Source organism: Moschus berezovskii, chromosome 22, assembly GCF_049115385.1.
Source record: "Moschus berezovskii isolate FMDL1 chromosome 22, NW_MosBer_1.0, whole genome shotgun sequence".
Classification (NCBI taxonomy): Eukaryota; Metazoa; Chordata; class Mammalia; order Artiodactyla; family Moschidae; genus Moschus; species Moschus berezovskii.
This window is the reverse complement of record NC_142481.1, coordinates 55,933,833-56,005,398: the sequence shown is the minus strand read 5'-3', so window position 1 is coordinate 56,005,398 and position 71,566 is coordinate 55,933,833. Positions and strand designations below refer to the sequence as shown.

Below are 71,566 nucleotides of genomic sequence, written 5' to 3'. Positions count from 1 at the left end.
GATTGCAGAGTTGGGAGGGTGAGCTGTCCCTGGCTGACACTGCCAGGATTCATTATGTTGGATTAGATTATATTCTACTGGTCTGCTGGAGGAAATGAGTCTGTGATTTCTGCAGTGGGTCAGGTTCAGAATGGTTGCTGCAGAGGACTTGAGCTATGGCCTTGAGTCCTCTATGAGGGGGCATGGTGGAGGGGCTTCAGAGTGCCCAGGGCTTCCTGCAACTGTATGTGGGGTTTTGTACATCTGTATGTCCATAAGGAAAGTGGAGTCCATTGCTTGTACCAGCTTCTCACCACGGAAAGTGAAGGACTTGTGTGCTGCCCCAGCCATGTGGGTTCTATGGCTCTGTCTCCAAACACGTGGGTCAGGTCAACACGCCCTACGTGGCTCAGCAAAGAAAGGCTGCAGCTGGAAAGGCAGGCCCCCTTTTCCCCACCCAACCCCCTAACAAGTCCCCAGATTCCTGTGTAAAAGATACTGAATCAGGCACTGGTTCAAATCTCAAGATGACCAGTCCTGATTCTTGCAAGACACTGGGCATTTCTTGAGGTTTCAGCTTTTCCCATAGGTAGAACTGGGATGGCTCTTCTTTCTTTGATTTTTGTGTGATTATGAAAGTACACAAGAGTACTTTCAAGAGTACTTCAAGAGTACAAAATGCTACAGAATCACCAAGTATTCATGTCAAAGGGAACCTGTGCCTTTTTTGCTGTGGCAAGACTGGCCTGTTCTCTGCTCCATCCATCCATCCATCCATCCCACACCTGTATTCTCACAATGAGCATAAAAGCTACCGTGTATGTGACAAAAGCTTTACATAAAACACTAATCCTCATAAAAATCATGAGAACTGAGGTTCAGAGAGCTCAGACCACTTGCTCAAAATCATACAGCTACACAGTGATGAAGCAGAGCCTGAATGAAAACCCAGTTCCGTCTGATGCCAGTGGCACTGTTCAACATCACGCCCACCAGAACATTCCTAAAGAAAGGCAGAGGCACAGGTCTACCAAATAAAGCACCTTGAAACTTTTCGTTTTACCTTAAAATGCATATACATGTTAGGGTGTACTCCACAGTATTTCCCTGCTTGCTTTAATAGCAAAGAGTTTCCCACCAATCTTTAGGTACAAGTGATGCTTTGGGTGTGTATGTTGGGGGGTACCCCAGTGTAACATGTTAGGCACTCAATCATGTCCGATTCTTTGCAACCCCATGGACAATAGCCCACCAGGCTCCTCTGTCCATGTAATTCTCCAGGCAAGAATACTAGAGTGGGTTGCCATTCCCTTCTCTAGGGGATCTTCCTGACCCAGGGATCAAACCTAGGTCTCCTGCGTTGCAGGCAGGTTCTTTTCTGTCTGAGCCACCATGTAATCACTATCACAAACACCATTTTCCGTATCAGAGGCTCATTATTTATGTTTGAATCTTATCTCCTGCACTGGACGAGAAGCTCCTGGAGGGTAATCCCTGAATCTGATTCCTCCTTTCTCCTTTCCAAGGCTTAACCCAGTCTCCAGAATGAAATAAGCAGACAGATAATGGGGTCAGCAAATACTGAATTCCTGCCTGACCGAGTCAGGTGCCATGGGAGATATAGACAAATATGAGGTGGTTCCTGCTCTCATGATATTTACAATTGAACCGGAGAGGCCAAGCTTCCAGAATATGCTTGAAAAGGATCTTCCCAAGCCTCTTGGGACAGCAATTTAAAAGCTTGGTACATTTCCACTGTAATAGAGCAGTAGGCGAGATGCTAGGTAATTAAGACCGCAAACAAGAAGTTTCGTTAAATAGGACAAATTTTGTGAAAAGCAACAACCTGTTCCTCTGGAAAGGCAGCACTGTGTCAATTGAAGAGCACGCCTTCAAGCCACAAAGTACAAATTACTGATGTTGAAACTGCTGTTTCCCAAGAGGGAAAGTTGAAAACAGCCACCTGTTCTAGGTGCTGTCTGTTTTGCCAGAAGGGTCTCAGTCCCTGATTGCTTGACCTTTGAGGGTCATGTTCAGAACTTTAGCAACACAGATAAATCCAGGTTCCTTTCTGACAAACTTGGGTAGATTGGGGCTTATTAGATTCAGTTCTATTCATCAGATGGTTACCAAGGTCACTGTGTAGGTGCTGGGGACATTGAGGGAAGGGCAGGATAATGAATGGCTCAAAACTTTGCAGTGAATCAGACAGTGAAAATCCTGGCTCCTTCACCAATCAGCTGAGGGATATGGCTTTGTAAACCATGGCATGGAGATCCTAATATTTACCTTGCAGTTCCTTGTAAAGATCTGTTGGGGAAATGTATGTAAAGCTCCCTGCACAGTGAATTGCACTAAGGACTCCACAAGTGGGTCCCAGGAGAAGTGGCAATTGTAGAAAAATGAAGGAAATGACTACTTCTGATTTCAAGAAACACCCAGTCTAGTGAAAAAAAGACATGTTAACAGATAAATGTCATTCATGTGTTGGGTATGACTGTCTTGTTTTGTTTGCTCTTTTTTTAAAAAGCGAAACTTTACGGAGTACTTAACTATGTGTCAGACACTGTGCTGGACAGTTGTACCTGGGTCATCTCATTTATTTGCACAAAACCCTATATAGCAGGAACCACAATTTTTCACAATGAGGTATCAGAGTTTTAGACTGTTTAAGTAACAGACTCGGGGTTACAGAGCTGGCAAGGGACAGAAGGAGTATTTGAATCCAGAAATCTGGCTCCAGGGACAGATTTCAAGGCTAAAAGGGACAGAAAAAAGCCAAGAGAGGCTTCACAGAGGAGGTGCTGGAGCAGCGAGCAGCTTTTCAGGCATCAAAGTAGTGGGAGAAGGAGTCCAGGCAAGAGGTAAGAGGTGGCAGCACTAACAGCTGGGTCTGCGCGGAGGGCCTGGAATAGAGGATGGTGAGGGCGAGGAAGGGGTGGGCCAGATGGTGGGATGCCTCGCAAGCCAGGCACAGGGACTCGGGGACCAGTGAAGGATGAGGAAGACAGCATCATGGCCTGCAGGGAATGGAATTTATGCCGATGTTCAAAGGGTAAATTACTCTGGGTGGTATGTCCAAATAATTAGGCCATATCATAATTTCCAGCTAAATTACTACTTTCTAAATATTGTTTCTGTGCAAGTCTAACCCTTTCTCCTACTAGCCTGGAAGTTCCTGAAATGTTGACTCTAATTGCTTTTGTTCTCCCACAAATAACTGGCATATGGTAGGTGCATAAAAATTCTGTTAAATGGAGGAGTGATTAAAAGCATGAATGAGTGAGTTTCTGAAGAAGTGAATTTTAAGCTGGATTTACAAAAAATGCATGGAGCTGATGTGGGTCATAAACCCAAATGTGAAACAGAAATAAAACTGCTACAAGAGAGCATAGGAGAATGTCATCATGGTTTAAAGATTTTAAAACAGAACATGAGAAGCACTAGCCATAAAAGAGAAAACTGATCAATTGAACTTCATTAAAATTGAGACTGTTCATCAGAGACAAAGTGAGTGTAAAGACAAGCCACAGGGTGGGAGAAGACATTTACATTCCCATATAGAAAATGAAAGAACTCCTGAAAATAGATGTGGAAATCCAAAACTAGCCCTTACAAAAGCTATATCCAAGTGAACCAAGAGCATATAAAAAGGTGCTCAACATCATTATTCATTAAGGAAATAGAAATTAAAACAAGATACCACTACACACCCACCGAAATGGGTGTAATTAAAAGACAGACACCACCAATTACCAAAGGATGTGGAGCAACTGGAACTCTCGTGCAAGACTGGTGGGAGTAAAATTTGGTACAGCCACTCTGGAAAACTGGCAGTTACTGCTGAAGTTTAACACGTGTCTTTCCTATGACCTGGCAACTGAACTAGGGCACATCCATAGGGAAAAATGTACATACGCCCACCCAAAGACTTGTTTGAGAATGTTCATAACAGCTTCATTGTAATAGCCCCAAACTGGAAACAACCGAAGTGTCCACCAGCAGGGAAAGATACATAAATGGTGGCACATGAACACAGTGGTATGGCTGGTTAACTATTGCTGCAAGCAACAAATGGAAGAATTTCAAAGACATTGTCCTGAGTGGAATAAGTCAAATGCAAAGGTTCGAGAACAGGAAAAACGAATCAATTGTGATAGAAGTCAAAACAGTGGTTTCCACTGGGAGGTTCTGATTAGAAGCAGGTCTGAAGGAACCTTCTGGGTTACTGGAAATGTTATCTTCATCCATCTGGTGAGTTCACAGAGGTATCCGTGTGAAACAATTCATCAGTCCATATGCTTTACGTTATACCTCAATGAAGACTTGTTCCAAAGATAATAAACATATTAAAGTGTTAACTAGGTCAAACATTGCTCATTAAAGAGATCTAACATAGTTTAGAAAATACAATAATGAATCTAAAGGAAAAAAAATAAAATTAAAGGCATGGAGCATGAAATACAAAGGAGTAGATGGAATGTTTAAAGAGTAAGAAGGGAAGGTGGCAGATAGAGTCAGAAGATAATTAAATTCATTATAGTCCAGCATTGACATCAGAGAGAAACAAGAAATGAAGCTGTCAACCCGGACCCGAGAGGATGAAGCTGCTGGGGCCTTGATTGTAGGGGTGATGAGGCTAGACCTTTGACTTGAAAATCAACTAGAAGATCGTAATTCCTGAGCTGGAAAAGATGCCATTATAAATCAGGATGATGATTGTAGTGATGACCGCAACAGGCAACATAACAACACTTAGTGTCTGTTGAGCTCCTACTATGTGCCAGACCCTTGTGTCAGAGCTTCTCAACTGCTCTGGGAAGTTACTGAGGTTATGCCACAGAAACTGAAGTAGTGGAGTAATGAATCCTGGAGCCTCCCGGAATAGAAGGAAGAGACCCACAGGGAGGTATAGAGGAAGTCCAGTGACTTAAAGAAATTCAGGTGACTTTACATTTAAATAAGTCTAAGGAGCAGGCAAATTACTTACATGATATAAATGTTGCAGAATAAATCAGCTCATACACCTTGCAGTGTATTGGCTAGAATTCTACAGGGAGGACAGAAATTGAGTATCTTTTACATGCTCTTAGGTATGGTAACAATATATAATACTCAAACTAAATTTATAGAGTACAAGGTGGAAAATGGCGTGGCTTGAAGGAGGACGTGAAGGTTCTCACAGTTTGAAAGAAGTAACTGAAGCAACGTCTGTCCATAGCTGTTATATCGTGACCTTCTGAGGTATGGAAGTTTCATGTCTTTTGAATCTTCATCTTCCTTGACAATTCATCTTCCTCCACGTTGGCGAGGTCAGGTTAGGCGGCAAGGGATAAAAAGATCCAGGAATATTTTCTCTCTTCCATCAGTTTCTTTCAGTAAGTCTATACTTCTTGTGTATCTGTTATTTCCTATGCATTGTTTTAGAGGCTAGGGAATAACAGTGATAAATAAAATAGGAAGTTCCTGCCAGGCCTCATGAAGCTTAAAGTCAGAGGAGACACATAATATACAAATAAACATATGTTAGGTAATGACTGAATGCAGCGATAAAAAATGAAGTAGTTGAGTGAGGCGTTCATTATACAGGAAGATAAGTGAAGTCCTCTCTGAGGAGCTGGCATTTGAGCTCTCATCTACGTAGAAGGAAAGAACAAGGTCTGAGAATATGAAGAAGGACATTTCCAGCCTGAGATGAGCCAGTAAAGGCCCTGGGGTGGGCATATGTGAGGCCTGTTCAGGGAATAGCGAAAGGGCTGGTTTCGTTAGTCAACATCTGGAGGGAGGACAGTGATGGGAAATGAGGTTGAAGAGGAAGTACAAGGTTGATCACACGGGGCTTTCTGCTTCGGATTTTTTCCCTCCAGTTTGATGGGAAGCCTTTGCAGGGTCTTGTTTTGGGAAGTGACTGGATCTGATTAACTTATGAAGAGAAAGAACTCAGAAGGAGGCAAGAGGAAAAGCAGGCAGCACAGCTAAGAGGTTGGTGCAGGAGTCCAGGGGGACTGACTAGTGGCTGGACAGGGTGGTACCGATGGGTCAGATGAGGCTGGACTCAGGACAGAGTCTGCAGGGTTTTGCTGCTGAATTGGATGAAGGGCATGAGAAAAAAGGTCAAGAATGTCAAGAAATCTCTGTCTGTGGTTAAGTGAATAATGTTGCCACTTTATTTGGGGAATGATTAGGGTTTTAAAAATATATTTTATCTACATTTTTTTTTTTGGCTGCACCAGGTCTTAAATTTTGGCTTGAATCTTTTTGAATTGCGTCATGTGGGATCCCGTTCCACGACCAGGGATCAAAACCTGCTTTGGGAGCACAGATTCTTTGCCACTGGACCACCAGGGAAGTCCGGAAATGATTAGGTTTAAAGAGTAGAATCAGGAGCTTATTTTCAACCGGAGATGCTAGCCTGCTGTTGCATAGACTAGTTGGAGTTCAGTGCGGGACTGTGGTAAACAACTGAAGTAACCCCTTGTGGATAGAAAGATCCCAGGTCTCCCCACTTATTAACATTTATTCACTCAGCCAATATTTACTGAGTACCTACTGTGTCTCAGACACTGCACCAGGTGCTAGCAACACAGCACGGATTTGGACGAAACAGTCACTGTCTTCATCACAGCTTAATTAGTTCACTGGTTCTGAGATACTTCTCTGAATGCTGTGTAAATATGTAGAATCAACTCTTAAGAGTTATAAATACTGAGATGTTCTCTGACTCAGCAATTTGGAAGAGCTCAGATTTTCGGAAAGGAGCCATATATAGATTTGGACCAAAGATAGATTTACCTAATAAAATATCTGAAGACTGCCTTAAAATGAATCAGAAGAGACTGTCTCAACCAAATTAATGTTTACAAAGAGTCAACTTGGTGTAATGGAAAAGCTCACAGGGCTGGAAGGCAGAAGCTCGGGGCTGGTCTGTTCTGCCCCAACTAGGTCACATGTATGACCTTGACTGAGTCCTTTACTCCTCGAGCTTCAGTTTTCACTTCAGTAAAATGAATCCACGCACGTCAGTGTTTTCTAAAGAGCTTCTAAACTGTTAATTCTTTGGCTTTGCATTATCTCTTTTACTGGACTCTTATTCCTCTTTCTAACATTTATTTTAAAAGAAAACCCCAAAGTGACTGTTTTCTTGGAGGGTTCATTTTTGGAAACAAAGTGTTTTCTTTTTGCAAATGAAAACTGTTTTTTCCTGATTGTAAAATGATACATGATCAGGAAAGCAGGAAGAGAGTAAAAAGTCTCTTGGATGATGGCATGGGAGGAAACTGTGTTTGTTTTCACCATCAGCACCTCTGCAACATGTACCATAAAGCAGGTGCTCAATAAATATTTGTTGAGTGAATGACTACTGTTAGTACCTTGTGAAAATATCCTTTTCAGTCTTCAGACCCAAGAAAGAATCCTTCCTCTGGGGCTCTTTAGCCTCTAAAGAGGGGTCACTGATAGTCACCAGAGACTGAAACTGCTGGGACATTTATTAAATCTCTTAAATTACATGTTTCACAACAGCTCGATGTCTAATATACATGGAATGTAGGAAAACAGTAACACTAAATACACCACTCTGATGGCCGTAAACAATGTCAAGGGTGGCTCAGTTTGAGTAGTATCAGTAGACTGAAAGACAGTTTCATGGTCTAACCAGGAGTGGCTCCGGCAGCAGCTGCCCAACAGATCCTCCCATACGTGGGCCCTCTTCCTTCCCTACAGCATCAGGATGAGGCTTAGTGGGGGCACCCGAGTTCAACTCAACAATTTTATTGAGGATCTAGCACCCTTTGGATTGTTAACTCCCTTCTCAAGATGCTTCCGATTGCCTCTGGAAATGAATGGAAGCCAGATCTTGTTTGGAGACACGTGCGGCATCTTTTTTTCTCAAATGGACTGTGTGGCTAATGTTGAAAAACTGGGACACTGCACATGTGGATCTGAATTTTCAGATCTTTTGAAAAATTACTGGATTTGGCACCACTGGCCCCTTATCTCCTGGAGCCATCAGCTGGCAGTGAAGGACGACCTCCCACCTGACCCGAGTGTGTGCTCTTCATCTCCCTGTGGGATCACCTGCCCCACCTGCCCCTACTGTTACAGCCTGACCCCCCATGCTCCTTCACCCAACTTGCCACCTCTGATTATGTGAGGCATTCAGGGGGCACCCACTAAGCACCAGGCACTGTGCAAGTCCCTTGAAATAGGTAAATACAACACAGCTCCTACCATGGAGGAGCTCACAAACCAATGTATAAACCGGTGAATTAAAGTGTTGCTAGCTAAGTGCAGAACAGAAAAAGCCATGAACATGGTGGAGCACAGGGACTCTGCCCCGAGAAGCTGGCTGGAGGTCCTCTGAAGGTCACTGAGCTGGATTTTGAAGGATGAATATGAGTGATTCAGGCAGGTGGTTGGTGGGGAATACTGAAGCAGTGGGGATGGAATGAGAACACTCATATGGTCTTCTGTCCATCTGCTGCCTGCTGCACAGGGGAACCTCTCAAGCCAGCAACTGCCTTTCCCGTGTCAGGTGGGAGGCTGCCCTGATTGACGTTGGTCTGTCTACAACCCTCTGCCCAGGCCCTCCTATACATTCCTTCTGTCAAAACATCACAGAAGTTTCACCTCTACTAGGAAGAACCTGCCTGACTAATCCCCATTCACCTCCAGTTACTTCAACTAAGGCAACACTCCCATTCTGGGAAAACTGGTTACCTGAGGGTGATTCTGTTATTTGAGCTCTTTGTTTTGGAACCGCTGACATTTGAAGACTAGATCAGCATTCCAAGTAATTCCAAGTAAGTGTTTATCGAGTACCTACATATTTGATACGAAAGCTTTCTGTCATATGTATTGTTTTTGACTCCGGCAACAACCCAGTTGAGAAAGAAGACAAACACAAATAAACTAAAAACAGATTGCAATTCAGAAAACATTTATTAAATGCCCGGTATTCACAATCTTTAAAATCCCTCCATCCATCCAACATCCACTGATCACTAACAGGGCTAGGCAATGGACTTGGCACCTGGAAATGGAGATGCACTAAATCTACAAGCTAGCAGGCGAGATGGACAAATAAACCCCTTACAGTAATTTTCCTGCCACAGCAATGTTCAAAGTACAGCAACAACTTCAAGGAAGAAGTGTTTCGACTGCTCCCAGGGATACTGGGCAGATATCATGGAAGATATAAGCTCTAGCCGTTTATCTTGTTGACTTTGTATTATGACATTTTACCACATACAAAGAAATAAAGAGACTAGCACAATGAATCTCCACATATTTCTGACCCAGCTTTAAAAGGAGTAACTCAGAGCCACTTTTGATTCATTTATACTCCTACCTACTTCCCTCCTTCCCTTCATATTGTTTTGTAGCCAATCCTAGATGTTTTAATCATTTTATCCATAATACTGATCTGGGAATGTCTGGACTTTCCGCTGTGCTTAGTCAATCAGTTGTGTCCGACTCTTTGCGACCCATGGACTCATAGCCCACCAGGCTCCTCTGTCCATGGGGACTCTCCAGGCAAGAATACTGGAGTGGGTTGCCATGTTCTCCTACAGGGGGATCTTCCCAACCCAGGTCTCCCATATTGCAGGCAGATTCTTCACCATCTGAGCCACGTGGGAAATCCAAGAATACTGGAGTGGGTAGCCTATCCCTTCTCCAGGGGACCTTCCCGATCCACGAACCCAACCGGGGTCTCCTGTATTGCAGGCTGTTTCTTTACCAGCCGAGCCACCAGGGAAGCCCTCCAGCAACTTCCTTCTCCCAATCTATTCTTTGGTCAGTGACTCCACCAGAGTTAAATACCCTGATTCCTGCCAGTAACCCCAAACCTTGGCTGGTTCAGGGTAAAGATGCCAGACTTTTTGAAGCCTTTGAGTTGGCTGAAGGAAAAACCTCAGCTGATCCACTGAAAACCCTATCCCAGCCTATCTGGAATACTGACCATGTTCTTTGGGCCTTTGGCCCTCGTAAAACTGCTAATTCCTTAGGAGCTTGTGGAGTCCCTAACGTTTGGACAAAACGGGGGCTACATTCCATGTTCCTATGTGCCCTTAGCTGCCTTCCCAGAAATCTGACAGTATGGGGCTTGCTCTGCAGACAGAGCTGTCCCACATTTGCTTTCTGTCGGCACCTTGACCCTCATTGGGTGGGGAACCTGGTCCCACCTGTACAGAGCCCACATCTGTCTGGGCTCTCTACTTTCCACTCCTTCAGCGTTTCTGTCTCTCTCTGAAAGGTACCAACATCACGCAGCTACTCAATCCAGAACATTATCCAGGACTCCCCCTCGCTCCTAATTCTACCTGTTCTTTCAAAGCCATCCGCTACTGCCCACCTCCACCATCACCCTTCCATCTAGGCCACCGGTCCCTTCGCTCAAGTAAGGCAATATTTAACCACGTTTCTACCTTTGGTATCCAATCCCACTCTCCAGTTCTCCACGCGGCAGCTGAGTGATCTTCGTGAAAAACCCTATCACGGTTCCTACATCTATGGGATCAAGACCAACCTCCAGACCGTAAGCCAAAGAGGTCTCGCTTACGTCTTCAGCTTCATCTGCTGCATCTCCCTCCCGTGCCCGCAACCCAAATGCTCTTTTCGGGGCTGGCTTTCTCGGATCTCTGTGATCTTACCTGGGAAGCGCCTTTTCTCCCTTAAATAATGAAAGTTACACCTAGTGCGCCCTCTTTCACGGGCGGTTATCTCACATCAGCCCGCAACAACACCTAAGAAATCATCTTCATCTTGCAGAAAGACAAACTGCGGATGGGCACCTTACCCATGGTCACACGGCTGGTGAGCGGAGGAGCCGAGGCTCGGATTCAGATTCACGGCGCCAGAGCCACGGACTTAACCCTGGAGAGCCAGCGCGCGCGCACACCCCCTCTAGCGATACAGAGATCGCTCTCAGTCGCTCACCCGCGCCCAGGCAGCTCCAGTTCCGGGATCGGGGCGTTCGGGAGGGGGACGAGGCTTCTGATTGGCCGCCTCCGGCGACGGAGGGCGGGACAGAGAGAGAGAGAGAGAGAGAGAGAAAGAGGAGAGCGCGGGGGCGTCGCGGAAAAATGACGCAACGCCGCGGCTCCTTAAAGGCGCCGGCCGCTCGCGGGGCCGACGGCGCAGGCGCGTTCTGGAGGCTCGGGCTGGATCTCGGCTCGCCGAGCGCGGGGCCGAGCGGGCGGGGCGCGCGCGGGCCGAGCGGACTGGGCGCGCGCCGAGCGCAGGCGGCTCGCGGGGTCCGGCGGGGCGCCTTCCAGAGCCCCAACGGGCGGGCGGAGAAGCGGGTGCCGCTATGGCCGAGGGCAGCGCCGTGTCCGACCCTCAGCACGCCACGCGCCTGCTGCGCGCGCTGAGCTCGTTCCGGGAGGAGTCCCGCTTCTGCGACGCGCACCTGGTCCTCGACGGGGAGGAGATCCCGGTGCAGAAGAACATCCTGGCGGCCGCCAGCCCGTACATCAGGTGAGGCGGGGGCCGGGCGGGGCCGCGCAGCCCCGGGCCCGGGGGCGGGGCGAGCCGGGCGGGGCGCGGAGCCCCGGGTCCCCACCCCACCAGGGTCCCCGCGGTCAGCGCTCGGCTCGGCGTGCCTCCCGGGAGACGCCCCAGCCCCCGGGCCTCACCCCCGCCCAGGACAGCCGCCCCGGGGCCCGGCCCTGTGCCCTGGAGCGGACCCCGGACCGCAGTCGCCCTCCCTCCCCGCTGTCCCTCGCTCCTCGAGTCCCCGCCGCCCGGCCTCCGAGCCCCTGAGGCCCGCAGACGCCGTGCTGGGCCGGACCCGGGCCCGCACCCGCGCGCAGGGCGGGGTGGCGCCGGGGAGAGCCTGCCCCCTCGCGCGGGGCCAGATCCGCGGATCCCGGCTCAAGTTTGCCGGCCCGTTCGCCTCGGAATCGACGCGCGGTGGGCCGGGCCCCGAGCCGCGATCGCGGCCAGGGAGCGCCCCTCCCGCGGAGAAGCCGAACACACGCCTCCCCTCCGGTGTGGGCAGAGGGAAAACCCATCGGATGTTTTTCCTTAGGATGGACGGCCCGCCCCCCGCTCCACCCCAGGCCCGGGCTCTTCGCAAAAGTGACTTTGCCACCCCTTTTGGGTTCTCCGTTTAAAAAGAAGGGCAGTGTGTTATAGACAGACGTTACAGTAAGCTGTCGCACATTTCGAAAGACTTACTGTAATTCTCAGGATGCTGTTATACAATCCCAGGACCATGATGAGATTTTAGTGATTGAGAGAAGGCGTTTTAAAACGAAGATCAGCCTGTTTTGTCAGCTCAACTAACGAGGTGATTTGAAGTGTTCATCCAAGGGTATCACAGCTTACCAGGGGCTGGTATATTGTAGGAACTTTCTTGCAAACTGAGTTGCTTTTTTAATAAAAGGGGGGGAAATGCTAAAAGCTGGAGAAACTGCCCAGTAAGCTGGTTAAATATAGACTATAGTAGAGAATGTCACTAGAATGACAGGTCAGAAAAAAGCAAAATGGTGTGTATTGTATTCTCAATGCCTTGTCCTAGCAGACCTGGGCACACAAATTGCTTTTTAAACTGTGCATTAAGAGACATCTGTGCCTATTCAGAAGCATTTCAACTAATTTCTGGTAACTTCTCCTGGCTCTTCCTGACTCTTTCTTAAAATCTATTTCCATTCTTTGTGGATTTCAAAGGTGGGCTTGGGGTGAGTTGATGTTAGTGTGGGGTTTAGATTGCCCACGTGACAGATAGCTCATGGCTGGCAGTTCAGAGCTTTTGAGCAATCAATATAAAATTGGAATCATCTTCGTGTGTACGGAGAATTCCTTGTTTGAGGAAATGCTGAGGAAAACTAGATGCATTCTTGTAGTTCTGTTAAGTGGCATCCAGCTGGCTTAAAAGAAATTCATGAATCGCCAAATACATGCTGTCTGTCCCCTTGGCATGCTTCATTTTTCTCCATAGCCCTTACCATGATAATATACCCTGCATTTTACTCATTTACTTTGTGGTTCTTCCCTAACCACAGTGTAAGCACCATGAGGCCAGGGACTTTGCTTTTGTTCATTTCCACATCCCTGGCATGCAGAAAGACCAGTGCCTGGTGGTTTGCACATGGGTGGAAGCAGGGAATTGCCTTCCTTTTTGCCACAGCAGACTGGCCACGAGGGGACCCACTCTGGTGCATTTCCATCTCAGACACTCAGTTGTCCCTGATGGAGAAGAGCCCTACACCTGCTTTCTGCTCCCAGCTTTCAGTCTTTTGTCAGTAGATGACTTCATCTCGGCTTCAGCTCACTAGTCTGATCAATGAGGGATAAAATGTGTCTTCCTCTCATTTAATCTTGGACCAACTCTGTGCAGAAATAGATAATTGGGCTTTAAACCCTCGCAGGTCTGCACACAGGTCTCCAGAAGTATCACTGGCAAGGTATCACTGCTGCGTCTGCCAAGTTAGGAAAGATGGGGTATCTGCTTGTGACATAGTAGCACATATGAGAATATTTAGTAATGTGAAATGTTGTTTATACTAGTAGTCATTTAGGTGTGAAATATTAGTGATCACAGTAGCAGAGCCAAAAGGGACTTCAAACCCTCGAGTCCAATTCCGTTAACCTTCCAATTAAAAAAATGGAACACGGTGGGCATTAGTGATTTATATTACAGTGAGGTTACTAGCCCTTAGTGGTTCAACTAGGATTAGACTTCAGGTTACTGATACCTAGTCTCCTCCTTGTTTACCATACCAAATTAGAGCATTACTTGCATTTAACTAGTCTTTGTGTAAATTCTCTTACTGACTTTGTTTATCAAGTACTTTCACATACTGTGTCATTTTTATGTTTATTTTCAGCCATCTTGCACAGTAGGTAGGACAGTTATTTTTGACATTTTCTAGATAAATATGAATTGGTCAGTATGTGTTTTTTCGGGGACTGATTAATTGCTATAGGTTTATTTGGTCATTGAAGCTGTGTATTTATTCCTGGGGTTCTTTTAAAATTATCAGTCTCAAGGCTTCTTCAAAGTAATGTGACTAATTTATATTACTATTTAGAAACAAACTGTTTAATTTTTGACACCGATTATATCGGGCATTTATAATGTCCCCATTTTGTTTGAGTGAAACTTTGAAGAGTTATAGAGAAGCAAGATGAATTTGTGTGTTCCAGAACTTGATGTTTCTTATTTCCCTTTGGAGGCGTGAACACTTCAGTCCATGATGCCATTAATGTATGGATTGGGTGTTTGCAAATTTGGTAGTCTGAGTTTTGTTTAACGTCTTCAGTTTGCCTGGTTTTAGAAAGTGTCATAGATATATGAAGTTGTGTGGCTTAGAAACAATGTTACATATTGTTTCTGTATCATCAGCCAAGGGAACCAATCCAACTTTGTGGCACTAGGAATTAAAGCGAATCATTTGGCATACTTTTTACTCCATATAAAAAGTCTTTTAGCCTAACTTGGTTTTAATCTTTTCCTGTGCTTTATCTTTGGTTTAGCATTTGTTTTTCCTCCTGATCATCTTAGCACCAGAAGGACTTCTTTTATAAAAGGAAAAAGCCGGGAAAACCTAAATTCAGCAACAAACCCCTAATCATCACCTGAAGGAAGGCTGGGTGGGGCATGTGTCACACCGCCGAAGATTGAGGTGCTCCAGGGAGGATGGGCAGAGACTCCCAGAGCTCGTCACTCCCCACAGCTTACTATGGGATGCTGCTTTCCCAGCATGCCCTCTGCCCAGCACTTTCTCATGATCCCTGAATGGCATTTTCCCTTCGGTTTGTTGGCAAAAAAACAATCTAAACGTAGCTGACGACCTTTAAGAATGATGACATTGAATTCAGAGCTATAATGACGACCCACAGCAACCCTTTCCTTTCTCAGCAACCATGAGACCTTCTGGGAAAGGTTCCCTGAGGCTTGTAGGAAATTTCCTTTTCTCCTGAGTATTGCAAAGTTTGCTTTGCTTCATGTCTTAGGCTCTTCTCATTCTGGCACAATTCCCTTGATCTGGTGTGGAGTTCGCCCCTCTTTTCTTTCGTGAGCTGTGGCTCTTGGAGCATGATGTCTGTGAAAGAATTTGCAAGTGAATTGCCGTGTGGTTCTGTGGTGGTATGATAGGGCTCGTTCAGGTTCCAGTCCCATATCCACTTTGGGGAATTTGGGGTTTTCTAGGGAATCTGTTGGAACAGGAGTTTGTTTAGCTTTTAGTCCCAGAGAGTCGAGGAAAGAAAGATTCCCAAGAATTTGGACCCTGTGATAAGTTAGCCAACAGTAAGAATGGCAATTTCTGTCTCTTATGTTTTGAGAAAAAGCTGGTCTAGTGGGTGTGGAGTGGAGCCATTGGGCCTAGACTCCAGCCTGAATCATCTTGGACAGTTCTGTGGGCCTTAGTCTAGTCTTCTCGTCTGTGAAGTGAGGGTGATTGGGCTATGTGCTGGTTTTGCTCTGCTCTATGTGTCTGTGTCGTGAGGAGGCAGAGATCTGTCGCTGTCTTACAGCTTTACTGTACCATCTGTAGTTTTGTTGGGACTTCCCTGGTGGTCCAGTGGTTAAGATTCAGAGCTTCCACTGCAGCAGGTGCAGGTTCCATCCCTGATTGGGGAACTGAGATCCCTCATGCTATGCAACATGGCTAAAAATATTTTTCTTTTAAATTTTGTTGCACATTGATGTTACAGCCTTCCCTTTGCCTTGTCATGCAGGACTTGGTTGCATATTCTGCTGCATAAATTCTAGCTCTGTAGAGTTCTTTTGTTACAAGCATTTATTTTATGCTGTTAATTTGGATGCGTTCCAAGGCCTAATTATTGATGAGCCTGTTTTGCCATTTAAATCTAAAATTTGACTCATAGATGATGCTGAAGAAACTTCTTGACGAGACTAATATGATCCCTGTGGGAGTCCAAGTTTCATGGTAATGTAGAAATTGTTGTCATCCTTTCCTTGGATACTTGAAATCCGCCCTTTAGTTTCTGAGCACTGATGTCTATTAGTTTTGTCTGCTGTGTGCAGAGCAAGCTTTTAGTCCTGAAGTCTCTTTTCTTTCACTTGTGCTTGAGTTCTTAGTTACCTCAAAGCAGCTCATGAATGATTATCATAAGCGTTTTGCATAGTGATTGTAACCTGTTAGGTTTCTTAGTCCTCACGGGTTCAGCTGGAAACTCCAGGTGGTTCTGAGATGCTTACTGAGTCCAGAGCAATCTTTAAGTCAACTGTACCTACTCCTGCTGCACTCTGACGGTGATGGAAAATACTCTGGGCTTGAATATCTTATGAATGGATCTAGGCCGTATTTGGCCTTGTTTGTTTCTATCCGTTTACTGTAAGGCATCCCTGACAACTGCTTAAAAAGATGAAATCTGCCCTGAGCAGCTTAGTCACAGGTTTCAAAATGATCATCTCCATTCTCCTCTTCCTCCCCTCCTTCCCTCTTCTCCCCGTCCTTCCCCTCTTCCCCCTCCTCTTCCTCATCTTCCTTTAGTATTGGATTAAACCCTGTTCTTAATGTGAGATTTTCCAAAACCAATATTAAAGTATGTTCTCTTTCAGAAGATCAAACAAAGATTTTCTCAGGGCTCCTAAGAAAACCAAGAGCTTGTAAGTTGGAGCTCTAAGTTTAACATAGATTACTCATTTCAGCTGAAAGATACACGTTTATTTATACAAGGCAGCGGTTGCCACTCTTAGCAGCAGTGAATGCTCTAATTCTGGAAGGTTCTCGGAAGGTTTCAAATGATGAAACAGATCGATAAAATTCTTGTTAGACCAAGGGATCTAACATTAAGTGAAGTGTTGAATGTTTAGATTTATTGTATAGCTTTCTCAAGGCTTGTTATTTTAAGTAAAAAGCAATGTTACAGAGGTAAATCTTTAAATCTTAGCTCCACTGAATACCAGCTGGTAAGTTCTCCCTCTTTTAACTGTGCCCTCTGACTTTTGCCTCTTCTTCCAGTTGGCGTTTTCTTCTGCAAGTTCTCTTCAGTGTTCTTACAGTAATTTTTATTATATAATTTAGAGAGTTGAGCAAAGTGCTTTTCCACATAGGAAGTCTGGCTTCTCAGATTTGTTGTTGTTCAGTTGCTAAGTGGTGTCTGACTCTTTTCCACCCGTGGACTGCAGCGTGCCGGGCTCCTTTGTCCTCCACAATCTCCTGGACTTTATTCAGATTCATGTCCATTGAGTTGGTGATGCCATCCAACCATCTCATCCTCTGCTGCCCCCCTTCTCTGTCTGCCTTCAGTCTTTCCCAGCAACAGGATCTTTTCCAGTGAGTTGGGTCTTCGCATCAGGTGGCCAAAATATTGAAGCTTCAGCTTCAGCAGCAAGTCCTTCCAATGAATATTCAGTGTTGATTTTCTTTAGGATTGACTGGTTTGATCTCCTTGCCATCCAAGGATTTAGGTTTGGATAGTATAGACCAAGCATCCAGATTATAAAACTGCCTTATCTATTGTTTAAACTGTTAATCAGTCTGTCTTATGATATCAAAGTGAGGCTTAAATTCTATTTATATTCCATAAAGAAAACATAATTAGTACAAATAAGGAGTCGTTTTGCTTCTGAGTCCTCTGGGGAGTAGCATCATCCTTCGGAAGAACACAAGTCTGTCATTCTGTATGATCGAGCTATGATATAGATGAATAATCTGTAAGCTGGAATTCTAGGTTAAGGGTGGAGATGCAGGGGTGTGAGTGTGACAAAGGGCAGGTTACGGTTGCAGCCTTGAATTCTGAGTGCTCCCTATGGGTCATCTTTCTCCTAAAACATGATGGGCCCAAAGAAGGAAGGAGAGCAAAGGCTCTAGGAAAGTTGGCAACCACAGCTGTGTGGAGGGTGAAGGCAGTGTGTCCTTCTGAATGTCCTTCATCGCTCAGCTGGAGTTCCTGACCCCTGTGCTCAGAAGGGCAGAGACTGAAGTTGTCTTCCTAAGCATTTATTGCCAAAGAATATCTTCACCGAATGATGGTCTAATGTTTGCTGCTTTCAATTCTCTATGGGAATAAATTGTAATTTTTATTCCTTCTTTTCAGAGATTTTAGGAAAATAGAATACTCAGGGAAAATAAGATCTCAGGGAAATATTTTGTTAGATGAAAGAGTTGGCCTTCAGGCAATAAAGCTTTAAGAGGCAGCACATATCAAGTGGAAGTGGGGAAGACTGGTTTTAAAAATAGACTGTTGTAATGGGGTATAGACCAATACAGTGTGCTTTGTTTTTCTTTTTACAGTTAATGTGCTAATGGGTATAGAACCTTAAATGTACATTTTTGCTCATAAGTATTTTGTGATTCTTTTTAAGGACCATTTGGCACCTGCAATTTTTGTGTTAACATTTTAATATTATAAAACATAGTCACATTCACATTCGTCAGTAACCAAGTGCCTCTGCCTCTGAATAATTCTAAATTGTCGTGTATTATTGAGCTCAAAATATTTTCAGACCTTTGTCACTTGAATTGTTCATGTCAGTTCTCTGAATTGGAGGAAACCTCACATTTAAGGTGTGAGTTTGGTCTGCATCTCATCTACCACTTTAAGCCCATTCACTGTGAGTGGCTGTCAGTGTGAGGAGGTGGGATTGGGAAGAGCAAGAAAATCCTTAGAAAGCAAAGTCAGTGATTACTGTTTGCTGCTCTCTCCTCACTAGAGCCCACTTCTGCTTCAGGGATGTGAGTTGGAGGCCAGCAGAAGCCATCATTGTCTTCAATGTTTCATCTGTTAGTGACGGGAAGAGTTTCCCACACCTGTCCAGCTTTTCCTCCTGTGCTCCAGCTGGTATGGGAAGTTCAGACTTACCCTTGCAGATTAGAGACTTCCTGCAGGTGGTTGGTTGGTTGGTCCTTACGTTTATTTTCCTGCCTGGCTCCTTAACACTGGTGCCTGTGTAAACAGAGCTGCCTTTGCCTGAAAGGGATGAGGGCTGCTGCTTGCAGACACACCAAGATTCTCGTTTCTCTCACTCTTGCAGTGGTGCAGAAGCAAAGGAGAGGCTCTGCTTCCTTACTTCCTGGTCTTTTTACCTATTGATAGGAAGGGGAGTTACAAAAATGGACATCACCGTCACAGCTGTCGGTACATTCTTTAGAAATGTCATCACCCTTTAACCCATGTGTTTGGGAGCTTGTGCTCACCAGTGATAAAGTCCAATTCAAGAATTAGCATTGTCTGAAATCACTGAGATGTGCTGTGTATTAATTCATCAGAGTTCCCTATAAAGGGACCTTATATAAATAGTGTTGACCAATTAGAGATAGACATTCATTCAAAAAATACAACGGAGACCCTGGGTATCCACAACAACTGGGTGCTGGGTGGAGAGTGGGGGATCGGCAGGAGCTTGCATTTCAGGGTTTATGGAACATTACTCCTTCCCAGGCTCCATCGTCTTTCTTGTGTGCTGGGTGCCATTTGACTGTGTGTTCAGTGATCTCCCACAAACAGTGTCAAAACTGAGACTGAGCACATGGAGCTTGAAATCACTCAGCTTATTTTTTCCACCTCCGGGGGGGGTCAGTAAAGGAACGAAACATAAAACTAACAAGTGTTAAGTTATCGTTGATGTTCACTTAATTTTTCATGATATTGTGTGGTAGTACCAGAATTTCAAGAACGGAAAAAGAAGAGATTTTATTTTCAGAGGAGTTACTTCTGAAAGTCTGCTCTAAAAAGTATACTTAAATGACTCATCTAATCATTCGCTACTGTGTTAGTAACCCCCATTCATTACATTTACAGAAACAGCTGTTTTTAAGTAGAGAATATAGATCATTGGTCAAAGGTTTCCTAAATGCTTGATCATTCATTAAACTTTCCTTGAGCATTGCATTTATGCACGGTGCTGCCATGCCCTGGGCCTCCCGGGCTCTGGATCCTTGGAATTCGGCTGGGGAGGCAGACAGTGAAGAGATCTCGTTGCAGAGAGATGTAAGGGGCGGACCAGCTTGGGGAGCACCACTCTGAGGAAGAGCTGTCTAACCTGAGATCTGGAGGGGGTGTGGAGGAGGGAGAGTCAGTGTGGGCAGAGCTGGGGGCCACAGGGAGAGCACAGGGAACAGAAGTGCTGTGATCTGATTCAAGACTGGATTGGAACACCAGCCCGAGGAGATGATACACAGTTGGTGGAGCTGCAGGAAACCAGATTGGGGGTAGCAGGGCCTCGTAGTCCTGAGTTCAGAGTGGCATGTACACTGCTCCCTACTAAGGTCCAGCTTCCGCTGGAACATTTCCTGGAGAGCTGTATGTTGGGAGCTGGCTGGGTAGGTGGCAGATACAGGAAAGGGACCTCAAACTTTTTTTTTCCAATATAGTTTAGTCTGTGTGAGATAGTTTAGATTTTATCAGAAGAGTTTAGGTCAGGCATTGATGAGAAGCATTTTGGAGGGTGCTAGAATGTTTCATCATACGAAATGCTGGGCTGGATGAAGCACAAGCTGGAATCAAGATTGCTGGGAGAATATGCAATCAGATACGCATCTCAGATACGCAGATGACACCACCCTCATGACAGAAAGTGAAGAGGGACTAAAGAGCCTCTTGATGAAAGTGAAAGAGGAGAGTGAAAAAGCTAACCTAAAACTCAACATTCAGAAAACGAAGATCATGGCATCTGGTCCCATCACTTCATGGCAAATAGAGAGGGAAACAATGGAAACAGTGACAGACTTTATTTTCTTGGGCTCCAAAATCCCTGGTGATTGCAGCCATGAAATTAAAAGATGCTTGCTCCTTGAAAGAAAAGTTATGACCAACCTAAACAGCGTATTAAAAAGCAGAGACATTAGTTTGCCGACAAAGGTCCATCTGATCAAAGCTAGTGGTCATGTATGGATGTGAGAGTTGGACCATAAAGAAGGCTGAGTCCCAAAGAATTGATGCTTTCAAATTGTGGTGTTGGAGAACACTCTTGAGAGTCCCTTGGACTGCAAGGAGGTCAAACCAGTCAATCTTAAAGGAAATTAGTCCTGAATATTCATTGGAAGGACTGATGCTGAAGCTGAAACTCCAATACTTTGGCCACCTGATGTGAAGAACTGAGTCATTGAAAAAGACCCTGATGCTGGGAAAGATTGAGGTCAGGAAGAGAAGGTGACGACAGAGGATGAGATGGTTAGATGACATCACTGACTCGATGGACATGAGTCTGAGCAAACTTCAGGAGTTGGTGATGGACAGGGAAGCCTGGCATGCTGCAGTCCACGGGGTCACAAAGACTTAGACACGAATGAGCAACTCAGCTGAACTGAGAATGGTTCAGACAGGAGATAGGAGTGCCCTGGGTTTGGGTTCATCAGTGGAGTTGGAGTGGCTGTAGTAGAGGGATTAGCAGTAGGACTTGGTGAGAAAAAGGGAAGAGCCAGGAGAGCCCAGGTTCACTTCCTCTTTATCAGTGAACAATGCTAGTCATCACTTACTGGGCGTAGGAAGGACAGCTCTCAAAGACTCTGTCAAGTACAGGCTCCGTCCTCAGAGGTTACAGCTCAGGTGTGAAAGAACAAAGTGTGGAACCGAGGCTGTTTTAGTGGTACAGATACTTCCAGCCACAGGCGTTCCAAGGAGGAGGGGCCCCTTGCTTGACCCTTAGGGTGCCAAGGAGGAAACAGTGGCGCCCAGCCTGGGGCGTGAGTCAGAGGTAGAGGGCTGGGTGGGGCAGGTGGAGAGAGGGGCAGAAAGAGGGGTCCAGGTTGGCACAGGTGTGGGTGCAGGGGCTCAGGTGTGTGCTCACGATGGTAAGCGCGTGGGCTGGGCAGGGGGCTGGGCTGGAGTGGTGGGAAGTGCGGGTGCACGGCTGACCGGGACGGTCTTCTCCAGCGCCCGGCCAGTTCGTCTGGAGTTTGACTCAGTCGTTCACCTGTGGTATTACACCAGTAATGGGAACGGAGCTGTGGTCTGAGAAGGTCGCGTGGTCGTTTGTTCACAGGGCGACCAGAGTTGTTGACTGACTGAGGTCAGCACCCAGGGGCACTGCCCGGGCCCCCGTGTCAGTCGTGGCCGAGGTAGACATTGAGGGGCAAATCAACCGACTAACAGATTTTGAGCCCAGCTGCCTGTGAAGAATGGGGAGGATTACGATCTATCTCTGAGGTGTCCAGTTCAAGGTAGTGTTGCTCTGGAAACACTTTAATTAGGCTCTTCTAGTTGAAAATTCTACGGAGGGTGACACATACCTGTGAATACGAGCGTTTCTCATCTCTGCCTCTCTTGACCTCCTGCTTTTTATTCCTTTTCGTCCTTCAGGTCCCAATATCCCTTCTTTTGTACTATTTTTCCCGTTCTGCCGAATAATCACTCCCTCCTACAGGCTTCTCTGTGGTGGATGCTGTGTCCCTTCAGTGCAGCATGTGTCTGTCTTTTATCCAGTAAGGAAAAACAGAACAGACAGACGAACTGGGTGCTCTTAAAGCGTCTTCCATCTCCAGGGCCAGAGGCACTGGATCCATTAGTAAGTCTGTAGGTGAGAGAACTGAGTGGGCTGCAGTCTAAGTACTGATGAGGAAGTGGGAGGTGAGGGCTCAGGATGCTGCATCTTACCTGGCCGTGTTTTACTGTGTAGCTGAACGTGTGTCAGGGACTGGGGGAGAGGGGCCTCAGGGACTGGGGGAGAGGGGCAGAATAAACCATCTTAGGACAGATTTTAACCCAGGAGAGAGTCTTGAATTTTGTACCGCTTTAGATGGCGCAGTCAAGCTCAACAAAGTCCATTTCTGGTGCCAAGAAACCTGGGAGCAGAAACCAAATTCTTTCTTCAAAAGTAGTAGCTCCAGAGAGAGAGCTTTTGTCACAACATGACTAAAGAATTAATAGAGACGCATTCATTCCCGTGACAACATTTTGGAAGGCATTTTCAGCTTCAGGTTGTTTAGAGAAGTTTATAACAGATTATAAATGAAGGAGGCGCCAGAAACAGAAAGAGCATTTTGAGATGCTGAAGTGAAAGTCATCATGAGCTGTCTCTCATTTATTAAAGGGAACTGAAAGGGCAGTGGCGGGGTGCGGGGGTGGGGTGGGGTTGTATTTCAGGCTGTAGTGGGTTTTTGTTTTCCTACTTCCACTATCTTTTAAAAAAAAAAAGTTTCTTAAGCATTGTTCAATGCTTCGGTTTGAACTGCTTTGAAAGGATGAATACAAAGACAAGAAAATACATTCATATAAATTCTTACTTCTCCTTTGAATTTAATCACGAGTTCCATTTTGCTTTGGAAAAGGCAGACCTTCCTTCTGACTCTACATTGAGAGGGGGGAATAGAATGAGAAATACGGACCTACTTCTATGATATGAAATTTCAGTAGTATTCAGTGCCATTTGTGTGTGGCAGCAAGAAGAACCAGATCCACCAGTTTTTAATTAGAGAAGACTTGTGAGAGTGCCCCCAAGAGACTCTCCAGTGGTCCAATGGTTAAGACTCTGAACTTCCAACACAGGGGTTGTGAGTTCGATCCCTGGTCAGGAACTAAAATCCCACGAGCCATGTGGTGCAGCCAAAAAGAAAAAAGAGTGCCCCCAAACCAAAAGGGTTTCTTTTTGAGATGGCCATTTCCATGGGCTCTTAAGGTTACAGGAGGAGATTCTTTTAAGCAGCACCTGAAAAATCCTACCTGGGTAGAAAATCTGGAACTGTTTTGACAGGTTGAGGCATGACTGTCTCTCTTTTATTTCTAGAAGGCCAGGGTGTGACCAGAACAAGGAATCAGGCTTGTTTCATCCTAGAAGAATTTTCTGCTTCTCGAGTTGCTGCGTCATGGTTCTGTCTTTGAACTCGTCTTAAAATTTTAATATGCATTTTCAAACCTTGTCTTTTAAAAGGTAAATTTTTATTGACTGCTTTACTTTGAAACATATAAGAACTGGATTTACATTTTAAGAATCTTTTTTTAATACAAAAAGTTTTATGGGAAACCACATAAGAGTTCAGTTGTCTCCCTGAGTTCTTGTTCTGAACAGTGTACTAATATATTGTCACAGTTGTACTCTCTCTCTGTATATATACACACACATATATATGTAATTTCTGATTCATCTTTTCATTTGAAGTCATTTTATATCCCCCTTATATCTCAAGGTAATGCCCATAATCATTTTTAATAGTTATTTGTTATTACATCATTGCTGTTCGATATAATTTGCCTCATCATTCCCCTTTGACCTTTTAATTTTCAGTTCTTTTTTTTTCCTCCTGAATAGTAGCACTATAAACAAGTTAGAAAAAAAACAAAACAAAATTCTTGGTTCTTTTTTCTTGTATTTTCTGTGGGTAAACCCACTTTAGGGGCTTTGTCCCAGGCATATCTGTATCTGAAGATAGAACAGATTTGTTCTTGTTATATGAGACCAGATTACTGTCCAGGAAGACTGGATTATCATATCAAGACCCTGACAGTATGTATCTGATTTTTTTTTTCCTTTAGATTTATTGCCATTGCCTGGTCACTTTTCCAGGGTGTTTCTCAAAGTTATTACTGTTTTGCATATCATTGCTATTTTGTTAGGCTGAATTTTTAAATGTTATGTGTTTGCTATTGTAAAAATATTTAGAGCAGGGTTTGGCAAACTTTTCTCTAAAGGGTCAGAAATATTTTAGTCTTTCCAGTCTGTATACAATCTCTGTCACATATTCTGTTTCTTGTTTCAACAACAATCTTTTAAAATATAAAAAACCATTTTTAGTTGAAAGGGCATACAGAAACGGGCTGTGGTTTGTAGTGTGTCAGCCGTGAGTTTTTAAATTTGGATGTGAAATCTTTAACTCTGGAGATCATCTTCAGAGCTGTTTGCATGTCTGTGATGATCTGCATGCCAGTCTGCAGAGAGCAGAGGCTGACAGTCAAGGTTAGTTTTCCCTGGCTCTCTCCCTGCCCCGATGTTCATCTCTTCCTTCTAGGACATTCTGTAGTGTATCCTTTTCCTTGTCCTTAAAAGAAAAATAGTAATACTTTTCATTCCTTTCTGGCTCCTTTTCCTGAGCATAAAAGTATGCTTCAGTGCTTTCCAGCACCCAGTACATAGGCAGTGCACAAATGTTAAATACGTCTGATGAAAGCAAACACACTCTGCATCCTCTTCCAACAAATGCACGGTTTTCTTGACTTTGTGCAGACGATCTGTGAGGGAAGAGTGTGTGTATCTCGTCCTTGGTCTCACCTCCTGCTCCCCTCTGCCCATAGGCGCCTGTCTTCTCACTCCATTAAAACTGTTCTTCTAAAAACTGCTAAATATACTGGCCAAATCAGGTAAAAAACAACTTTTTTTATAGAGTTGATTTACAGTGTTGTATTAATTTCTGCCGTACAGCAAAGTGACGTAGTTACACATATATACACGTTCTTTTTCAGAGTAGTGAGTATGGTTCCCCGTGCTATACAGTAGGACCTTGTTGTGTGCCCATTCCACGTACAAGAGCTTCCACCTGCTAACCCCAGTCGCCCCCCCCGCCCCCGCCCCCGCAGCCAGCAGTCAGTGCTCTGTGTCTCTCTGTTTCCGTTTCATAGATAGGCTCGTGTGTGTCGTATTTCAGATTCCACGTATAACTGATACCATATGGCATTTCTTTCTCTGACTTCAGTGAAAACTTAAGTGCCTCTCCTCCTCGACCTGTCTGCTGTGTTTATCATTCTTGGTTTATCATGCTCTCGACACCTCTTGTCCCATTCCCCCGCCAGTCTCCTTTTCTGATTCTTCCTGTCTGTCCCCAGACGTGGTGTGGCACAGGCTGTGTCCTCGCCCTGTCCTCTCCCCACGACTGTCTCGTCTCCTCCTCTGTCCTCAACCCCAAGTGTGTCCATCTGATGGCCAGCCGCACGGCCACCCCAAGCCCAATCCGGCCCAGCTCCCTCTGCCCCCAGGCAGGTGGTCCTTCATCCACTGTGATGGCTGCTGTCCAACCAGGCTCTCCAGGAGGACCCGGGGGAGTCCTCGGGGAGGCCGCCTCCTCCCTTTCCCTTCAGCGTCAAGTTAATGCCAAGACCTGTCGTTTCATCCTCTCAAGTCTCTGGAAGCTGTCTCCTCTCTGCCATCGCCACCACTTGGGTTCGAGCTTCCACTGTTTCTGAGTTGTGGCAGGCTCCCTGCTGGCCTGTTTGTCTCTATGCTCAGGCTCCACCCGTCTCCCAAAGCTGCTGCCAGAGTGATGTTTCTAGAATGTAATTAGATAATGTTCGAAACTCCAGTGTCTTTGGGGATGTGGTTGATTCAGGCACTGGGGCAGGAAAAAGAGACTGTGTGCCTGAAGTATTTGTGCCAGAAAGTAAGGAGGGGCTCAAAAGAACATAGAGGCTTTTAGAAGGAACATGGAGCTGCCCTGAAAGAAGTCTTGATGGCTAAAGCTGGAACGATTTGAGCAAGAAAATGAATAACAATAACATTGGATTATAATCCATAGAATAAAGAAACACTGATGTATCTGTGGATGGATAAATAAATGGGGGAGAAGAGACAGTTCTTTCTTATAGAAGAAGCTCGATTAGTAAATGTAGAAGAAGGAATAAGAGAATCAGAAACCATCAGTTGAACACCACATTAATGTTGCCGGCAAGAGCTACCCGTGGAAACTAAAATTAGTGGGCAAGAGTTTGAGGAGAAAAAGGATATTTGCATATTCTCATATTAGCTCCTCCAGTGTATTTATTAATTACAAAGGGGAAAATGGTAACTTACAGTGGAGAAACCCAACAAACATCACATAACCAAGTGGCCATGGTTAAGGTCAGCAGTAATAACACACTGACATCACGTTCTCCCTGATGTGAAGGACACAGTATCCCTCTGGTAGTGTCCCTGCCAGAAATGCTCAACCTCAGTCTAATCATAAGAAATTCAGTTCGAGTTCAGGGACGTTGTACAAAATAATTGACCAGGGCTCACCGAAGTGTCAGGTCTCGAAAGGTGAAGAAAGATTGAGGAAGAATCGCAGGTTAGGGCCACAACAGCTGAGTGCAGTTTGGAACCCTGGATTGGGTCCCAGGACAGAGAAAGGACATTAGGGGGAAAGCTGCTTAACTCTGAATAAACTTACTAGTATTGTGCCAGTCTTTATTTCTTAGCTTTGGTCATTGTACTAAGATTATGTGAGTTTAGAGGAAGACAAAGATCAAATGATGTGACTTATATGTGGAATCTAAAAGATAAGGATGTAAATGAACTTATTTACAAAACAGAAAGAGATGCATAGAAATAGAAAACAAACTTATGGTTACCAAAGGGGAGAGAAGGGGGCATAGATTAAAGAGTTTGGGATCAATGTATACCACTGCTACATATAAAATAGATAAACAATATGGACCTGCAGTAGTATAGCACAGTGTAGAACTCTATTCAGTATTTTGCAGTAACCTGTAAAGGAAAAGAATCTGAAATAAAATATATGTATGTATAACTGAATCACTTTGCTGGACACCCAAAACTGACACAACATTGTAAATCAACACTTGTGATTGTGAAGTTGCTCAGTCGTGTCCGACTCTTTGCAACCCCACGAACTGTAGCCTGCCAGGCTCCTCCATCCATGGAATTTTCCAGGCAAGAATACTGGATTGGGTTGCCATCAACGCTACTTCAGTTTTACAAAATTAAAAACTTTCTTCTTTTGAATTTTTTATTTTGTATTGGGGCATAGCCGATTAACATGTTGTGATAGTTTCAGGTGAACAGCAGAGGGACTCAGCCATACATATACAGGTATACACTCTCCCCCAAACCCCCCTCCCATCCAGGCTGCCACGTGACACTGAGCAGAGTTCATGTGCTACACAGTAGGCCCCTGTTGGTTACCCATTTTAAACATAGCAGTGTGTCCATGACCATCCCAAACTCCCTAACTATCCCTTCTCCCTGGCAGCCATAAGTTTGTTTTATAAAATCTTTTTTTTTAAAGATCATGTAAGTTTATTAACATTAATAGATATGCTCTATGAAGGGTATACAGGAGCCCTGCAATTAAAAAAAACTTTCCAGTGAGTCTAAAATTATTTCAAGAGTTTTCTCCATTTCCCCTCCAGATGAAGTACAGATTCTCTTGCATGGTCTTTCAACTTGGATCTATTTGATTTCTTCGAATTCAGTTGAGGTTCAGTTCAGTCGCTCAGTCATGTCTGACTCTTTGCGACCCCATGAACGCAGCACACCAGGCCTCCCTGTCCATCACCAACTCCCGGAGTCCATCCAAACCTATGTCCATTGAGTCGGTGATGCCATCCAACCATCTCGTCCTCTGTCGTCCCCTTCTCCTGCTCTCAGTCTTTCCGAGCATCAGGGTCTTTTCCACTGAGTCAGCTCTTCACATCAGGTGGCCAAAGTATTGGAGTTTCAGCTTCAACATCAGTCCCTCCAATGAACACCCAGGACTGATCTCCTTTAGGATGGACTGGTTGGATTCTCCTTGCCGTCCAAGGGACTCTCAAGAGTCTTCTCCAGCACCACAGTTCAAAACCATCAGTTCTTCGACGCTCAGCCTTCTTTATAGTCCAACTCTCACATCCATACATGATTACTAGAAAAACCATAGCCTTGACTAGACGGACCTTTGTTGGCAAAGTAATATCTCTGCTTTTTAATATGCTGTCTAGGTTGGTCATAACTTTCCTTCCAAGGAGGAAGCGTCTTTTAATTTCATGGCTGCAGTCACCATCTGCAGTGATTTTGGAGCCCAGAAAAATAAAGTCAGCCACTGTGTCCACTGTTTCCCCATCTGTTTGCCATAAAGTGATGGGACCGGATGCCATGGTCTTAGTTTTCTGAATGTTGAGCTTTAAGCCAACTTTTTCACTCTCCTCTTTCACTTTCATCAAGAGGCTCTTTAGTTCTTCCTCACTTTAATACATGTTTTTGTCAAGAGCAGCACAGGGGCGATGGCGTGTCCTCCTGGGTGTGTGGTGTCGGTGGCCTGGAATAGCCACATGTCCTGACATCGTTAGTGTTGGTTTGATCACATGGTTAGAGATGGTGTCTCCTGGATTAATCTCATGCCTTTTCTCTTTGTAATTAACATGTAACTTACGGGGTGAGGCTTGGAGGTTATGTGAACATTCTTTTACCCCCCAGCTTCCCTCCCTAGTTTTAGCATCCAAGTACCCTGTGTAACTATCACTCCTTCTGTTATTTATTAGTCAAGTCTCCTAAATTTTGGAGGTAAGCAGCTGGGCAGGAAATCAAACGTTTACCACAATAAGGACAGCAGAGGGAGAAACAGGCTTTCAACAGACTGGGACAAAGCATTTGTCATAGAATGAAGTAACGGGTACTTTATCCAGAGGCTTCAGATGAGGAAGTTTAAAACTCAAGACTCCTAGAAATGGCCGGCACCATTTCGTTTCACCGACATTAAGCCTGTGATTAGAAGTGGGGCTGGTCAGTTTCTCAAGGGTGGGGACCACCAGCTATATGAGGTCCAGTTTCTAAATCCATGCCCAGTGCTGAATGCTGTGCAAAACGGAGTCACCATTTTTATGGGTTTGGATTTTGTAGTCTGTACATCTTTCCCTCTGGCAATTGCCGCATTTCTTCAGGAGTAATTAATGTCCCCCACGGTCATGTACACCCACTGTCCCGCCCTCCCTGTCCCCCAGATCAAACCCTGACTCACACTCTGCAGTTTCCTTGAGCTGTCCCTGTTTGAGGGGTACTTCATACTTTTCCACATTCTCTTATTTCAGGAGACATCATCTTTCCTAAGATAGATTTCTCTTTTGTTCAAATCACGCGACTCGAAGGCAGATATTTTGTGTTTTCATGTTTCTTCCAGATATTGATGTCACTGGATGTGGTTACTCAGAGCAGATCTAAATATGAAACGCTGTATTTCATCTTCAGAGCGGATGACGTGATGAGAGGAGGAAGATGGAAGGCGTTTTTGTGAATCCTCGTGGGCTCTGGGGTGGGGAGGTGGTCAGGGACAGGTGGAGACCGTGGAGGCATCCTCTACTGCGAAGTGGCTCTGCTTCAGCCTCATTACTGGGGGATGGGTGGGTGGGCTGACACCCGAACAGTAACCCTTTGATTTCCTGGAACCCTTTCCTAAGCTTCTCATTTGCCCATCACTCCGTAGCTGCTAATTTTCTGCGCAGTGCGCCAGAGACGGTAAGGGAACGGCCCTGAAGCAGGCAGGATGGAGCGCTGTGCAATCAGGCTTATTCACAGAGGACAGGCCTCCCCTTCGTCCATTGTCTGTTTAGGCCTCAGCACAAAGGCCGATGATTTCCTCGGGGGCCTCTGGGTGGTGGAACGGATGAGCTTTTGGTTCTCGAATTGCTGACTGCAGCACCCCCGGGCTGCATGCCGTGTAAGAGTGTCCCTTCCCCCAGTGCGGACAGCCCACGGGCGCTGCGCAGGGGAGCGTCCGGCCGCGTGGCGGGGGATGCTGCCACTCCTCAACACTGGTGCCGCTTTTGCCTTGGAGCCAGAGAAGCGCAGTAGCTGGTCACTGCAGCGCTGAAGCCCACCGGCCATGTGCTGTTACCAAGTCCCTGATATTCCCCAAATCCCCATTCAGACACCTGATGGGGTAGAGCAGTGAACCAAACAGAGTCCTTGCTTTCAGAGGTGTAGGTGTGAAACAGATACCATCTATTTGATAGTGGTAAATTCTAGGGAGAGAAATGAAGCAGGGAGGGGAAAGGGGATGTTATTTTAGATAACACAGTACCTGGGTCGTTCTTTGTGGGTGTTACCGGAGCAGAGACCTAGAGTCAGTGAAGGATTAAATCTTCCTTCCCCTAATCAGGCAAGTGGGAGGCAGACAGAACATTCCAGGCAGGAGGGCACACATCAGACTAAGCTGGGAAACTTTGAAAATATACACTGTCTTGGACCTGACATCATTAGTCTAGGACCTGCTTTATCTGTAAAAGCTCTCCAGAAGATTCTGGGAAGCAGGTTGGGGAGCTGCTCTTAAAATCCATTAAAATTATGAGTCACGCCAGGATCTATATGAGGGGGAAAGTTTTGATGGTAAATAAGTAAAAACCACACTCTCTCTGGGTGAAAAAAAAAAGACTTGGATGCAGAGAGAAATGAATAGAGGAAATTAAAGGAAATAACAAAGGAAAAGAAATAACATTGGACCCACTCTTGTAATAAGTTCAATTCTTAAGAGTAATAGAGAAATGTGACCCTGCTCCCCATTTCTGCTTTTTTCATGGCACCCCCTGTGCTGGTGGCAGTTCCCAGATGGGTCACACGATACCATGAGCTGAGCTTCCTCTGGTTTCTCTCCTCACTGCCCCCTGACTTTGCAGGGCCCTGTAGGAGGAGTGTTGTGGGGATCAGCTGGCCTGTGTAGGTTCCAGGTGCCGTGTGATGGGGTTACTAGAGGTTGTTCTTTGCACCTGCTTCGTATCCCACCGTGCACCCCGAGATCTCCGTGGGCCTCCCTCTGGGACACGAGGTCACGTGTCAGGCGTCTGTAAATGCATGTCTCTCGGGTGAATGGAGTTCTCAGGGGGTGGGAGCTGGGAGATAGATGGGTTCCTACATTCCCAATCGCCAAGAAGCAGGCCTTGTCCTGAGAGGATGCCATCAGTTGATGGAAATATTGCCTGCACATGTATATTTCATGAAGTCAGGTGGGACTTAAAAAAAAAAATCGTTTGTAAAGTAGACTTTTTAAAGTGAAGTTCATAGGAAGACTGAGAGGAAGAGAGGTTCCATAGCTGCCCACTGGCACGCGTGCAGAGCCTCCCCCGCCAGCGGGGAGACACAGTCACGACCGACGACCCTCCGCTTCCCCATCACCACCCAGGGTCCATGTCGTGGGTCTGGGCAGACGCAGGGTGGTTGGTGTCCACCATCATGGTATCGTACTGACCAGTGTCGCTGCCCTGAGATTCCTCTGCCCGAAAGGCCCATTTTTGGTATGGCTTTTAGCAGCTCACGAAGACTTGAGAGGGGGCGTCCGTAAGACAGACTCCCCGCAGGTGCAGACGTCGTCATTGGGGCCTCCGTGGGCATACGCACTGCCGAGCCCGTGGCCCTCTGCTCTTGGGAGCTGCCCGGTTTGACGGGAATCGTTTGAAACAGTGTGAGTGTGAGTCATGCCTGTGAATTGCCTTCCCTGGGGTTTCTGTGAAACTCCCTGAGCACTGCATTCTCTTGTATCCTAGCTGAGTAGGTTTCTTTGCTCTTATTGGAGACAAGCCTTTGCGTCTGAGGGGAAGAAAAGTCACTTATATGTGTTCTGTGTCACTGTCACCTCAAGTCCCAGTGTCAGTAATGTCTGCGGTGAGGAGGAGGACCAGACCTGATGACACGGTGCTCGTTAGGACATCTAGACTCGAGCGAACTTTCCCAGCCGTTGGAAGCTGGTTAGAAGAAGACAGTGTATAGCCAGCAGAGGACTTCGCTCTGTTACTTATTTAAAAGTCATGGGCCTCTTTCATAGATGTAAAACTGAATAATACCAGCTTCTTTATCAGGCAGTGACTTTTTTCTTATTATACCTTTTTTTGTGTTGTCAAAAGAAAGCAAAGCTGATTTTGTTTCACTTCTGTTTAATAGAACAGAAAATATGTGCTTGCCCAGAGAGTAGGTAATTGGAGGGAAAGGAACTCATGCCGCGTCACCCATAGGAGGCATGGTATAAATCCTCGGAAACAGATTGAGTTGGCTGGACTGTGTTGTCTAGGGCTCAACAGATGCGTCTCCAGAGTGGAGTCTCCACAGTAACTCTTGGGTCTGTTTCAGCAGTTCAGCCCAGGAGTGTTCAGAGACGGGGGAGCTCTCAAGTCACCTCATTTAACCTCTTTTCTCTACAAAGAGAGAACAGGGATGGTGGGGGGAGCGCCTTGCCCTGGAAACAGAAAACTGGGCAAGAACGGGACAGGAGTGGATGTTTATATCTGCGCACCGGAGGCCCCATCTTAGAATACTCCCCGCTGCTCCTTGTTGTAAAGAGTCTTATGAAATTCTCAAAGTGATATTTTAAGACTACTGCAGCTTCTAGGAGAGTTTGTAAATTGACGTCACATAGTAATAGAGACAAGGATATTGTGACTTCCGATGAATTCATGTATCATTCTAAACCTAGAGCGGAGACAGAAAACGAGAGAAGAGGGAGAACAGCAGTATAGGTACCCTCTAGTATCCGTAAAGTAACCTACAAGGATATATTGTACAACACAGGGAATACAGCCAGTGTTTTATAATAACTGTAAGTGGACTGTAACCTTTAAAGCTGTGAGTCACTGTATTGTGCACCTGTAGCTTATATAACATTGTGCATCCACTGTACTTCAATTAAGAAAGAAAGAAATCAGAAGAGTTGATTTACCTGCTGTTATATATGGACTGGACTTCCCTGGTGTCTCAGTGATAAAGAATCCACCCGCCAATGCAGGAGACCTGGGTTTGATCCCTGGGTTGGGACGATCCCCTGGAGAAGGAAATGGTGACCCACTCCAGTATTCTTGCCTGGAGACTCCCGTGGACAGAGGAGCCTGGTGGGCTACAGTCCATGGAGTCGCAAAAGAGTTGGACACTACTTAGTGACTAGACAACAACAACAAATATATGGACTAACTATAGAAACAAAACTGTCAGTTATTAGCTCTTTGGCTTAGCCTTTTCTTTTTAAAAATTAATTCATTCAGTCCAATTCATTGAATTTTCGGTTATATGTGATACGTGGCAAGGGAGATAGAAATGATTTGCAAGGTGAAAAAGTTCTAGATAAAAAAGGGAAAGTATGGAGGAAATATGTTGGTAGATATTGGGAAAATGAGGGTACTTACTGGAGGAAACAGATGTGAAACAATGGAACAAAAACTGTAGAGATTTAGTTGGGGAGATAGGGAAGTGAAGACAAAAGGAAGAGGAATAAGACAAGCTTATAAGGTTTATCGGTGAGAAAGGATGGTGACTAAGAAATCAAAGAAGGAGGTCATTGCAAATGGTCATGGGCTGTGAAGCAAGACAGTTTCACAACAGGTCTGAGTGACTCTTAGCATCTCAGATGGGAAGGGACTAACAGCCAACTTTCACTACATTCCTGACAGACAGGTGGACATCAGCCTCCTGGGACCTGCAGACCGGAGATGGTCTGTGAGTTGTCACCTGGCCATGATAATGTTAGAGGGACAGGAAGGTGGGAAATTTTGGATCTGAATTTAAACTGTAATTAAAATAAAGTTTTGTGATTTGACCCTCAGACGTTTAAAGACTTCGATAGTACAGTGATTCGGTTTTCACGGACTCTGAAAAGGGTCAGATTTTATAGACGTCTGAAATGGTCAGTATTTAAGGAAGTCTTTTGTTTTTTCTGTTCTCTTAGCCATTGGGATTCCCTGGTGGCTCAGATGGTAAAGCGTCTGCCCACAATGCAGGAGACCCTGGTTTGATCCCCAGGTTGGGAAGATCCCCTGGAGAAGGAATTGGCAACCCACTCCAGTACTCTTGCCTAGAAAATTCTATGGATGGAAGAGCCTGGTGGGCTACAGTCCATGGGGTCACAAAGAGTTGGACTCGACTGAGCAACTTCACTTCGCTTCACTTAGCCATTGACTATACCCTGCCAGCTGCTGATAGAAAACTGTACCTTTGAAAAAAAAATATATATATATACTTATTAATTTAATTTTTTTGCTGTGGTGAGTCTTTGTTGCTATGCACGGGCTTTCTCTACATACGACAAGTGGCATGTGGGCTCAGTAGTACACGGGCTTAGTTCCCTCACGGTATATGGGCTCTTCCCTGACCAGGGATCGAACCCGTGTCCCCTGCCTTGACAGGCAAGTTCTTAACCACTGAACCACCAGGGAAGCCCCAGAAAACTGTACTCTTTAAAAACGATTATTTTTTGTTGTGAAAACACGCGACAGTAGTTGACCCCTGAACAATGTGGGTTTGAACTGTGCGGGTCCATATATGCGGTTTTTGTTTTTGTTTGCAGTATTGCATGGGTTGACTGATACACAGGTTAATTGACATGTAAGTGAACGCATGCAGTTCAAACCCATGTTATTCAAAGGTCAGTTGTACATGATCCATGGTTGGTTGGTAGATGCAGGTGCGGGGGGCTGGACTAAGGGCCTTGAGAGTCTGCAGATTGTGGTATCTCTGTGGGTCCTGGTATTCCCTCAAGGGTACCAAGAGATGACTATAATCATCTAAAACAAAAGTCCAGTCACATGGTTGAAAAGTAGAAAGGGGGCACGCCGATCAGCCTGTTCATAACCTCTTTCCCCATCAGCCCGGCCCCTCCCCCCACACTGTCCGCAGCCCGTGGGCAAGCACAGCCGGCTCTGGTTGGAACCACTCGAATTCTAGGTGGCACTCCTCTGTGAACACATTTTGAAGCTGTGCCTTTAAATAGGTTTAAGACTGCATCTAGTCAGGATTAAGAAGCCACATAGTAATCTGAGCAACAAAAGTTCAAAGAATTTTTAACTATAAGAGATTATAGAGTAATGAGGGATTGGCCACAAAGAGGAAACTCTACAAATCCAAGGTGTAGCCAATGTAAGGAGCAGCTGAGATGCAGACTTGATCGTCCAGGACAGATCAACGCGTGGCAGAGAAGCCATGCTGGTGGAATTTGCTTGAAGTCAGCCCTCTGGAACGCGCCAGAAATCTGTCCTCTGTGGTGCCGGGAAACGCTCTTCACAGGGAGGAGTCTCACCAGAGAAAATTTACTGCAAAACTGCCTCCAGGAGTTCCTGGGCAAGCTGCCGGGGACCACAGGCAGCCGTACCCCCAGGAGCCTGCCCGGCTGCAGGGCCAGGGCCAGGCGGCAGACCCTCCCCCTGCAGTGTCTCCCCAGCACCCTCCACTACGATGCTTCGCACCCTGCCAGTTCACCCTTCAGAAGGCTCAGGTCGGTTTTCACGGAGCCTGCAAGAAGGGTGGACCCGGTGCCGCAGAGGCGATACGGTAATAGCCAGCACGGTGACTCAGAAATACGACTACTGACACCATCCGCAGTGAGACATCCCCTGAGGACGTGTCTGTGCACAGGACGATTGTCGAGCCCAATATTAGTGATTTCAGGGTCATTCTTACCATTTCTGCTGTCTTTCTTGATTGAGAACTGACTGAAAATCTTTTTCTTCACTTTTAATAAAAGTGTCACTCATATAGATACACCTAGAGTGCAGCGAGCAGAAAAGACATGCCTTTTGTGTAAAATTATTAGTTCAGGGGAAACTACAGAGGCAGAAACAGCACATACGGAATATAGGGGGGAAGCAGAGTTGTCTAAATATCCTCTTTCTACCTTCAGATGCAGTATATATTCCATCAATTTCGCCTACCTAAAGGCCTCCCAAGGCCTCCTGTTGACCAGAATGAATCAGCTTCCTTCTGTTGGTGCAGGGCTGTTATCCTAGGGTCATCCCTCACCATTCCCTTCCCTGCTTTCCTGTGTTGGATCATGTCTTTTTTTGTTCAAAATCTTCCTCTTCCTGGATGTTTTCTGGGGCAGTTTTTGGAATAGCATTCTGAGAAGTGTTGCATGGGAGATCATTTGTTTCGAGACTTTGTATAGATTAAAATATCTATTCAGTCCTGATATTTGGTCAGCATTTTGATCCGTTAAACTACTTTCTCCGTTGCACACCCTTCAGAGTACATCAGTTGTCTTCCACTGGAGCTGGACAGCCTTCCTCAGCAGGGCAGCAGAGTCGTTACCTACGTGGAGCAAGGGTCTGGGAACTCACCTGTTTCCTAAGACTTTGTCGATCCGTTGTTCTGCACTTAGTTCATCCTTCACCCTCCTTCCACGACTGCCTCATCCTACCAACTCCAAGCCGTTGGGCGGGTTCCTAAGTGTGACTTAAGTGTGTCTTCGCTTCCCTCACTGCCAAATTAGAAGCATCTTTTAGACCTTGGGTAAAGGACCTGTTCTTAAACAAGACCCAGAAAGCACTGACTGAAAAATTATTCTTCAAGTTGTTCATCACCTTCAGTTCAGTTCAGTCGCTCAGTCGTGTCCGACTCTTTAGGAAAAAAAAAAAGTATCAAGTCTGCCAGAGGCTTACCAAGAGTTTGCTAAAGAATGCCTACACCTCACTATGAGGAGGGCAGTGAACTCAATTAAAAATGAGACTTGAACTGAACGTGTATTTCATGAAAGAGGAGCCGCATGTGTCCACGGACCTGTGAAGAGATGTTCAGCACCTGGGTAGTGAGGGAAGACCGGTCACAACCACACCAGAGACCACACTTCACTCACCAACCGGCAGGATTAGGAAGTGGGGCAGAGATGAACGTCGTAGAGTTTGCGGGTCCACACAGTCCCCTTACCCACACCAGATGAGGCCAAAAGCTGCTCCAGCTACTGGGCAGAATAATTGAGTATTGGCTCATACTTTGGAAAAGAACTTAGCTTAATTCTACCCCCAGGGATACACCCAAGAGAAAATTTTTCAGTTTAGTTCAGTTCAGTCGCTCAGTCCTGTCCGACTCTTTGCGACCCCATGAATCAGCATGCCAGGCCTCCCTGTCCATCACCAACTCCCGGAGTTCACTCAAACTCATGTCCATCGAGTCGGTGATGCCATCCAGCCATCTCATTCTGTGTCGTCCCCTTCTCCTCCCGCCCCCAATCCCTTCCAGCATCAGAGTCTTTTCCAGTGAGTCAACTCGTCGCATGAGGAGGCTTTCAGTTCAGTTCAGTCGCTCAGTCGTGTCCGACTCTCCGCAACCCCATGAATCACAGCACGCCAGGCCTCCCTGTCCATCACCAATTCCCAGAGTTCACTCAAACTCATGTCCACAGAGTCGGTGATGCCATCCAGCCATCTCATTCTCTGTCGTCCCCTTCTCCTCCTGCCCCCAACCTTTCCCAGCATCAGAGTCTTTTCCAGTGGGTCAACTCGTTGCATGAGGTGGCCAGAGTATTGCAGTTTCAGCTTTAGCATCAGTCCTTCCAATGAACACCCAGGATTGATCTCCTTTAGAATGGACTGGTTGGATCTCCTTGCAGTCCAAGTGACTCTCAAGAGTCTTCTCCAACACCACAGTTCAAAAGCATCAATTCTTTGGCGATCAGCTTTCTTCACAGTCCAACTCTCACATCCATACATGACCACGGGAAAAACTATAGCCTTGACTAGATGGACCTTTGTTGGCAAAGTAATGTCTCTGCTTTTTAATATACTATCAAGGTTGGTCATAACTTTCCTTCCAAGGAGTAAGCGTCTTTTAATTTCACGGCTGCAATCAGCATCTGTAGTGATTTTGGAGCCCAAAAATATTAAGTCTGACACTGTTTCCACTGTTTTTCCATCTATTTCCCATGAAGTGATGGGACCAGATGCCATGATCTTTGTTTTCTGAATGTTGAGCTTCAAGCCAACCTTTTCACTCTCCTCTTTCACTTTCATTAAGAGGCTTTTGAGTTCCTCTTCACTTTCTGCCATAAGGGTAGTGTCATCTGCATATCTGAGGTTATTGATATTTCTCCCAGCAAGGCTTTAGCATATTACAAAAGGAGACACGCGCAATACATAGTGGTCCTGTTCACAATACCCCAACCCTGGAGCCACAGCCTAGGGGCCCATGAATGGGAAAGTGGCATATTATACAGCCCCCCCCCAAAAATGTGATACTCAGCAAGATGAATGACTCAGCAATATAATAGTAACTGAAAACAGCCCCAGAAGATTACAGACAGCATGAAACACTTTTATAAAATCGCAAACTTTAAACGGGAAACTTGAATACAGGATTTGGTTTAATAGTTACTCCAGATGAGGAAGGAGGGGAATGAACCGATGGGGAGGATGATTTGGTTAGAAGCAGGTTATTGTCGAGGTCCTTGCTTTTGTTTTGGGTGGTGGATGTGTGGGGTCCTTGTTACATTATTGAAATTAACTGGATAATTAAATGCAGGGGAAAATAAGCCTAAAGGGCCTGGGGTTCCCCAGGTGGAATAGAGACCCTTACCCACAGGCCCTTAGTGCTTTGGTTGTCTGTTTCGCTTGTTTTTTAAGAGGAAGCACTGAGCCCTTGAACAAATACTTTGCAGTTGAAAGTCATAGAACATATGTCGCTCCAAAGCTAACAAGCCAAGTGTTCTAGATGGGATTCATATATCGATAAGTATCATATACTTTGTATTTAGTGCATAAATATTTCTAGGTATTTCTGTTCTTTCATAGAAATTTTACATTTTTTTCCCTTTCTTAGGACAAAGTTAAACTATAATCCTCCAAAAGATGATGGATCAACCTATAAGATTGAACTTGAAGGGATATCGGTAATGGTTATGAGAGAGATCCTGGATTACATCTTCAGTGGGCAGGTATGCTGAGACCCAGAGGGAGGAGGACTGAGGAGACCCTCAGGCTCAGGGTGAGGGTCTCCTTCCTCCATGCTGCAGCCGAGCAACCCCGTCCCCTCCATCTTGCGTCACCGCGGGCTTGACCTGCGTCTCCTGCCGCACGCGGCGCCCGAGTGCCTTCTTCCAGGGTCTGCCCTTGAAAGGAAAGCAGGCTGATTTACCCTCTCCCGTCCTGAGCGCCACTTTCTAGTCTGAGACGTGTGCCTGTGGGACGCCCCCTCACTCCTGTCTTCTGGCGTTTAAACCTCCATCCCAGTCTTGCCCTGGACCCACACACTCTCCCAGGAAGCTCATCTGTCTCCATGGCGTGGACCCGGGAGCCTCTGTGGGCGGTGGGGACTACTCTCTAGAGGTAAAGACTTTGAGACTCAGGTGCTGGGCACCGGCGTTGTGTTCTCAGTGCTCGGGCCTGTCCCCCCTCATTCTTTCCTGCTCATTTCCCTTTACTCTGTATCCACTTAACATTTCTGGGAATGTCATGAAACCCAAGGAAGGAAGTGATCAGTGGCTCGGGATCCTTTCCTTTTCTTTGCCCTCCTCTGTCCCCCTGCACCCCACCATTCATGTGGTTTAAAGGGTAGCATGAAGACTTAACGATCTGGGTTTGAATTAGCAGGATGCTGATGTGCCTTATGCCTGGTTGTGCGAGGGTGCGTTTTCTCTCTGCTCCTCTTGAGGGCGCGTGTCCTGCTCTCCCTCCTTCCTTCTCGTTCTTCTGCTTTTCCTTATGTCAAGGCTCTGTCTCCTGCATAAGTATTCTGAGTGCACTCCTTACTTTTCTCTCAACGTTCATTCTGTCCAGAATCACACTCGGTGACCATCATCCTCTTTGAAGCTTTCTATTTCATTTCACGGCTACCACTTTCTCTTTTCTCTAAACACTAGGTGGTGAGCGTGGAAGTAAGGTTATATGTATGATTATTTAAAATAAATGCACTTAAATCAGTTTGGGGACAGCCCTCAAAATACTGGCGATGCTCTGTAGAATCGCAAAACCAGACATAAGACCCAACTCTTACCTAACTTGTAAAATCAATTCAGCAACAGTTATGACAGGTTAGAAGCCATATTCATATTCAGGCTTGCATTTGAAACTTGGAAATCTTACTTACCTGTGGTACCAAATGTGTGCATCTCGAATCGTGGTAAAATGTTTCTTGCTGCACTTCACTATGAAATCCCTCCTTCACGTTTCCTTGTGGAGGATAAGCACCCATACCTTGGGAGAGTGTGGACCGTTTGTAATCATGGCAGTATTTTAGGGACCTGTGTCTTTATGTTGCCTCACCATGGCATAGAAAAACTGAAGGGGGTGGAGGAAGAAGCATCAATCAGAAAACTGAAGAAAATTAAGGAAAAGTAAATGTTTGTAATGGAACTTTGGGGGGATTTATTCCAGAAGGTAGCTTTGAGACCAGATGGTATCTTGCGCACCAAGCGTGGTGTATGGTGTCCAGAGTGGCTCTCCCTCTCTTCAGGGGGGCCACATGGTATCTTTCAAATACCATGTGGCAAAAGGAGGGACCCTAATTTATTTGGAGGAAAGATTTTCATTAGTTGAAGTGCTTGCATTTATAGAAATCCCTTTCCATTTACCATAGAATTGCAGAACTTGCCACTTCCCCATAAGCATTTCAGTCATTTGAAGTTTTCCTCCTAGTTAAGCGTGAGCACCATGGACAGTTCACTCAGAAGGGCTGTTGGTGGTTCATGTGGGTAAGGTGAGGGAAGAATTGGGAGAAGCTGACCAGCCACGCATGGTCTGTGTCGTCCCCAGGTGCCTTGGGGCCCTCTGTCTGCTCTTGAAAGCAAAGTTGAACCGTGTGAAATCTGCCAATCCTCAGTCGTCTTTGACCTCCAAAAGTGGAGCTCCCGTGTGGTTTGGCCTGCTAGATTAGTGGTGTGGGTTCTAGATGTATACTCTCAGACACAAACTGTCCGCGATGGTCCTTCCAGATCCGGCTGAACGAGGACACCATCCAGGACGTGGTGCAGGCGGCGGACCTGCTGCTGCTGACGGACCTCAAGACGCTGTGCTGCGAGTTCCTGGAGGGCTGCATTGCCGCCGAGAACTGCATCGGCATCCGGGACTTCGCGCTCCACTACTGCCTGCACCACGTGCACTACCTGGCCACCGAGTACCTGGAGACCCATTTCCGAGACGTCAGCAGCACCGAGGAGTTCCTCGAACTGAGTCCTCAGAAGCTGAAGGAAGTGATTTCTCTCGAGAAGTTAAACGTCGGCAACGAAAGATACGTGTTTGAAGCAGTCATCCGATGGATAGCACACGATACGGAAATAAGAAAGGTACCTTATAGCATGCTCTGACTTTGACGTTCCACTTACTTATTCGTATTTGTGTATTCTTCACCCCAGTTTTACATGTTTTATCTTTCTCCTCCAACTTGAAAAACTTACAGAGTTGTGATCTAAACCATGACCTGTAAAACATCTTCCCATAGGCTCTCTAAAGTGGTTGGTTTTTTTCACATCCGTCTACCAGAGTGAGTGTAACTCATCATATAGCAATGAAAATATTCACACTTAAAAGTGACTTGCCATCCTTCGAATGTTGTTTTTAATGGGCAGTGTTAGAGGATATCAGGTTTGAGATGGTTAACACCTTCAGGGAGGGTGCTTTAGCCTTTTCATCACAGGGCTCTGCATCTCATGTGTGTGTTCTAGAGGCTAGCTCTAAAATAAATATATTACATTTCGAGAGGCTTTCAAAATGCATAATTGCATTGTCAGTTGTTCTTAGTAATCCTTGACTTACATGTTAATGATTAGCTTGTAATTTTTAAATTCTGTAGATCCATAAGCTGTGTCCACTTAGAAACCACATTCTTAGTCTCAGCCCAGTTGGTACAGTTAGTATTTTCCACGCTGGTGGGTGGGGTAGTTTAGAAAAGAGGATAGAAGAGCTTCCATCTTGCCGACACCGCTGAAATAGCTTCTCTGTGACCCTCTTCTTGCCTTAAAGTGATGAGGGTGTCAAAGGTGGAATGGCTGCTGGGACAGAAAAGGCATTTCCTCATCCTTTGGTTAGTCCCAGCTTGACGCTGTAAGGACTGCTGGCCTTTATTGCTCAGGGTATAGAAGAGTGGACCTTAAAGTGACGATTCCAAAGCCCAGAAAAACTAGTCGCCTTACATATGTAGAGTGCTGTAGTCATTTGATTCAAATTTAATGATAGAGCATGAAAGACATAAAATTCATATTATACATGTTAGATCATTTTTAGTAGTAACTGCTGAAGAAATTGGAGAAGGCAGTGGCAACCCACTCCAGTACTCTTGCCTGGAAAATCCCATGGACATAGGAGCCTGGTAGGCTGCAGTCCATGGGGTCGCTAGGAGTCGGACACGACTGAAGCGACTTAGCAGCAGCAGGTAAAGAAATGATTACATAGTTGTCACGATTTTTGTTTTTGGAACTTGGGCTTTTTCAGATTTTTCTTATAATTTTAATGTTGTTACATTTGCATTATCTAGTTGACATATTGTGTCAAACTCTTCTTGTAACTAATATTTGTATAAATGGGATATAACTCATAGCACATCCAAGTTAGTGAGGTAAAGCAAATCATAGCAGAGTTCTTGTAGGTTTTCCTGTTGCAGTGGGAAATCTGTAGGGTATAATGGAAGCTTCTTGAAACTTTGCAGTGATCCAGCAAATATGAATCTGAAGTGATGATATTTTAAGTTAAACTTTTGTTTATCAAGGCCAGAGGAAGTAGAAAGGAAAAGGACCGCCTCACACATTCAAGCAGCACTGGCCCTTACTCCTTGCCTGTTGATCATCTGACTTGTCAACAATTGTAGTTTTCTATGAGTCGAAAAATGTGCCTTCTAAATGCATACTCTCCCTTTCTCCTCGCCGTGCTTTCCACCCTGCTGTGCAGGTCCACATGAAGGATGTCATGTCAGCGCTGTGGGTTTCAGGGTTGGACTCGAGCTACTTACGGGAGCAGATGCTCAACGAGCCCTTGGTCCGCGAGATCGTCAAGGAGTGCAGCAACATCCCCCTCAGCCAGCCGCAGCAGGGGGAGGCCATGCTGGCCAGCTTCAAGCCCCGCGGCTACTCGGAGTGCATCGTGACCGTGGGTGGAGAGGAGCGAGTGTAAGCGTGGCTGCGAGCCATGGTCTAAGTAAGGGAAGAGGGATTTCCATGTGCACGAGAACTCAGGACAGTTCTCAGTATCTAAAGCCTAAATAGCGATCATTTTTTTTTAATGTTTGAAACATTCTTGAGAGCAGTAAAACTCGTCGTGGTTATTCTAAGCAGAATATAAACATATTAACTGCTGATTGTCTGCCTCCTCTTAGTTCGCGGAAGCCAACGGCAGCGATGCGATGTATGTGTCCCCTTTACGACCCCAATCGGCAGCTGTGGATCGAACTGGCCCCTCTAAGCATGCCGAGAATCAACCACGGAGTCCTCTCAGCAGGTACCATGCCCTCATCTGCTTCACTTAAACACAGGATCAAGTGAGATGTAATTTCAGTGCTGTGCAGGATGACTCCGGAGAAGGCAGTGGCAAGCCACTCCAGTACTCTTGCCTAGAAAATCCCATGGATGGAGGAGCCTGGTAGGCTGCAGTCCGTGGGGTCGCTGAGGGTCAGACACCACTGAGTGACTTCACTTTCACTTTTCCCTTTCACACATTGGAGAAGGAAATGGCAACCCACTCCAGTGTTCTTGCCTGGAGAAGCCCAGGGACGGGGGAACCTGGTGGGCTTACGTCTATGGGGTCACACAGAGTCGGACACGACTGAAGTGACTTAGCAGCAGCAGGATGACTCAGAACCTCTTAAAGGTATTGCCCGTCTATGGGGACATGTTCAGCGTGGCTCTGGCTTTCAAGACTGGTAAGAAGAGTGTCTTCTGACCAGTCCTTACTGTTCTCATGTCTTAAATACCTAGCCGTTTTTAAGACGTCAGTAGCAGAGCATTTTTATTGGATGACTTAACTGCTGGAAGAGCAGAACCGAGTGACCACCCACTGGCCGGATGATCACACCTGAGACACAGATTTCCTTGAGCCATGCTAGTGCCCCATCTTGGAGAGCCCGGCAATCTAGAATTACAGATGTAACACACATCCAAAGTAAGAGTGTCATGTAAGAGCAGGCATTTCATAGGAGACTTGAGAAAATATTACCTAAATTAGTTCTGGCTTAAAGTTACTTTACCGTGGAAAGTATGTTTTGGTTAACCTTTGCAAGTTTGGAATGTTATTGGCAGTTCTCACTACCTTGCTGGCTTCATCCTGCAGGTGCCATTTCACTTCGTTCCAGCTATTGTCAGCAGCCTTCCTGGAACTCTTCTTTCATAGTCTCTGTTTGCCCACTAACATTATGTTAACATTTTTAAGCTCTTCGCACTGTACTATATTGCAGCTATGGCTAAAGCTGTGGAATAGAAATGAAATTGTAGGTTCCAGTTATTGACGTTTTCGTCAATTGTAGTCAGCTGAATGGAGTGGTGTAGGCAACAGAACGTGGGTCTGATTTCTGTTCTTTTTCTCAGACTTACCTTCCTCAAATTTTCCCCCTGAATGTGTATCAGTTCAGTTCAGTTCAGTCGCTCAGTCGTGTCCGACTCTTTGCGACCCCATGAATCACAGCATGCCAGGCCTCCCTGTCCATCACCAACTCCTGGAGTTCACTCAAACTCATGTTTTCCCACATGCACACCTACCACAAAGGTTCCTGTATCACTAACTTTCAGGTTTCCTAGAGGGGTGGTTGTTTCAGAGACTTGAAACAGTGAGGAGAGGAATTGTTTCCAATCATGTTGACCAAGGTTGTGAAATGACGAGTAGTTCCTGTGTGTCCAGCCTAATCCATGTTTCTTCCTTTCCTGCCTTTTTTCAAAAAACTTGATCAACCTTTTTGTCATTCAATTTTTTTCCCTCTCTACCAGGTTAGAAGTTATATTCTATGTCTCTGTCCCTTTGAAAGTTAAATTAGCATCCTCAGCCTGTATTGTTAACAAAGTCTAGAGTTAATCAGTACATTTATACTCTATTTTTCATGTTCCACAGTTTTATAGTATTAAAATATGTGGTTATTTACAAGTAAATATTTACATGTGTATGTGTTTTGTTAATCTATATTATATACATACCTGCAGGTAGTATTCATTTAGATTTATCTGCATATTTACCAGCTTCTTTGTTTTTTCCCTCTTACTCCTCAAACTTTCCATCAGGGATCATTTTCCTTCTCTCTGAAGTTCATCCTTCTGAATTTCCTGTAACTTGGGTCTAATGATGGCAGACTCTAAGATTTGTCTAAAGATGTCATTATTTGCCTCCATCCTTAAAGGACATGTTTGCTGGGTATAGAGTTTTAGGTTGGCCTCTATTATTGTTCAGCACCCTGAAGATATTTTTCTGCTGATCTCTGTTATTCCTAGTTGTTAAGTCAGTTGTCAGATATAAAGCTCTGTCTTTTCTCTGGACTATAACATTTTTTTGGTCTTTTTTCCCTGTCATTTCAGTATTAGGTGAACATCTTATTTGAAATTTTACCATATTTGGGGATTGTTGGGCATCTTGATTCTGAAGGTTTACCTTTCATCAAATCTGGAACATTTTTATTTATTATGTCTTCAGATGTTGTCCTTGCTCATTCTCCTCTGTCCCTCTGCTTTTGGAAGTCAGATTAAATGTGACTAGACCTTTTTACTCCATCTGCCTTCTGCCTTCTTTTTGTTTTGTTTCCTTATCTTTTGGCCTCTTCATGTTGCCATGTTTGTGATTTCTTTTGATTTATCATGTGTTTAATGAATTCTTTTTGTGATGAATCTGCTATTAAATCCATCCATTGACTGTTTTATTCAATCTATTTCATCTTTTTTTCCCTCTAGAATTTTCTTGTTTTCAAACCTGCTGTGTCACTTCTGCCATCCCTTTGTATAGAGTTATCTTTAAATAACATAGTGAGCATTTCTTTTTTTTCATCTCTCTTATTGGTCCGATATTTGAAATTTGCAGTCTTTTTCTAGATTACTTCCTATTGTCTGTTTCTACTGCTTCATTTTTGTAGAGTCTAGTTCCTTTGTATATACCTGAGTATCTTTGGCTGGGTGATGATCATTTCATTAAAAATCTGTTGGAAAACTTTGATGATTTAAAATCTTAGAATGTTAGATTCTAAAACTTAGATAACGGTACTGTCTTCCATAGAAGTTTTCATTTGTTTCTGCCAGTTGCCTAAAAACAGTAATTTGTAATTACTGTAAATCGAATTCAAAATTTGAGATTTCCTAGATAAGCAAGGAGATTTAAATTTGGCTTCTCATTCTGGTTGGCCTTCATCCTGAGGGTTAGAACTTCGGAGAGGCTTTCCTTCTAGAAACCACTCTGTGGGACTGGGATTTAGATTTCTATCTTCTTCATGCCCTCAAAGCCATTAAGAGAAAGCTTGCGTTTTCCCACATTGCTAATGCCCTCAGAGCAAAATGGTTTCCATGCACGGTAACCTCTCCAGCCTACATTCCCTTCAGTTTTACCATAGTGTCTCTTTGGCTGCTTCTCCTTTAAGAAAACTATTTTATTTTAAAATACGGGCTGGGGAACAGAAGAGACAAACTGAGATAATTTAGAGTCATTTGATGACTGGGTGGGTGGTGTCAGTTTTCCTTTTAAGCCACAAGGAACTGGGAATCCACTCAGATCCTGAGTGAAGTGAAATGGTTGGAGTGACTGACAGATTAACTGTGTCATCGAGGATTGAGTGAAGTGTGACAAAGATCTCGAATCCCTTGTCATCAAAGAAGGTGCCTCCACATACAGTCTCTGCCCGCACGGCATTTGCATTTGCCTGGGGATGGGTATTGAAAACTCACGCTTCAACTTTCTTGTGTGTCTCCTTTGATTTTTTCAGAAGGGTTTTTGTTTGTATTTGGGGGCCAAGATGAAAACAAGCAGACCCTCAGCTCAGGAGAAAAGTATGACCCAGATGCAAATATGTGGACCGCATTGCCACCGATGAACGAGGTAAATAAAGCATTGTTTTTTTTTTGTTTGATGTTTCTTTTTACCCCCGTTAGCACTTTTGTTTGCGGCTGCCTTTGAGTGTAATGACAGAGACAGCGGCCCCGCCAAGCCCCCGCCTGGTGTGTGCGTGCCCTCCACCCCATCTTTGCCAGGTACCCGCGTGGCACGCTGCCCGCCACCTCCTCGGCAAGGCCTCCCCACAGACCCTCAGCTCCTTTCGCCTCCCTTGCTTTCTGTCTCCTCATACCACATCACCCCTCCTCACACACTGGGCCTTTTTAAGTTGTTCGCACAGACTTCTGGATGGCAGGGGCTTCTGTCTGAGCGGTCAGTGCTGTGAGTAGGTGAGTGTCACACTGCAGGCAGCCTTTGTGCAGGCCCGTACGCATACGTAGCACCCCACCACGACCATGGGCAGGCCTGTTGCTGGGGCTGTTACACAATTTCACATGTCAGCTGGGAGCCACTACTACCCATGCTGAACAAGAATCATTTTAAGGAACCAGGCGGTAATCGTTCTTTTTTTATTGTGAGCTGACTTGAGCGAAAGGTAACTATTTTGCCAGTGAATCCACCTTGTGTGAAATTCCCTTGTTCCGGGAAATCCCTGGACTTGGGTTCTCTGTCTCTTGTGATAGAAGAGTGAGCTTCTGGGGAAAGCAGAGCTGTTTGAGAGACACAGCTCTGAGTCTTGTGTTTCTTCACAGGAATGTAATGATACCTCTCATTGGTATTAAATGTGTGATTATCAGCTTTCAATACAGTAGTCGGCCTTTTGTCTACAAAGCTCTTTAATGTTTTTTCAGGCAAGACATAATTTTGGAATTGTGGAGATAGATGGCATGCTGTACGTTTTAGGAGGAGAAGATGGTGAAAAAGAACTAATTTCCATGGAATGTTATGATATTTATTCTAAAACCTGGACAAAGCAACCTGATTTGACCATGGTTAGAAAGGTGAGCACTAACTCGTGATGACTAATTCACACACTGGATTTTAAAGTTACTGTTTCTTCATTTCCCACAGATGCCTAATGCAATTGATAGTGTTAAAGCAGTAACATTACAGAAGTCTGTCTTCGCTGGTAGCTTCTTGACTTCACTATTGCCAGTCACATACCAAACTGGGGAGCCATGTGAGAGAGCTCACGGGGTTGGTGGGCTCTGGGCAGCGCTGTTGTATCTGTGGCCCACACCTGATAAATGCTCCGTGGTGGCACTAACCTAGGCAGGAACCAGATCTCCCAAACCTGTTTTCTGAATTGTCGTGCACGCTTGGGAGGAAACATTAATCCATTGATTCAGAAGTAAAGAGCTGCCATTGGTTTTTGAGAAGAATGAAAACTAAGGCCTCCCATTAGCTGTGCAGGGCTTGGTCTGTATTTCTGTTCCCTGGTGGAGACAGGCATTTCATCATCAGGCCAGAGCCTTTCTAGCGCCCTGGGTATTTCACACCTTGGTACTGGAACTCACTGGTAATATGATCGCTCACTGTGTGTGCCCTTCCAGCTGACTCAATTTGGGGCAGGAGTTGAGTGACATCTTCTTGCTCTGTGGACTCTGCATCTTGGACTCTTCAAATAGTGGTGAAAGAAGAGAGCTTGGAAAGCTCCTTTAAAGCAAAGCTTGTGTGCTATCCACTTAGTGGAGTAGTGTTAGGTGGAGCTAATCCTTCCCTGAGGACAGTATGTGTATTACCCATGCTGTTCCCATTTTTGAAAGCCTCTGTTGTGATATGGGAAGGCACCAGACTCCTACCATCCGACCCTTTTCCAAACATCTCCCAGGGTTCCAGCCAAGCTGGTGTTGACTCAGCCAACTTTTAATGATAAATGTTGCCTCCCCCACTGTTGCTTCCTCCTTCCAGATTGGCTGCTATGCAGCTATGAAAAAGAAAATCTATGCCATGGGTGGAGGATCCTATGGGAAACTCTTCGAGTCTGTGGAATGCTATGACCCCCGGACCCAGCAGTGGACTGCCATCTGTCCCCTGAAAGAGAGAAGGTGAGAGAGCGGGGAGGTGGCCTTTGCAGAGCCCCCTTCGCCTGGGTTTCGCTTCTCCCTTCTTTTAAACGGATCTTTTCTTTGACTTGCCATTTGGTTCATATAACACTAAATGAATAATCCATACCCTGAGAAAGGAAGACTCATGTATTTGTGAAACACTGAATGTCTCAGAGCCAAAACAAGCAAAAGAGGAATTAGGGAATCAAGTCCTGAGATACACTGATGAATCCAATGCTTAGTATGTGCGTTGCGTGGCCTTTCAGGTTTGGAGCGGTGGCCTGTGGAGTTGCCATGGAACTGTATGTATTTGGGGGAGTCAGAAGTCGCGAGGACATCCAGGGGGGCGAGATGGTAACTTGCAAGTCGGAGTTCTACCACGATGAGTTTAAAAGGTATTTATGAATGGTTTTGTGTGGCTTCTGCAACTTTCTCTTTATGCTTTCAAAGGCGTGTCTTAACTTCATTTAGTTTTGCTTTCAAATTATTTCACTGAACTTATCTATTTATGTCTAATGCATACCGGATATTTATTTAGTGACTTCAGAAATCTTGTAACTCATAGGAAAGCCAGAGAAAAATGTTTCTCAAGTGCAGAGCAGACCTTGACACTTTTGATAGCTTTTAGGAGAAAGTTTAAACTCCTTAACTTAGCATATGTGGCCTTTTGTGATATGACCTGTGTATACTCTTTCTGCTGCTGTTCAACCCAGGTGCTTCACTTGACTTCCACTGGGTGATGCTTTCCCTCCAAAACATGGTGTCGAGCTCTGTGCTTTCAGACTTTTCCTTTTGCCTGAAACTTCCCTTCTCACGTTTATCCAGTTAATTTGGCTTCTTCGAGGCCCAGCTTAATGATCACCACCGAGAGAAGGCCTCATTGTCTCCCGGTCTCAGCCAGGCTCCTCAGTGTGTGATCCCATGCCTGTCTTTCTTGGGCTGTGACTGAACTGAAGCTCCTTCAGGGCAGGTTCCAGTGCAGCTTTGGGTCCTAGCTTCTGGCCTCACCCCTGGCCTGCATCAGACACTCAGTAAACGTGGTATCAGAGATTCTGAAATCATCTGATGGGCTGCCATGCATGTGAGGTGGAGTGGCCAGCATCCGTCCAGTCCCCTCACTTTGCTCCTCTCACACGTTTTGTTATAACCACTGAACAGCGTTTTTCTTACAGTAATATGTTCCAATCCTACAGGGAAATTGCTGTGCTAAAGTTAACCTTGTGATAGCATTTCGATCATGTTGCCAGAAGGGGGTGCCAGAATATAATGTTTAATTTCATGTTATTTTAGGATAAACAATGCACAGTTGCCAAGATTTTAGAAATATGTATGTTATCTGAAATGTATTTTAATCTTATGATGTTTGCATAGCCTATTTGTTTGTTTTTTTCCCTTCGGTTACTGGGGGCAGACAATCTTATGAAAATGTACTAGAAAAAGTGTGAGAGCAGTTTGAGAATGCTCGCTGCTGTGGTCGGGACAGGGGCAGAATTTCAAATGCTTTTCTATACCTCTCTTCCGTAATGTGTTACTGTGAGGGCTGACTGTTCACGGTACAAAGTAGTGTATGAATTTCCTTCCCAAATGCCCAAGTTCATTAACAAGCAGGGGTCAGTACATTTGGTTTCTGATAAAATATTGATATAAACCTTTCTCATAATGACTGAATTACTGTTTGGACAGTGTGAGCTAGAGAGCTGTGTCTCACTTGCTGGAGTCATCAAGGTTGCTTATGGTTTTACCATTTTCTGTTCCTGTTTTGATTGTATAGGACTTGAAGCTGGCTGTGAAGTTTTCAGTCTCCCTTGATATGCTATCATCATTAGAACCTTTAGATTTCTGTCAGGTTGTCTCCTGTTTATGGAGTATTAAGTAATAAGAGTATTGGGCTTCCCAGGTGGCTCAGATGGTAAAGTGTCTGCCTGCAATGCGGGAGACATGGGTTCGATCCCTGGGTCAGGAAGATCCCCTGGAGAAGGAAATGGCAACCCACTCCAGTACTCTTGCCTGGAAAATTCCATGGATGGAGGAGCCTGGTAGGCTCCAGTCCATGGGGTCGCAAAGAGTCGGACACGACGAGCGACTTCACTTTCACTTTTCACTTTGAATAAGAGTATTTTTTGCTTTCGTTGGTAATTGTTAAACATGACTATTCTTCATTGCTGTTTAAAGAACTTCCCAGTAAAATTCACTTTTCTGTGGTTTGCTTACATTCAAGTTCTCCAGTGTTTGTTCACAAGTAGAATGAACAGAGCTTGATTTCTGCTGTTAGTATACAGGACTCTTGTTTAGATAAAGCTAAACATAAACACACAACACTAAGAGCCATATATTACCTCATTTAACACATTTACTCTCCAAAACAGCCCCCTGAGACACAGGCACTCTTTTCATTCCTGTCTTGCATATGAGGAAATCACAACACAGAGAGGCTGAATCATGTGCCCCAAAACACACAGGCAGCATGTGGCGGAGCAGAACCGGGCATTCTGGCCTCAGAGACACCCAGTTCAGCTACCACACAATAGTGCCTTCAAAACTTAGTCTTTCCCATGAAAACCTATGGAAGGGGGAAAACATCTATGAGTAGTTTCTCTCTTTAAAGCTCAGATGTAAAAAAAAATAAATAAATAAAGCTCAGATGTTTCCAAGTGTGTGGTATTTGCATACTTTGGAAGCTGCTGCCAAATGAGCAACCTGCCTGAGGTTGAAGACTATTTATTGTTTTTAAGTAATCTCTTGTCTTTCCTGTCTTTGTTCCCTATTTTTAGGTTAAAAGTTTCCTGGAAAAATGCCACATCTTACTATTTTCTGTGTTTCTGACTAAAAGCAAACTGTTTGAAGGAAAGCAAAAATTAAAAAAAAAATTGCCCTTATTTATACCAAGTCACAGTGACAACTTCATATATCCAGAGAGACAAGTGCATCTGTTTCTGTTCTTTGCATTCCTAGTTCTAGTACTGTGCTAGACGAGTACGGTCATCCTCCCAGTGGTCTGTATGTTTTTAAAGTTATCTTTGATTCTCTCTTATGCTTCACATCTCATGAGTTGCCAAATCTTATTTTTTTAAAACTCTATAGTGTTTTTCACACATACCCACCTTTATTTCTCTGCCATGACTCCAGCGAGTTCACTGTCATACGTGCGGTGCCCTTAGCTTTCTAACCAGTCTCTCTGATACATTTCACCTACTTGTGCTTTTGAAAGATTAATCTGCCTTTGGTCATTTCATTCAGATGGAGATTATTCCTAGTTAACCCTTGCTTACCAAGTAAAGACATTAGTATTTAGCCTCCTCCTCAGGGCCCTCCATGATCTGAGGTTGAGAAAAATGTCTGACCTTTTCCACTTTCTTCCTTTCCCGTGTTCCTAGAGTGCAGCTCACTTCTTATAGCCATCCTGTGTCTTGCTGCCTCTGTGCGTTTGCTCATCCCACGCGCCCTCCCCTTCTCATTTTTAATAGGTAAATCATGTTAACTATTCTCTGAAGTCAAGACCTGTCAGCTTCATCTTTTGATGAACGTATGCTTGGATAGACATCTCTGGCCACTGGCCACATCCCCATATGGTTCTCTGACCTGCGGGTCAGGGACCATTATGGGAGCAAGGGTTAAGTGGAAGTCACTGGCAACGTCCCTCCCCTGCCAAGGTAGAGACCCAGGGGCAGCAGTGCATCCTGAGAAGCATGCAGACCTCAGCGCCACCATCGAAGACTCGCAAGTGCAAGGCTGGTGCCCCATCACATCCCCACTTAATTCACTTGGAACAGTCAGAAAAGTTAGCTGCAGTTTGAAAAACAGCTGTCAGCTTTCCATAAACTTAAACAGGTGGTTAGGTGGTCACCGACCTAATGATTAACTAGTAGGAGGAGTTAACTGCTAACCTGTGAGAGGAGACTCTGATGAAAGCAGAAATAGCCAAGAAAGAAATGCAGCTGCAGCCTTTAGGACCAAGGGAAAGTGTCCCAGGAAGGAACAAACTTGGAAGTTTGCTCCCCACCCTGCAGGGCTGGGATTCACCTCTGTGGAGGAGGGAGTGCAGTGGCCCAGGATACGGCAGAGCCCTGGGACGCCAGGGCCAGAGCTGGTGCTCAGGAGGCTGCTTGCTGGCCAGCAGAGCACCTCCCCGCAGGTGAGCACCTCTGGGTCTCCTGCACACTGGAGACGGCAGAGCAGACCACCGCCACCAGGGAAGAAGCCCTTTCCTCTCCGGGCCTTGCAGTCCCTCCAGCACCCTCTGTTGACAAAGTTTAGCGTTGCACTTACCTTCCCAAAGGGCCCGCTGCACATCAGTGTTCCTTTTCTCCATTGTGTATTCTGTTTCATTGGTTTCTCCTCTTGTCTATCTTATTTCCTTCCTTTTACTTCCCCTGGGCTTATTTTGTTTTTCCTTTTCTACCTTCCTCAGGTAGCATATTCAGTTCAGTTCAGTTCAGTCATTGCGACCCCATGAATCACAGCACGCCAGGCCTCCCTGTCCATCACCAACTCCCGGAGTTCACTCAAACTCATGTCCACAGAGTCGGTGATGCCATCCAGCCATCTCATTCTCGGTCGTCCCCTTCTCCTCCCGCCCCCAACCTTTCCCAGCATCAGAGTCTTTTCCAGTGAGTCAACTCGTCGCATGAGGTGGCCAAAGTATTGCAGTTTCAGCTTCAGCATCAGTCCTTCCAATGAACACCCAGGACTGATCTCCTTTAGAATGGACTGGTTGGATCTCCTTGCAGTCCAAGGGACTCTCAAGAGTCTTCTCCAAAACCACAGTTCAAAAGCATCAGTTCTTCGGCGATCAGCTTTCTTCACAGTCCAACTCTCACATCCATACATGACCACGGGAAAAACCATAGCCTTGACTAGACGGACCTTTGTATTAGATTTTTAAAATTTCTCTGCCGCAGTCTTCTATCTTTCCATCATAAGCCTATTTTACTTTTTCACTTACTGAGCATCCTTGTGCTAGCTGTGTCCACATCCCTGCCTGGTAGATAATCCCGACATCAGAGTTGGCGTCTGTTAATTGTTAAGTCCCCCGAGAAAGGGACTCTCATTTATCTGGCTCTTTGGTTGAGTACGTCTGGATTATGTCCAGGCTTTGTGACCAGGACACTATTGAGGACCTGAGGTCTCTTCCGGCACTCCAGAGAGGTGCTCCCAGCATTTGGCAGGCAGTGGGCGTGCTCAGACTTGCTGAGCCTCAGGTACAAGCATTCATCGGTCCAGTGCCCGTAAGGCGTGAGATCAGCGATCGCCCATTTTCACTTTGCAGGGATAGCTCTTAGATTTTTCCCTTTTCCTGTTTACTAGAGGCAGCTCAGAGGCAGGGGCCAAGCTGTATTCCCAGTCCCACAAACTGCTTGATACCAATCAGCTTTCAGATATTAGAGGAATCGGATCTTCGCTTTATAGCAGCTTGGCCTCTGAGTTGTTCCATGATCTTGGACAACATTCTGCTTCTACATTTCTTGGGATTCAAAATAGGGAATGTACCACTCTGTAACAGTCTGGAGAGTGTGTGCATTGGGAAAAAACAAAGCACTGCTTAGTGAGATAATTTTATGTGCTCCGGTAGTGAGTGGAGGCCTGGACATTGGTGGTGGCCTGGACAAAGGGCTTACATACATTTCCTCTAACTGAGGTCTGCTCTGACCTGGCTATGCCTTTAGCTATGAAAGGGAATGGATCAAATCTACTTAAGTGAACATTATTATATAGCAGAGTCTAGTTTGTTTTGTTTTAAAGCAAAAAAAAACAAAACCTTTTATTTGGGAATAATTTTAGACCTGTAGAAAAGTAGCAAAAATAGAGTTCCCATAAGCCATTCACCCAGCTTCTCCTACTGTTAATATCTTACATGCTGTAGTATTCACTTTGGTACAATATTATTAAGTAAACTACAGACTTTATTCAGATTTCACCAGTTCATCCACTAATATCTTTTACCCAAACTGCAGCTGACTTTTCTACTTGTTCTAAGTGAATTAAGTGGGGATGTGATGGGGCACCACCCTTGTACTTGTGAGTCTTTGAAGGTTATTGGATGGTTTTTTACTAGGCTGTCTCTCCACCTGGGTTTGTCAGATGATGTCTTGTGATGAGGCTGAGGTTGTGCATCTGAGGTGGGGATCCCTCATAAGTGCTTCTGGGCCCTTCTCTGCCCGGTGTCGGGGGAGAGACACTTTGTCCCATTACTGATGATGCTAATCTGATGACTTGGTTAAGGCGCCATCTGTGGGGTTTCCCCACTGTAAAGTCACTGCTTCTTCCTTTGTAATTCATGAATATCTTGGAAGAGATAATTTGAGAATATGCGATTATACTGTTTCTCCTTATATTTTCACCACTAATTGAGCACCCTCGATGGACTGGCCTCACAGAAGTTAGAACCGTGGTGTTTGCCTCCTGGTGGTTTTTCTGCTTCCCTCCTTCCTTCTCCCTTTGTCAGCTGGAGTTCCGTGGAGAACACCCGGCCCTCCTCGCCGTGTTTTCGGCGGGTTCATCGGTTCATCCGTGTCGGTATGGACTCACGGGTGTTCATGTCAGTTTCTGAGTTGCCAGCCGGGACTGTCGTTTACGGTTGCTCCAGCTGCGGCCGTCGGGAGCGGCATGTTGGCTCTGTGTCCTCTGACGCACCTCATCCTTTTTGAAGCGCTTCCTCCGGCAGCACAAGATGGTCCAGGCTCATCTTGTGTTTTCTGTCTCAGCTGTGGAATCAGCCACTTCTTCATGGAGCCCTGGCTCCTTTTCATGGTCATTAAATTGATTTTCAGCAGAAAAGCCAAGGCAATTCAGCAGGGAAAGAAACGTCTTTTTAGCAAATGATGCTGGAAAAACTAGCTACCTATATGCCTAGATACAAGGATAAAAAGGACTTGACTCATACTTCACACCATATGCCAAAGGTAACTTGAAATGTATCATAAGACCTAAATGTTAACATTGAAACAAAATTTCCAGAAATTTTAATTTAAAAAACTTTTGCAACTTTGGAATAGGCAAAGATTTTCTAGAAAGACATAGAAAGAATGAACTATAGAAAGAAAAAAAAGATAAACTGGAATTCACCATAATTAAAAAACCACTGTTCTCAAAAGCCCCCATTAAGATAATGAAAAGACAGTCTGCATGCAAGGATCTGTGATACACATATCCAACAAAGGACTTGTAACTGTAAAATAAAAAAGAATCTTAAAATTCTGTAAGACAGAAAACCCAGTTTGAAAAATGAACAGATCTTTGAGCAGACGTTTCACCAAAGTAGATACACAAAGTGTCCAGTAAGCACACACAGAGATGCTCAGCATCATTAAAGTGAAAAAAGACCGACCGTACCAAGAGCTGGCAGAAAGGCCCAGCGGCTGGGATTCTCACACGTTGCTCATTGACATGCAGAAGGACACAACACCCTGGAAAACAGTGGACATTTTCTTATCAAAGGAAATACACCTTTAACTGTATAAACAAGCAATTCCATAGCATAAGCCCACAAAAGAGCTTTGCCCTCTAATGTCCAAAATAACTTCACTCCCAATAGCCAGACACTGGAAAGTTAGTTAATCCCACAGTCGTGTCCGACTCTGCGATTTCATGGACTGCAGCCTGTCGCGCTCCTCTGTCCATGAAATTTTCCAGGCAAGAATACTGGAGTGGGTTGCCATTTCCTTCTCCAGGGGATCTTCCCAACCGGGGGATCGAACCCAGGTTTCCCACATTGCGGCAGATTCCTTACCAGCTGAACCACAAGGGAAGGCTGGCACTAGAGGCTGCCCAGATGAACCTGAACAGGTCAATGGTTGACAAATTCTGCTACACCAGTGTAGGGCAGTCCTACTTAAAATAACAAGAAATGAGATAATGATGAAGCCACAGCGTGGGTGAATCTCAGAAACTCTGTGCCGAGGGACAGAAGCACACTGAATAGTGCAGTCTCTATGATTCAATACATGCCACTTGGGGAAGAGACACGACTCAATCTTCAGTGACAGGAGGGAGATGAGCATTTCCCCAAGAGAGGGGTGTGGAGGTCATGCCTCCTCCTGTTGGCAGCGCCCCGAATTTTGTCATCTCAGCCTGCCCGGATACCACGGGCCATCCTCTTAGCCTCCTTCATCCTGTCCCTCTGTTTTCAGGTGGATCTATCTTAATGACCAGAATTTATGCATCCCGGCCAGTTCCTCTTTCGTGTACGGAGCCGTCCCCATAGGCGCCAGTATCTACGTCATCGGAGATCTAGATACAGGTCAGCATGTTAAGAGTGATTCGTGGGAGCCGTTTCCCGGGGCCGGGGGGTGGGTCAGGGGTCCCGGGGTCCTCAGGCGCGGTTTGTCACCTCTGCTTGTTCTCCCGGGATGCAGGCACCAACTACGACTACGTGCGCGAGTTCAAAAGGAGCACGGGAACGTGGCACCACACCAAGCCCCTGCTGCCCTCCGACCTGCGCCGCACGGGCTGCGCGGCCCTGCGCATCGCCAACTGCAAGCTGTTCCGCCTGCAGCTGCAGCAGGGCCTCTTCCGCATCCGCGTGCACTCGCCGTGACGCGCGGCCGCGGGACGCGCAGCTCCTGACCTCGCGCCGGACGCCGCGCTCCGCGAGGGGACAGACGGCAGGGCCCGTCGCCCCGCGCCAGCCTCCGTGCGGTAACGCAGGTGGTTTCAAACGCTTCGAAGCCTGGGCTTCAGCTCTTGTTCCGGAGAAAACGTAAACTGCTGAAAAAAAAATACCAAGGCGGGGAATCCATTTCTCCCGTAGGTGTGTCCCTAGACCAACCAGGGCTAGTCAGTGTCCGAGGAAAAGGGAAGTGGGAATCCTATCGTGTAAAATATGGAAGTTAAAGCCCTAAGGTGCATTTTCCCCGAGGGGGTCTCATGTCTGACTGACCGCTGTGTTCGAGTACCTGGCTTTGGTTGGGGGAAAAAAAAAATATCCGTATATGCAAATCAACATATCCAAACATACCAGGATTGCTTTTCCACTGCACTTGGAAGGAGATATTATGCCTAACTCTGCCCAACCATTTAAGGGTTTGTGCCTAAAAATGTTAGTTTGGACTCAATGCCAGTTAGTCTCCACTTAACTACTAGTTCTCTATCCTAAGAATCTTTTTTGAACTAAATTATGATGAATCAAAACTAAGATAAAATTTCTCTTGTGTGACATTCTATCTTAGTAATCTAAAGGGTCAGTAAATTAAGGAGTCAGGTGGCAGCCCTCCTGTGACTTTAAAGGAAGTTGTAACTTCTGTGTTAATTCAGATGAAGATGCAGTCATGTCTGGGGTTGAGAAGGATCTCCTGCAGTGCCATTCTTCCTTTCTAACTAAGCAGAACCATTTTATAAATCTGAGGCCATGAGTGAGTAGGAGATTTTATAAAAGAAGGACCCGAGTCGGACAAATAATAAAGGTCTGCTATGACCAAAAAAGAAAAAAAAAAAGGTCCAGAGAAAACATATAGGGATCAAAAACTTAAAAAAAAAAATCTGCCTGAAAGCACACAAAGTCTTGTTTACTACTAACTAGGGTTTGAAAATGTCTTAGAATGCGAATCCATGTTAAGAATCAAGCCTTTGTAGCAGAATTTTCTCAATGCCGTTCACTAGTACGAGTTTCTGACAAATTACATAACAAGTAAAGTTTGGCTGGTAGAATAAACTACCTCAACTTAATTTCATTCTGTTCATAGTAGAGCAAATTAATCCTTTCCTCCTTTCCTGTCTCTCATCTCCATGTCAACCCACATTGACCCCACTTCCCATGGGGGAAAAGTCTGTCATTAGTGGCACTTAACCTTGGAAGATACTTGGTTTTCCATTTGAATGATGCCACTTTCATGTGAAACCAGGGACTTCAAAGTGCTTGATGACTTTATCATTTGAAATTTATGCAATATCAGATTTCTAATCAATATAGAGGTCTTTATTTCTAATTGTTTTCTACAGCTTTTTTTTCCCCCTCCCTCTTAGTATATGGCTATAAGAAGCAGCATTTAGTCTTAAAGATTAACAAATGTATAAATGTATCCTTTGGTTATAAATTTGAGAATAGGAATTTCTTCTGGAAACTTCTGCCTAGAATGTTCGTATGCTTTTCAGATGCATATGAAACATCACTTGTGTTCTTCCACCCAGGGACAGTAGAAGGGGGACCTATGTGCAGTTTTTTTTCTTCTACTTGTTAGAAGTCAATCCAATGCTAGAAAAGGTCATTGAACAGCCTTGCCCGTGGGGATTCTGCAGAATGCTGTGTGTGCACATTCGCTCTCCATCCTGGCAGAAGACATGGGTCGCAGAAGCACGGGGTTATTTTCTTCTCTGACAGAGGCAATAGGCCATTCACGTAGCAGAGCTGACCCGTAAGTCAGAGCCAGCCTCTGCTTTATACCGTGTACCAGTCAGCTGTTGTCTGCACACTGTCCCCAGGATGTCTTGGATGTCTTTTAATCAAGCCAAACTACCTGGCCACTGCAGAGAAAGAAAACTTTCTTTGTACAACTAGATGTTAATTTTATGGGAAATAAACTGCTGAAAGAGTGGGTTTTCTTTGGTAAAATGCCCCATACAGAACAGAACCTTGGCCTTCAGAAGCCACCACTGAGGTACATTAACGTGGTAACCGATGTCCTGTTAAAGCTGTGACAGTCAGCATTTCTCTTTTCTTTAATTTCTGAAGTTTAGAGTTCTTTCCAGGCTACGCCAGGCCTCTCCAAGGAGACAGTTCATTGTTGAGGAGTGACTGAGTCCCTGTTATGATACTATCAGTGCCTGCATGACTTGGTCGATTCATTTTATAAAAGCTTTATTATTATTATTATTTAGTTAGTTGACACTGTAGCTGCAAAAGTTAGGTAATGTTTTCTAAAAGTAAATTTGCCACATAATATGGGATGCAATAACCAACAAAAGCTGCTAAGTGCCAAACTGTTATTTTATTATATATAAATATAAAAATATTGAAGTGTCGGAATGTATTTAATTTTATTATGTTCCAAAATTAATCATGACTTTCTTGTAAATCAGTTACATCAGTATTGTGAAGTAAATTTGAACTCATTTCACGCAGGTTTGTGTTGTAACCATCCACTTATGCCTTGAAACATCCTTTCTTGGTAAATTTTTGATACTTCTTTTAACAGAAGGCACTTTTACCAGGTGTATGTTGAAATTAGTGGCTAAAGATAGATCTTAAATTTTTAAATACAATATCTTGGGGGGAAGTGCAATTTATTTTCATTATCCAAGTTGTCTCAGGTTATAGTAAGTGAATATTGAAGGATTTCTTCAATATTTCAAAGGATTTCTTCTAGGCTACAGTCTAAAGTAGGTTTGTTTGTTTCTTTGTTTAATACATCCAAATATAGTTGGGTATTTTTTTTCAAAGATTTAAGTGTTTAATTTAAAATGAAGTTTTTAATTTTTTTGTGATAGTGCTTATATCCTGTGAGAGATAAAAGTGTGTGTGTGAGAGGGGGAGAGCGAGAGCGTGTGTGTGTGTGTGATATGATTTGCTAAGTCTGTTTATATATGTTTACTTTTGGAATTGTGTGTGGTGTGGGTGTGATGTGATTTGGTAAGTCTGTTTATATATGTTTACTTTTGGAATTGTCATTCCAAACTACATATATTATTGTCTCCTGGTGCTTCAGAGAAATTCTTGAGCCTGTGGCCCTTCAGCTTATACTACTGTGTTAAACTCATGTTGAGTGAATATATTGATGTATTTGTAGTTTGTACTAAGTTTTACTTGGCATGTGCATTTCTTTTCTTCAGCATAGTAAAAACAGTGCTTACCAACTCATAGTTGGTATACTGTAGAAATTTGGCCTAAGTAACTTCTAAATTCATCGTTTCTTTCACTAATCCATTCTTTGATTGCCGTCAGGAGTTGATAGTTAACAGTAGGCTTTTTTCAAACTGCAGCAACCAAAAAGGAATATTTGGGGGATGTTGGACAGTATGCTGTTTGTCTTGAAGTACTCTCTCACCTTGCACTTCCACTTTAGTGATGGCACTTTCTTCAGTGATGCTTTGGAAGTGCCATTTTGTCCTTTATGAGTGGGGAGTTCCCTGGGCCGATGCATTGGAGATACATCCTTTGTATTGACATGGTAAAGACAGGGCTCCTTTGCTGCAGCGCCACAGTTACTCAGGGTAGCAGGTTATGGTTCTAGAGAAGTGTTAGCTGCCTTGGTCCATTGGGTTTCTGCCTGGTGCGTTCTTACTACAGTGCGCCAGACCAGGGATCCCCAAAAATTTTCCAAGGAGCTCTAAAAACACTACAGTATTACCTTCTAGAATGTTGGCTCTCTTGATTCAAGAGGAGGCTGCCTGTGGTCAGATGAAGATATGCAACTGTCCAGGGAAAGAATGAGGTGGCACTTCCACTGCATCAACTTTGAAGGTGCTGGAACCCCCTCACAGAGCACCCAGTGGAAGGGAAGGGAAGGGAATGGTGAGGCTGCTTGGATTCAGGGGCTGCCCTTTGGGCTTTGAGAGAAGTGATCCCACTTGGCACAGAAAAGCCCGCCCTGGGTTTAATCACCAGTGTTTATTGAGCTCCTACTCAGAATTCTGCTTGGGCTTCTGAGGAGCATCACAGTGAGGCAGGTGAAATACGGCCCTCCCTCTAGACTGTAAACTCCTCATGGGAGGGACCCTACCTTAGTCTTCTGCTAATCCCAGTGCTCGGCACACAGTAGGTAGTCATTTATTATGACCGATGAATATAGTGTCCTTGTGATCCAAGTGACATTCTTCACAGGATTGAAAGTGACTTGCTTTTAAATGAGAAGCCTTGTACACAGATGGCTGGCCTCCTAACATAGAGCCGGAAACCTGTACAGAATTAAAAAAGCAAAGTGCCTGACCTATATTATGCACAGCTCTATGGTCTCTGTTTATTCCATAGGATTTTTGAGACCCTATCCTCAGCATACCTAATAATGTTTATCACATTTAATTTTTTTTTTCACTGCTTTTTATATGGAGCTCAGAATCTTCCCAGAACATACTCTTTGACCCTGACATGTCTGTGATAGGTGAGGTGCTCTCTGGCGGACAGAAAGCATCCCAGTAGATAGAGCTTCACTCCCCACTTCAGATGTGAATGGAAACCAAAAAGTGGAATCCAGTCTTTGAACTGTCATTTCACTGTTCAGCCCATTAGAATATCACTTAATATTACAGGCAGCCAAGTATTTTAATCATATAAGAATCACTTATAGTGTAACTTAAACTCTCAAACACATCCTTTACAAGTTACACAAATATAAACTAAAAGATCTTTGGTTTTGTCAGTTAGCTGTGGGAAATTTAAGAATTTACTAAAGTCGTAAGGGCAGAGGTGGTAAGTATTTGTGTTTGAGAGAGAAGCTGTTTTTACTTTGAAAAGCTGAAGCTTCACTTACCCTTCGCTTTCTTACCACATTTAAGGAAAAGATACTCTGTCTTAGGATGTTGAGGAGAGCATTTTTCCAGTTTTCTAGTAATCCATGAAGTACTCTTTGAGGCTGGTTCAGAAATGCTGGAAGTTTGTGCCACAAGGGTGAGGAATGCGACACACCTGCCTCCATCTGAGGAGAACGTGAGCTCAGGTGAGCTGGCCCTGCCTGTTGCCAGTGAAGCCCCAGTGATATTGAACGGGTGGCTTCATCTCTTCTTTTTTTGGGGAGGGGGGGCACATCACCTAGTAAAACTGCTAAATTTTTTGTAATTTTTCAGAGTAATTCTATTATTTTAATTTTAAACATGTCTCAACTGTGTCACATTGTGATATGTGACATGTGAGAATTGCACATGTAACTATATCTCCTCTGGTCTGATTCATACCCTTTAGGAAAATTAGTTCTTGCTCAGTTCTACCTTTGAAGTTCTCTAAGTGGAAGGATTTTTAAACTCCTTCCTTTTCTTATGAAATTAAATATCTAATTTGTTGTTGTTCAGTCAACAAGTCTTGTCGGACTCTTTGCAACCCCATGGACTGCAACACGTCAGGCTTTTCTGTCCTTTACTATCTCTCAGAGTTTGCTCAAATTCATGTCCATTGAGTTGGTGATGCTATTTAATCATCTGTCTGATTCTCTTGCCCCCTTCCCCTCCTGCCCTCAATCTTAGCATCAGGGTCTTTTCCAGTGAGTAGGCTCTTTGCATCAGGTGGCCAAAGTACTGGAGCTTCAGCTTCAGCATCAGTCCTTCTAATGAATATTCAGGGTTGATTTCCTTTAGGATTGACTGGTTTGATCTTGCAATCCAAGGGACTCTCAAGAGTCTTCTCCAGTACCACAGTTAAAACCATCAATTCTTCAGTGCTCAGTTTTCTTTATAGTCCAGCTCTCACATCCATACATGACTACTTGAAAAACTATAGCTTTGACTATATGGACCTTTGTCAGCAAAGTTATGTCTTCACTTTTTAATATGCTGTCTAGGTTTGCCATAGCTTTCCTTCCAAGGAAAAAGTATCTTTTAATTTCTAATAACATTTAATATCTAATGTTTTAATATCTAATAACATTGTCTAATTAGCTAGTGAGACATATCCACTGCCTGTTCTTTTTCCTGTTGAGATAAAAAATAATCTAAAATTGCTATTCAACTGAAATTTGGACTAAGTTTGATATTGGTGTCCCCATGGCCCAACAAAATTGTTGCAAATTCTTAAATCACTGTGATTTGAATTAGAGAAGGTGCAGGGGATGACAGCCCTCAGAGTCTGGGTACACACTGCATAAGATAACGTGGGGAAGACTTAGCCACTTCCTCTGACCCAAGTAAATGGCCACTTCAAATAATTCAGACCCCAAGTGGCTATAGGTTTACCTTTCTGGTTGGTGAATTATATTTATTGTAACTTCATTTTTAGCATTTCAGTAGAAGTTTTTAAGTACTTTATTTGCATTCCTCTCATCAGTTACAAGGTGTACCTTAGAACCTTGAATTACACTTTTTCAGATTACACGGAGGAACTTGGTTCAAAGATGACTATACAAATAGTTTGCTTCATCATGTTTCCTGTTTAATTGGATGAGAATCACACATGCACTTATTCCCTTGTTCTTCGTGTTTATAGGAAAAACTGTTCTCAGCTACCTCATTATGTAGTGTTGTGCTTGATCCCCTGCCAATTGAGAAGAATTCAACACATTCTGTCCTTTAACAAAAGCCTGGAAGCAAGCAGTAAGCGGCCTTGAGGAATACAATTCTCTAAGGCGTAGTTTCCATTTTACTTTTAATCAGGAGGAACAATAATTCTCCTAGAGCTGCTGCAAAGTGATTACTTGAAACTCGACTTGAACTTTAAAGAATTTTTACAAGGCTATGTTTTTGTAGCACAGAAAAGTAGTACGTTTAAACACCACTGCTATGTAAAATAGTAGGCTTCATCGCCATGGTCATTCACAGCAGATAGGAAAACGTGTCTGTCTGTAATTGACCCAGTGTTTGGGATTCAGATGCTTGGGATTACTGTTCATATTCTGTAAGGTGCTAGTGGGAGCAGTTTAAGGATCTAATAGGTGTATTTTCATGAATTTGTTTCCCAAGAATCTTACCTTTGATGAAAGTATAGGGCTCCTCATGAAGTTCCTCTGTTCTTTTAGTTCTGATAACCTGGGGTTTTACAATGAAACTCTGAAAGTGCCGAGTTGAGTTGACCAAACAACACAGAACTGCATTATACTTAAAATCACAAGTGATCGGATTTGTCTGGTGTGTCAGTGGAATGTCCCCAACTTCGTCCTGTACAGGGTACACCTGGGCGCTGCCCTCCCCAGCAGCGGTCAGCTTACCTGGCTGGTGAGTTAGGGGCAGCTCCCAGGTCCTTCAGTTCTTGTAGACAGACCTTCCCTTCCGGGGTGATTTCTTATTAGGAATTATCTAGGACCCCCTCATGGCCAAAAAGAGTTAGGCCCATTCCTAAATACCTGGCGTACTAGGAATAACTTACATACCAGGTAAAATCTAAAACTTTCACTGTCCCTGTGCATTAATAAGATTTAATGGTTAGGCTTGTGCTTTTCATACTAAAGGGCTTGCTCCCCTCAGCAGAATTCCGGCAAAGTTCTCAGGTGGATCTAGCCCTGGGCCGTGCCCTCTTTTGGTTTCCAGCAGACCCAGGGTTCACCCGCGGAGTGACTCTGAGGAAACCGTGACCGTTGTCTGGCCGGCGCCAGGCGAGCCCGGCGGTTGCGGGCGTGCGTGCGTGCGTGGGCGTCGCAGGCCCGGTGCATGCTGGGTTTAAAGATGGCTCACACCGCCTCGTGCCCCGCGAGGCCCGTCACCCCGGAAGCAGAGGGTGGGTGTTCGCCTGCCGGGGTTCCTGTGGAGAGCCAGTGGAGTGAGGAAGGTGAGCGCTGGGCGCTTTGCGCACAGTTTGGGGGTGGTGGGGACCTCGGCTGCAGCTGCCGCCCGTCTCAGCCACAGTCTCCGTCCCTCGCTCAATATCCCGGCCTCAGAGCTTGCTTCATGCTCGCATTTGCCGCCACGTGAAAACTTTCTGGAAGTTGAATTTTTCTTTTTTCCCTCAAATATAAAAAGTAGTAGTCAATGCTAGTCCAATAAATGATATTTTCTAGGTCTCAGTTTGAGATCACTAGACTCACTACTTCTCTGAACTTGGATGTTGTGTGGAACCTAAAGACAAACTTTGTGGTGTGTGTATGTATGTGTGTGTGTGTGTGTGTGTAGAACTTCAATATCTTCAACTAAAGAAGGGTTATTTAACAAAATGATATCAAAAGTGAGCTACTTAATCCTTTTATAAAGTCATTTCCTTTCCAGTTCAGATTATGGACTGCTGGATTTAGTGGTATGTGACTTATCCAGCTTGTTTTGATTTCAATAAGACATTTTATAAAGTCATTCTTGATATTTTTGTGATTGAGAAAAGGAAGAAGAAATAGGTTTAAAGGAGGTGAGAAATAGGCGCTGTTGATGAGAATGGGCCTTTGTGTCCACACGGATGGAAATAATCTAGCAGTGTGCATTTTTAATGTTTTCTTTAATAATGTATAAAAATATAGATGACAGAAGCATTGGGTGTTAGGTGCTTATTTTACAGTCTAATAACATGGCTAAATATAGTCTTATGTCCAGATTCAGAGAAGACGGTTCCCAGTTGAAAGGGAAAGAAAAAAACTGGGAGGTGGGGTGGGAATCATTGATAATTTGAACATAATCCAGCTGTTTAAAGTAGTGCCCTTGTCTGTGTGTAGGGGATGGTAGTCAGACGAGGAAGTCTGTTTTGTCCACCCGCTGCACTGATGATCCCTGGGAACCAGCATCCAGGAGGATGACAGTTAGGGTGGCAGGTGCTCTGCAAGCTCTAACAAGAAGCTCTGCAGGCCCCAGGTTCTGGCCTGCTGGGCTTTAGAAGGAGCAGGTGTGCGTGTCCCAGAGCACTGCCTCCTGGCTTAGGCCAGGAAGCAGAAGATATAGAAGTAGAACGTTTCTGTCACTCTCAGAACTTTCTAGAATTGCCTCATGATAAACTGGGTGCCTCCTGTGGTTCTGAGTGCTGGGCTCTGAGGATCACCGCAAAGCTGCCCTCTGCAGCTGTGTCTTATAGGAATGACGGAGTCAGCCAGGGGAGTCTTGTACGGTGTGCAGATATTGTCATAAGCTCCAGAGCTTGGAGGTTCTGTGAGCAGTTTAAAAAAAAAAGAGGAGGGGAGAAATGTTTGCACTTTAGCTTTCGCATTGTTTTGGGGGGAGAAGGGTCTTTGTTCTTTTGACGTGTGCTGTCTCCCATCCTCCCTGCCCGCCACCCACTCACTATGTCCTGACCGCGGCCACTGGCCCAAGGAATAGCCAACTTGAGCAGAACCTTCATAAACAGACAAATCTCTAGAGATTGCCCTAAAACCGTAATTGTCAACTAGACAGTGATTCTTGCTCTTTCTGTACTTTTTGTTGTAAATCTCTCAGTATCTCTGCAGAGTTAAGAAAGCTAATAAGTGAAAATCGTATTCTTTTAAGCAGGGCTTAGGTGACCTGTGGCCTGGGATGCCATCAAGGAGACCGTGCAGTGGGCAGAGTTGGGTTGGCCGACCTCTTCCAGCACCTCCCGACTCCAGGAATGGGTCCCCTCACCAGTGGGTCACGTTGTCATCCCTTGGAAAGAGTCTCCAGAGGACCTGCCTCCTCCCGGGCTCTGTCTATCCCTCTTCCATGAAAGCCATGCAGTGGGGGCTCCACTCCCTCTGTGTGTCCTTCCCGATGCCACCTGCCTCAAAGCACAGGAACCGAGCAGAGGCTGGGCCGGGCACCCAAGTCCAGGTCGTCGGGAGGGTGCTGTCCATGTTGTTCACCAGATCTGTGTCTTCTGCCCATGCCCTCAGTCATCTTCCCTCACTGACAGTCCTTGGTTTGACCCTTGGTTTGACTCCCGTGTCCCATTGTGCCCACGCAGGCTGTGGGCAGGATCTCCGAGGACGCAGACCTTTCCCACAACTTCTCCCTGGGCAGTCGAAGAACTTTCGTCAAGGTAGAAGGAGGTCATTTTGGTCCTGTTCTCAAGCGTACCCTTAGTCATGCACTTTTGCAATCGCATCTCCACCCTGCCCTCTGTTGGCATCCCATAGCCTCTCCCAACCTGACTGTTTTATCTGCTTGATTTAAGTATCCATGAAAAGGGCGGGGGGACGGGGCGCATGGTGGCGGTGAGGGGCGGGTGGGGCAGGGGCAGCCTCTTCTGGTTCCCCAGCCCATTAGTCTAACAATATGTGTTGAAAAGGCATTCTTCTGGGAGCCCCTAACCTGGCCTTTGTGACCAGCACTTTCCGCTGCCAGATAGAGCGGTCACCCAGGCTGGGCAGCTTCCAGGGTCTGCACCATTCTGCTCCTCCCACGTGACAGCCGAGGGGTGGGGTGCAGGGAGCAGAGCATCAAGTCCCCCCACAATGCTGCCCCAGGCGTGGCCAAGTGCATCTCAGTGGCTCCTTAAGCAACTAGACTAGAACAGCCTCCCTGGGGCCCGGGTTGTCCCCACCTTCCACTTCTGTGCTGGAGGTTCTCAGGGCTCCTCCTGGGGTCCAGGGAAGGGGCCCCCATGCCACAAGTTCTACCTCAGCACCCAGCCACCTGGCACCGTGCAGGGCCCGCCTCTTCCTTTTATTTAGCTCTGCTTAGAAACACACTGTACTCCAAATGGTGAGTAGGATTGGAAATTAGAATTACTCGTTTACAATAAGAAAGAGACCCATCTCTTCACATTGTTGGGTTGTTTTTTTTTTTTTTTTTAAGGAATTTTTGCTTCAGAAGAAACTCCAGAACATAAATGTATTCTTGTTAACCTAGGTATATGCTCATTGAATTTGACTATGCTTTGTAAAAAAAATTATGTAGTAACGTGGGGCAAAAGGGTATCATCAGCTTAAAAACAAACCTTCAGTGTCGGTGGGTTTAGCATTGTTTTCCTATAGGGGACTTCAGAAGTCAAGTGCTACATGAAAACAGAGATCAGCGACTTTCCACGGGGTAGATGATTTTATGATGGGAAATGTCTCAAGTGGCCTTCAGTGGGAAAAAGCACAGGCTCTCCTAACAGCACTCAGTTTCAAAAAAAAAGCAGTATCAGTGGCTTTTTCTGCTGATGGAGTTCTTTTCATTTTGACTCATCTGTAACACAGCTTTTGTTTGGTTCCTCATTCCCGTGCCCCTTCAAGTCACCAGTGACATCACTTGTTTTGTTTTTAATAATACCCCTTATGAATTGGTACAACCATGAAAAAAGGAATCCTGTTCTCAGCAGAACTTTTGAACTCCCATCACAGCCCATTCTGCAGTTGTACCAACAGAGCTGGGAGTGATCAATGGATTTAACCAAAGCACCTCCCTCCTCCACCCCCTCCCGCCCACCCTCATCAGAAACTGTATTGCAGAAGCACCGCAAGCAGGCCCCGGCAGAGTGTTCCTCACTGTGTGTTCCTGGTGACAAGAGATGCTCGTCCCTATCTGTGGATGGGGTCCACCCAGCACTTGTCCTAACATGTAGATTCACGTTTTCTCTCACTGACCCCAGTCTCCCACTGTGAGAGAAGACTACCAGGAGAATTCCTTGAAACAGGGCCGCAGATTCAGTGGACTCTCCCAGACTCAGGGCTGACCTTCACAGTGGGCCCTGGCCTGACAGAACGACCAGCAGACATACCTGTGACCAATTCGTGTTGATGTATGGCAAAAACCCATCACAATATTGTAAAGTAATCATCCTCTGATTAAAATGAAAACCAAAAAAACACTCACCATATGTGACAGTCACCCTTGTCCTGAACCAGTTTTTAGCACACTCTTGATTTGTCATTCTGATGCTTTTAATGCCACAAAGTCCACCAATACCAAATTCCCAAAATACCATACCAAAATTCATCCTGTTTTAAATGCAGATCTTTGTTTAATTAACGCATCTACATTTTCTGACAAGGTACATATAGTAGAGGTTTTTCATTTAAATCCTGCAGCTTTTATTACCTGGTAAGCTTCCAAGTTGACCAGTCTACTTAGACATGTTTTCAGATGAGGTTACATTGTGTGTGATAAGGTATCCTGGTCTTTAGAGAGAGACCTACTACTGAAAAAAAAACTAGAGATTTGCAATGAAACATATATAAGCTAGACAAAAGACATTCTAGAGAAAGTTCAAAGTATTTCAAGTACTGGGAAGTTGCAACTTGTAGAATTATCCTCCCTGAATTCAGTAGGCTAGCAGAGAAATTGTACTAATGTGATTTCATTGAAATGTCACATCTCAAACATTCTGTGGTCCAAGTGTACTCGTTTGTTCCGTGGAGTAATTTTCTATTCCGTTGCTGGTATGGAATTTTAGTGAAGTTGAACTAAATTTGAATTAGTAACCTTTCTTACCAAGTTGCTCTATGGTTTACAAGTAATCCTCATGCAGAGAGGCTGTGTTAACTTTCTTAAATTAAGTAGCACGCACTTTGTTTATCTGCTTCGGTTTATTGTGGGGTAACTACGGGGTCACCCCGTCTCACAAGCACAGGATTTGTGCTTTGGGAGCATACTGAAATTGTGCTGTTCTCTTGTACTAAGGATCAGTGAAAGTGTTTTATCTTTTTTATGTAGTTTGTATTGACTGGATTTTATAACTGTAAGAAAACAGAAATAGAGTGCTGTATTTTGATCTGAAATTTGTCTATGGTAAAGTAATTTTGTTTTATGTATTGGAAGTTCATTTAAAACTTGAAATATTTTCTAGAAGGGTACCGAACAAATGAATTGTCTTTAAGCTGTTTAATTAGCCTAATAAAACAATTTGATGGGGAAGGCATTGTAATTGGTTCTCATTTTTACAGTGGTTCCCATTTTACAGTGCTAAGGTAGCATTGTCAGTACAGCTTGGCTTGACCTGGCTTCTGAATGTAGTGTGGTCTTTTTACACCATATCTTGCACGGTCTGAGTGTCAGAATCCTGGATCCTGGCTCATGGTGTAAGCTACACTATCCTTGACCACCCTCCACAGTCTTTGCCTTGGTGTCTTCCATTCTCCATCAGGGTAAGTCTCCATTCGGTCTCCCAAAAGACAGTTTCAGATTTCCTTTCCTTGGAGGAGAGAAAGACGTTAGACTAAACGAGGAACAGAGGGTCTTGACATCAAGGGTCTAGTCATAGGTTGGAGAATTCTTTGACAGATAGGATTCTCTGTAATTTCTTACTATCCTGCCCAGAGATTACAAAGCTGCGGAGGTCAGGGAAACTGTCACAGGCAGATCTCCATGGAAGACGTGAGGCAGAGAGACTTTCCCAGCAAGGTCAAAGTTACATACAAAGTCTGCCAGAATTGCTCCCAGAATCACCTGGAAAGAAGAAGAAAAGGAATGTTCCTCTTTAGTTCCACAGTGTAGCGTCAGGTAGGTTTGGCAGTTGGCTTAAAATTTTTTCCACCTCCCGTAATGACGAGAAGGTTCTATGGCCCCGTCATCTGTCAGCCTTTTTATCTTTGGTGGGTGGGAAGGTTGCTGTGGAACCCTTTATTTAAACAAAGCCTTGGCCAGAAACCAGTGCCCAAGTTGGCTGGTTGCGGAAGGGTGTGGTCGGAGCCATCAGATCCTAAAGCCCAGCCGTTCAATGTCCAGGCCTCTGCCAGCAGCTCCGAGGGGTCCATGCTTTGCCCACTCACTCCTGGGAAACCTTGGCAGTCTCTGCTCTCTCAGAGCCTCTGTTTCTTGTCTGTAAAATGAGGCTTAAGTCACTGGATTTCCTTGTCTGGAGAGCAAGGACGTAATTCCTCATTATATAAAACCCTGGACTAGATCATCACCAGGTCTCCTTTGTATCTACGTTACCTGAGGTGTCAGTCTGCTCACAGCCTGCCCTACAAAGG

At 45.0% G+C, this 71,566-nt stretch overlaps 1 protein-coding gene across 2 annotated transcripts; it reads left to right on the top strand.

Annotated features, from left to right (window-relative positions):
* The first annotated feature begins 11,114 nt into the window (after positions 1-11,114).
* Positions 11,115-70,508, top strand: GAN (gigaxonin). Of its 2 annotated transcripts, none has more exons than XM_055413065.2 (11): positions 11,115-11,457; positions 39,071-39,185; positions 41,181-41,531; positions 43,129-43,346; positions 43,553-43,674; positions 47,120-47,232; positions 48,039-48,188; positions 49,099-49,235; positions 49,502-49,630; positions 57,362-57,471; positions 57,587-70,508. In XM_055413065.2, exons 1-11 carry the CDS (start codon positions 11,291-11,293, stop codon positions 57,766-57,768), a joined length of 1,794 nt encoding a protein of 597 aa, XP_055269040.1. In that variant the 5' UTR covers positions 11,115-11,290; the 3' UTR covers positions 57,769-70,508. The 2 variants fall into 2 exon arrangements, with proteins under 2 accessions (XP_055269040.1, XP_088686902.1); XM_088830776.1 differs by lacking the exon at positions 11,115-11,457 and adding an exon at positions 23,648-23,764.
* The last annotated feature ends 1,058 nt before the right edge of the window (positions 70,509-71,566 follow it).

Bases quoted from the DNA above. Each gene is read 5' to 3' on its own strand.
- GAN (XM_055413065.2), top strand. From the start codon at position 11,291: ATGGCCGAGGGCAGCGCCGTGTCCGACCCTCAGCACGCCACGCGCCTG. The intron at 43,675-47,119 runs GTACCATGCCCT...TGATTTTTTCAG, and splicing joins CCACGGAGTCCTCTCAGCAG to AAGGGTTTTTGTTTGTATTT. The intron at 47,233-48,038 runs GTAAATAAAGCA...ATGTTTTTTCAG, and splicing joins CATTGCCACCGATGAACGAG to GCAAGACATAATTTTGGAAT.